Genomic DNA, 72,089 nt, shown 5'->3' with positions numbered 1-72,089 from the left:
GAGTCTGTGTTTGTTGCCATATCTTCCTCTCTGGAAACATATGGACTGGAAATGTGTGGAGTCTTCAGCTTATCTGCAGAGTATGGAAGATGAGAACATTTGTGATGTTCAAGCACAAAAGCTATTCTGGAAGAGTAACTAAAAAAAAAAGCACCTTTAACCTGCATGCAAACATTTTATAGATGGCATAGAGCTACAGCAATAACAAGGTTTATCAAACTTATGAACAACACAAATATGTTATTGATGACATCGGCATGTTCTCATTTTGCAATTTATATAAAAACCAACTCACAGTGAGGGGGTGAGGAGGCTCCTCAATGAAACTTAGACTAAAAAGCCCAACCAAATCAAATACAAGAACCAACTTGGATTTTAAAGCAATTCCACCACTTAGACCTATGTGATTTAGGAAGTTGGATTGCTCTCTGAAGGTTCTCAGAGATTATGTTTCTCTTGCAAACCAAGTGCTGACTGCAGGGCAGTTTGCAGAGAAGACACATTCTTCTCTAGGAAAAGTCAGGAGATTTAATATGCAGCCAGAGCCGGACAAAGCAAAAGCAGGTGCTCTGTGCTAGAGAAACGAAGGGGGGAGACATGATGATTTATGTTTAGAAAGGTTAAATGTTTTTTTTCCAGACTTAGGAATGTTCTTTTTTTCATTATTATTACTTTTAGTAAAAGGTTTCTGAGAGGGAAAAAAACTGTGGTTTCAAGAGAATTTTTTCCCCAAGACATAGGAAAGTTGTGCAAGAAATCTTTATTTTTTTTTCTCTGCAAAATTTAGTTTTCGAAATGGAAATACTTGCTTTTTATTTCTTCACTCTACACAAGTTATGACACCATTCATGTTCCTGCTATTTCTTGGTAGACACATGAGGGAAGCCACAGGCATGGTACTTCTGCATTTTAACAACGTCTAGTGCCCCTGACCTATGTGGGTATTTGATCTGTCTAGCTATTGCTGTGAAAAGCTGCATTAAATTATTTTTCCCTCAAGCATAGGGAATATGTTTTTTAATATTTTTTTAACCCAATAACAAATTCCACAAGTAGGCCTCAATTAATTTTTATTTATTTTGCTTTTCATTCTATTTACATGCATGCATGCATACATTCACAAAAACTCTATCCCTCACTCTCTGTCTCATTTTCAGGCTGGGCTAACTTCTTATGAAAAAATATTTTATAGAATACTAAGTGCTTAGCCTCTGTATAACTGCCACTCAGTATAATCTAGAGTAGCTGTGGGGAGAGTCCTGCATCTCTTTAAAGCATTTTGATTTATTCTATTGAGTTGCTTCATTCATTGGCCATGTAAAGTATGGAAATGTTCTCAGAAAGAGCCACTCCTCCCTTTTTCCCATTGATGCCGTGCTATTTTCTGTTCCCTCACAAATCACTGAAGAACAGAAGGAAAAGAAAAAATAAGAGTGAGTGTCTCTCCCCTCTTACCCAGAGCCTCAGAAACTGAATCTTTTTTGTCTGGAAAAAACCAAACTAGTGTGTTACTTTTATCTGTGGGGAGATTTAAGGTGGCATAAAATGACTACTTAATTTGCTCAGAAACTTTTTTAGTCCAAGTCACATTTGCTATTATGACAGTAAAGACTATGTTCTGTTGTCATATGACAGTTCTGTTGTCATACCTAGAACTGGAAAACCTCTGTGAGTCCACCTTTCTAGATCTAAGTGAAAAGATTGATTTACATTTTTCCTCTGTCTTTCCACTCAAATTTATAGAAAATGCTGCTACCATGTTATAATCAAAACACCAGCCAGGTTCTTCAACTGGCAGAATGTCTCTTTTGTAGCATAATAACATCACCAGCACCATGCTGAGAAACTAAATAATTAGAAACTCTGATTATTCCTCACAATAGAATACAGTTACTTATTTCACTCTCTTCCACTGAATCCTTTTCTCTATTTTTTCACTGTTTGGTATTTGTGGCTTATTTGGACTATATGGTCAGACAGTATGGCAAATGGCCCATGAGGAGATTGGGTTCTGTTCAGGTCTGTGAAATAACATGAATGTTTATCTGGCTGAGACAGTAAGATACAGGGAGCCTTATTCCACTCAGCAAAAATATGAGTGGAAAGAATGGGGTTTATGATTTCCTTTCCATGTCTACACAAATGAAGTCTTTACTTCCTGACATGGCATTTCTCAAAATACGGGGTAATGGTACATACCAGGTTGACTCAGGTAGAACATTACTGCCATCCAAAAATGACATTGCTTTTCCAGTAGGCCAGAGAAATATTTCTTAAATAATGCATAGCAAAAGAAATCTTTTTATAGCACCTATTTTGTTAATGGGTTTTTCCCACTTCTAGTGCCTTACTTTTTTTTTTTCTCCTCTCTGCAATTTTCTCTCTCCAACTTCTCAATCTTTCCTTTTCTGCCTATATTTTATTTTATTTTATTTTATTTTATTTTATTTTATTTTATTTTATTTTATTTTATTTTATTTTATTTTATTTTATTTTATTTTATTATTTTATTTTATTTTATTTTATTTTATTTTATTTTATTTTATTTCTTCTGTAGATCATCACTTTAAGGAAACATCACATGCTGTTCATGCTGAATTCAATCTGAAGAGATGACCTGATGGCTTTTGTGCTGCAAATCTTACAATTATATAAGGAGAAGTTTGTAACTCACCTTTCCTTTCAGTCACTATCATTGCTATTGAGGAATGCCAGCATCAGCCATTCCAACTGGCTGCAAAGGATCCTAGCTCACAAACAGCTGAATCTTAGGACTGCAGTAGCAGAACAGCTTCTTCAGGAAAAAAATAAAAAAAAGAAATTTCTGTTGCTAGTGAAGAATGACCTAGACCCTGTACCTTTCTCACATGTTTGGTCTACTCATAACTTTGATCTTTGCATCTCTCCTACACATTCCTCCCCCTTTGCAAGCTTCTGAAAACTGACTCAATTCTCAGCAAACTTCTTTATTGCCTCCTCAAATAGCAGCCCCAACTCATGACATTTTCCTTTTTTATGTTTAGAAAAAATAGGATTTGGGTGTTAATCATGTGCAGGGCAATGTGGCAACTACAAATAGAAGAACTAAGAGCAAATGAAGGAAGGGAAATGGAGGAAAGTATTGCAATGGTCTTTTTATTAGTGCATAGGCAGGGAAGGTACTTAAGGAGCTGCTACTTTCTTAATGTACTTTCCACAGCTCCGTATAGCCTTTAAAATTATTCTGTGCACAAAACTTGGACAAACAGCTGGAAATACAGAGGTAACTCTATCCAGTATCACAGAAAGCACTGCAGTTACCCCAGGCCCTGCACCTACAGCATGCTGGTTCATATATCAATAACTCTTGGTTCCTGTTCGCATCCCTCAGGGGTCTCAAGATTCATTATGCAAGTGCATGCCAGCATCACGGTTTCGATCTCATTTCAGTGTCTGAACCAAAAAGGAGGCAAAATGAGTTTTGGACACATCTAAACCCCCAGACTTTTCAAAAGCCAGGAAGCCTTTTGTTAAGGGACCAAACTACTCCTGAATCTGGGCAGGAAGCAAAGAAAATCTGCCGACTAAAGACCACGTTTGTGGGTTAACTTTAAAAATGGGCTCAGAGGGATGTGCTTAATAAATAGCTCATTCTAATTGGAATATGGAGATCCAATGGCATCAAATGAAAATGTTTGCTGCTTTGTAAGAAAGAAATCTTTCTGTACTTATTTTGTACTTCTGTAGTGCACATCAGGTTCATTCCTCGGTTGTAGTAAACTGACCCAGCCTTGACACAGTCACTACAGAAAAGCCAAATTAAATTGTACTCAAGGTTTTAAATGGGAAAATTCTGCTTCTCCTGTTTGCAAATTCAGTGACTAGAAAAAAAATGCTGGCTTGTATTTACAATATTTTTTTCAGCAAAATCTAGCACTTGAATGTGCATTTGCCTGACTTGACATTTAAGTTAGTATAGACAGCTTTAGCTGAGCTTATCCAGAACACAAGTGGTGCTTTTTCCTTACAGCCTTCAGGTCATCTAGTAGATGGCAGTCACATATCTTTCATTGGTTGTATCAAGTATATCAAAGAGCACTTATTTGCTAGATTCAGAGAGCACAGGTGTTAGTTTGGCTTTTTTTCTAATGAACCATTTTGTTTTCTTCTTAGAAAGGGCATCCAGGGTTTAAATATAATCAGTCTCTCCTCAATTGATTTCAAATGTTGAGATTCAACGTAACATGAATTGAACCACTGAACTGTACTTCACCCACCGCAGATTTTCTTTGTAGCCCATATTTTGTCATCCCCTAAGGCTATGGGATACAGAACTGATGCTGTACTCCATTCCTGGCATAGTAGTGTGCACTGAAGTGAAACATATTTTATGGGTCATGTAAATGGAAGTTCTCATTTCCCTCGGAGACAGTGACATCTGGAAACCCTGCCCTTCGTGTGAGAAGGATCTCATCTGGGGAGAACTAAGAAGCTGCAAGTGTCATTTCTGCCTATTGTCATTTTCCCAGCAGGGAATTCCTCTTAGTGTCAAACAATTCACTTCTCAGACTCTTCTCAGAGGTGTTTAATGAGAAGTGAGTGCTGTGCAGGTCCAAAAGCATTATTTTATTTAATTTCAAAACTTTTATTAGATCTATGACCATGATATGTAGAATTGAGAGAAGAAAAGGAGTCAGAAGTAATCAAAAGGATTATAACAAGAGAATAAGGAAAGCAAACAACACGCAGCCTGTGAGGACTGGTTTGTTCTGGAAACCACTGAACCAACCTCAGATGATTTCTTTTGGTAGTTTTGAGTGCTAAAGAGAAGATTTTCTTTTGACAAATCAGGTGCAAAGCAACTTGGCAACGGCAAGGAGCAATTCAAGGAGGGAACGAAAGAACAGAGTCATTACAGTCATCACTCATGCAGACAGAGAAGAGAAAGTGAAGGGAACTTTACTGTTGTCATGTACAGCATCAATCACTGCATGTCAGTAAAGATTTCTTTGTGCCAAATCCAAAAAGCTAGTCAATGAAAAAATTGCTTGTACTGCTACATCAGCCAAAGAACCCCTATATACAAAGAGAATGCTTCACACCTTTAATTCCTTCCCCAGGCAATTTTTTTCTGATATGCATCTGTATTTTTTTCTGCAGAATTGTCAAGATTTTGCCCAAGATTTCTGACACAAGCCAACAAACATTTGACTAGATGAGTCTACTCCCTGCTCAACTTATCATCCATCACTTTCTTGGACTGAGGAAATAGTCCTAATGGAATATGTAAAAAAGAAGTTTCATATTTCTTGTCTAAAATATTCCAGAAGACTTCTGCAAACCATGACAGAGAAAGGAAATAGCTGATGGAGATATTTTTCACAGTTGGCTAGCCACAATATTTAAGCATACAGTTATGATAAATATCAATAACATTTTTTCTCAATTAAAATATGCATTACATAACAACCAGGGGATTGATGTACTTACACTATTTGCAGACTTTCGACTTTCCATGGTTTGTAATTTTTAAATTGCATGGACTTGAAAGAGCCATGGGAATTCCTCAGTGGCTGTCTGACTGGTTAGAACTCAGAGACAAATGATACGTTTGCTTAGAATATCAAATTTCCTTCAAGACACTTCTAAACAGATATAGTATCAAAATTTTTTTGTCTTAACTATATTTAAAAAAAAATTATCCGAGCTTTGCTATTCAAGAGTTTAGAAAACAAAAACTGCTACCCAATGTAATAGAGACTTCAACGTATAAAAATAAAGAAATGCAATTAATGTACCTAATCTCTTCTGTCTCTGTAGCACCCTCTTTCACTGACATCCCAAGAAAACATCTGAGAAGCATCTGGAAGAGTTATGAAGAGCTTTTTCTACAGGATCTGTATGATGGATCCCTTGACCACACAACTTAGTGACTCGTGCCTTGTTTATATTCAGCTCTGTTTGTCAGGAAGTATGCCAGGATAATCCTAGCTAGTTCATCAGTGTTAATTTCCGTGGAAAGCAATTCTAAAACTAGAATCTATATATAGATCTTCAAACACTTTGAAAAAGTCTTTTGTGCCCAGAAATGCAAAATTGATTTTATATGCATTGGGTTATAGCTACATTATGGCATCTTTGTATGCTCCAAGCTTTCAGCTCTGCATGCACATACCAGATGTATGCATTTTTACAGGGGAAGTGATGGATTCTGCACCTGGAATGGGGCAATTCTGGCCATATGTGCAGACTGAGAGGGGAATGAGAGGTTGGAGAGCAACCCTGCACAGTTCTGAAGGGTACCTGCAGGACCCTGGTGGTCCTGGTCAGTGGCAAGTTGAACATGAGGCAGCAGTGCCCTGGCAGCCAGGAGGGCCAACCCTGACCTGGGGGACATCAGGGACAGCATCACCAGCCAGGTAAGGGAGGGGATTGTCCGGCTCTGCTCTGCACCGGGGCAGCCTCATCTTGAATATTTTGTGCAGTTTTTGGCACCACAATGTAAGAAAGACATTAAACTATTACAGTGTCTCAAAGAGGGCAATGAAGATGGTGAAGGGCCTTGAGGAACAGCTCTGTGAGGAGTGGCTGACGTCACTTGGTCTGTTCAGCCTGGAGAAGAGGAGACTGAGGGGAGACCTCATTGTGAAGGGAAGAGGAAGGACAGACACTGACCTTTTCTCTGTGGTGACAAGTGACAGGACCAAAAGGAATGGCCTGAGGTTGTTTCAGGGAAGGTTTAGGTTGGTTGTTAGGAAAATGTTCTTCACCCAGAGGGTAGTTGGGCACTGGAACAGTTCCCCAGGGAAGTGGTAATAGCACCACCTTGACAGCACCAAAATTGTTTGGCAATGCTCTCAAGGACATGGAGTGATTCTTGGGGCTGTCCTGTGCAGGTCCAGGAGTTGAACTTTGATGATCTCAGTGGGTCCCTTCAAACTCAAAATATGATATGATTTAATGTAGTTAATGTTTCAAACAGCATCCATGCAAATTCTAGCCCTTCCTTATGACCTCATGTATTCTCATTTTTTCATTTTCTTGGAAAAGAAATGCAGCCTGCAGGCCAGAAAGTAGGCATAACTCATTTCTGTCACTGGACAACCCATGGCTCAGTGCACAGATACCTGCACATTCTGTACAGTTGTACGTGACCATGGGAAACTTCCCAGAACACACCCATTGACAGGTGGCAGGAATCCTGCATGCTCTCCAAACGCACCAAAACTGAAGTTAGTTTACTGTCTCTTTGAGCCTTACAGACACTGAGTCAGTCCATGTGTGAAGCTCCTTTGCTACTCAAGACAAACAAAGCCTCAACATGAATGTGTTGCTTCTTTCGGTTCATTTTCCTCGCTGGCTTTGAACTTCCAACTTGAACCTTGAGAAAGTTTTTATGTGAACTCCTTCCCACCACCTCTTTCCCTAAAAGGCCATGTCTATTATGTGCTTGACACATATCCAAAAGGTCTTTGTTCATTATTGAGAAAGGTTGAGCCAAGATTTGAGGCTCAGCCGTACATAGAAAATGAAGGATCAAGTGGCTTTGTGTGCTGTTCCATGGGTATGGGAGGGGGGCACTTTGGAATCAATTGCTTAAATAACCTTGGACCTGGGACACAAACCCTACCTTCAGCCTCAGGAGTCCAACAATTTTCCAAACAGCCAGGGTTGTATGTGAATATTGGAGTACTTGGAATAGTCATCTTTGAAACAGTAAACCACTGTCAATCCCATATGTAACTCAGTCTTTATTCTGGCACTGTTCCTGTTTCATTCTGTGACATTTTTGACTAAAGAATGATTAAAACTGAGTAGGGACATCAGAATTTGTTCCATACACCATAATGCTGAGACAGTGCACACTGCTGTGTCAACTACAGAAATGCATGTTTTCCTGGCATGACTTCCCAGTTTGATGTAGAGCTTAGTGACCTCTTCCCACTCCTGCCAAAAGCAGCTGTAATGAGGAGTTACTTATGGCTGTCCATTTAAGTTGAGAAGTTCTTTTCATGTTGGTCTCTAGGATACAATTTAGTAGCGACCATTTGAGACTTCCCAAGTCTCATGGGTGAAAGAACCAACAAAACGAAATCTTCTATGTTTGTGGTGCAAGAAACATCAGACATTTCACCTGTAGATTTTACTTGTAGCCGAGCATTTTTATGCAAACTGAATACATAGAACTGACAAGAAAAAAAATGTCTGGCATGCAAAATGTTCCTGAACAATATAAAGGATCAGCTTCACTTTGTGAGCAGTTTTCTATGACTTTGTGAAATGTGCCTGCAACTTTTCTGGGATATCTAAGTTTTCCTGCAAGACTCCTTCTACTTCTGGAGGTTTATACAATGAGGATCGCTTTTTCTCTTCATTTTGCCTGCTTGAAATATGGAATGTGTATTTACTGTGGATTTTCTTTCAGGCTTTAAGATTTGTATTGATGCCAGTTCAGTTTGTGTCTAAAATAAGTCCAAATTGATTTTTTAATCAGTACAGAATTCAAGGATGTTTTTTGTCAGTTTTTGGGTTGGTTTGGTCAGTTTTTTTCCCCCTAGTCATTCTTAACTTCAACCTTTTGGAGTAGGCAAAGATTTAGAGATAAATTTCTTATTAGAATAATCACTCAACAGATCATGGTCTGCCTAGGAAAAATGCCTTGATCCTCCCTTCCTAGGAACACTCCTACACAGTGAAGGCCAACTTCTATTTCCTACTGACATAAATCTCTTCTGTTTGCTTAATATTTGGTAGTGTAGATAATCTGATACTTGTGGATTATCCCAAGGGATCCAGTAACAACTGCTATATACGTGATAGAAATGTCACAGGCAGTGTAGATATCAACATTTCAGCATTGAGGCAATTTGATTCTCTTTTTGTTAGTTTTTAAGTGTTTCCTAAGCTAATACTCTCAATTAAAATTTTCTGGTTTTGAGGCTGCACAGAGATATTTTTTTAGAAATGATGAGGGAAAAAACTTGGGAAGGTTGTTTATAAAGCAGGAATAAGCACATCTTACATCTGATATCTTCAACTCATATAAAAACCATCATTTAGAAGCATCTTTGCATCCCCAGTTTTGGAATAAAGTTTCAAAATTCAATTAAAAGAGCAAGAAGCAGTTTCACTTGGAAATGTTGAGAAAGTAGTTTGGGAGTTACTTTGATGATCAGATCAGGGGAGTCAGGAGTCAGGGAAAGTAGTGCTGGTCAGGAGATAGAAGGACATTTGTGTACTAGATGAGAGATGAAGGCAGGAAGGACATCATGTGATTGATGTCACATATGGGGGACAGATAATGGCATTTCTTTAAGAGAAAGACATTGGATATAGGAGCAGGAGAATAAGAAATGACATCCAAGAGAGACACTGACTCAATAGAGAATTCTTATAGATAGTTCTAGCATCCTTACTGCGGAATTGAACTTTTAGGAATTTGAGTTCATGACTCCCAAGAGAGATTTGTGTGAAACCTGCAGGAAAGGGTAGGACTATCCTTGTTCAAAGCCCACATCACTACTCAGCCACTGCTTTTCCCACTCTTTGGTATCTGCAATTTTTGTCAGAAGTCTGTACTGATGATCCAACCTGTGGGCAAATGTTTGACATAAAGGAATTCCTGGTGTGTTCATTGGGTCATGTATTACTTTTAGAACTTCTAAATAATGAGGCGTGGTACAAGAGCTGGAATAATTTGCACTTTTCACCCTTCCAGCCTGTCTGTCTTGGTTTATCTTGCTCTAACAGAGCTTAGAAGGTCAATTCCCTTTAATTAAGGAAATTAACTCCCCTTCAGAATCTGATTCCAGCACTGACTTAAACATCCAAATCTATACCTGAATTTAGAATATTCTCTGCTTCTGTGTTATGAACTTAGTGTCCTCATTCATTCCCTTGGGGATTTTAGACATTGCTTCTTTGTTCTTCACTATTAAATTTCATTATCTGCATTTTTCACATTTGTTCTTTTGGCCACATGTTGAATTGTGAGAGGAGGTAACAACTTGGTAGCCAAAGTACAAATTATTATCTGAGAGATTAAGCAGGATAGATCCAGAGGCCCTTCAAAATGTTGGATACATGGCAACACTAAGGAAAAAATTGTGTTCAGGCTTATCAGAACAATGTGTGAACTCTGACAACTCAGTCATTTACCGTCACTGCAACTTTTAAAGTCATGTTTTGTTAATTTTGGTCTTTGGTAAGCATTTTGGATCTTGTTCATTTCAGACTAGCTTTTAAGAGGGGGAGAGTCATCCTCTGGAAATGCCTGTGTCTCTCTGCTGACCACAGAAAGACTAGAAGTTGTACAGCTAAGTGTTGTATAACCAGCTTCTGAGTTAACTGAGAAAAAAAATATTTTTATAGTTAGGGCAGCTCTCAATACATCACAATTGGAATTTTCCAAAATCTCAGTTTCCTATTTGACATTTTTTTCTTTCTCAGCAAGCATAGTCTCATTAGTTTTAAAATTCTCCTTCCATGGTGCTGTGCCATGACCTGCTTACCACTTTTACAATGCACAGACACACACCAAATGTGCTTTTTATCATGAAGACAGATGACTAAATGCAGTTGTGAAATAGGTTGCCTATAAAGCAATCCAGTAAAGATCAAAGAAGATCTCGGGCTGGCCTTCTGTTATGAAAGTTCTAAAACACATTTCCTTTTGGCTGTGTGTTCAACCTAACACGGACCTCAGTGATGCAGAAGTCTGATGACATTTTAATTATATCTGGGACTGAATTTCTAAGAAAATCAGCATTCTAACCAGCCAAGCCTCAGAAAACAGCTTTCACTGCCTTTTTTTCAACAATAAATTGAGATAATTTTCTTTTGCATTCTTCCATAGATTTGACTTTTGAAAACTGTATATATATATATATATATATATATATATATAAGGCAGTTAGAAGCTACTGATTTTTTTGTTAAAACTAACCATTGTAGATTTATCAGCCAAAGTCAGACTATGTCTTACCAAGAGAAGAAGCTGTATGCTTACTGTATGCTTAAAAGATAATAGAAACCCTCTTAACAGAGACAGTAGCAATGGTGCAACTTATACACCTATGGCTACACTACCCACATAATTAGCCAGATGTCTTTCAAGCTTGTTTGAACTAAAAACTTTTAAGTTTAACTGTTTTTGTCTCTCTGTGATGTGTTGAAGCTGTCAGTGTACAGATCGTATCACGGCAGTCTTCTAAGCAACACATAACAATAGAGACATAACTCAAATTTACATCCTATTTACACTGGAGTGCTGCATGTCTCTGAGGAGAAAGGAGGGTGGAAAGACAAGTTTACACCTCAGCATAAAAATGCAACTCTGTGAAAGCCACTAAGGACACGTGGTGCAAATAACCTCATCCTCTGGTTATGTGTCATCCATCCCTTCAGAAGGTGGTTTAAGAGACTGGAAGCAGTATTTGGCTGAATATATTCTACTCCATATAAGGAACCCCAGGCTGGATAAAGAGATTGCACCACTTCCATTTACAGAGTGAAACGCATTCTTTTAGAGGTGGTGTCTAGTTTTACCTTTCAACCCGAGAAGCTAAATTACTAATTCTATGTCAAATGAAGAATTATCGATTAAATTGCAGGAAATAAAGACTGCTACAAGAGCTGGAATTTTGAATGATGAGTCATCCAGGCTGGCAGATAAGTAGCTAGGAAACTGCCTCAGGCACAACTTTTTCTGATGGCTGTTATTGAGCTGATGGTTTTTGGGTAGAGTTTTATAAACATGCAAAGGATTAGACTTTTAAGTGGGCACAGAAAAATGAGGAATAACAGTACAAACAATTAAAATTAAGTGAATAATTGCTTGTTTTCTATATCATTTTTGAGAAAAAAATTGTATTAAATGCAAATTAAAAGCATATGAAAGGCATTCTGCTGTATTTGAACAAGGGGACGACAGGATTAACATGTAGTATATATTTAACCAAAACAAAAAGAAGTAAAGCTACATATTTGCACCCAAGCTGAGTCTGAAATTCAATGTCTTCAACATAGAGTAACACAGGGAGCTTACCAGGTTTATGCAATGGACATGACTTTGGACAGTTAGACACTTGTGTTCACACAAATGCATTAACAGAACCCCACACAAACCTCTACAACATGCAGGATTCCACCACCACCAGCAACATGTGACACAGGATCACCCCAACATCTGCAAATCATTCATCCAATTGCAAAAGAGCCACAATCATCAGCCCTGCTTCTCTTTTCCTTATTGCTGTGAACCATGCAAATTGTCATGCAAATTTAAGATGCATTATGTAGTTAGCTGAAAGAAAAATTAGAAGCTTTATGCTTAGCAGAGCTTTTCTTGAAGTACAGCCAACTTTTTTTCTTGGGGCTTCATAGAAGCAAACCTTAAGAAACATAAAATAGCTAACTAAATAAAATGCAAGATGATAATAAACATTAACGTGCCTCTTCATCTGACCAAGTAGCATTCCATTGCTGTGCCCCCATTTCCAACACCTTGTTGTAAGCATTCATGGAAAGGAAAGTGAAGCAATGCTAAGAAAGCAGTATCACTTGGGAAAAATGCAGGTAATTTCTGTAAAGTGAGTAAACAAGTAAAAATATTAATATCAGTAAACCACGTATAGGTTGAATTATAACTCTGTTGCTTAGCTTACAATTTTCTTATTGTTAGAGAACAAGTATAGTAATAGCAAGAGAATCTTTCATAGCAAGGGGAATAAATTGCAGTTTCCTTGTAGTCTATCACGAATGTGAAGGCAATTAGTCCTTGAATAGAACAAAACACAAAGCTAATCACAAATAAATAAAAAAATAGATTAAAAGCTAGTAACTTGCAAGAAGTGGCAAATCTGCAATGAATATGTGTGAAGGTACATGGCTTTGTTCCTGGTGTGTGTTGTAAGAAATGTACTTTTCCAGCACTCCATTTTGAGTAGTCTATGGTTATCATCAGAGCAAATTTCTCCCTGTTCCCTCTTCAAGAGCAGAGAAAACTACAGTGGAACACAGAATGTAACAGTAAAACTTACTTGCTTTACCTTTGAACTCTTTCAGAAGATGGTTGAAATTATTTAATTCTATGTGGATGATGTCTTTCAGAGATATTTCAGAGCAAAATGGATGTTTGCAAGCATAAGTACCATAAAAGGTCCTGCTTTTAACATGTATAGCCAAGTATTTGTTTGGGAAGTGATGGTGTGCTAACTGGGGAGCATGAATGCTGCCATCTGACTCCTCTAACCATTTACAGCAAAGCAAGATGAGTTGGATTTTAAATATTTATCAAGAATGCAAGTAACAGCTCTATGACCACACCCAGATTATTAATGTGCTAGGGGAAAATGTGGTCTGAGTGTGGATGTTCTTAGGGGGGGAAAAAGAGGCAAAAACATATTAGAGCAAAAAAATTAATATGGGAATTATTTGTTCAGCTTTAATCTTCATAATCATTATCAGGCCACAGCTTAATGATGTTCTTTCTTCCAGTTAGAGACACAGCCAGCAGTAGCAGTTTCATGAATTGCCTTCTTTCATCTCTTCACTTCATCCTGTGGGACTCATGACTCCATCTGTGGGAGTTCTGAACATATGGAGAGATATCAAACCCTCAGACTGTTCTCTGTGGCCTTTCAAAGTTTTTGCAATCAATTTCAACTCTTTTCAGTACATTTTTTTTTTTTCTTGGCCTGTTGGAGCTTTCTTCCATTTAGTTTCTCTACCCAGTTATGCCTCCCAGTCTCTCCAGACTCTGTGAATCCCATGTTTCAGGGACACACTGTACCTGGTGAGGCCGTATTTTGCTGCCAGCCAGCCAACCTGCTGTACCTGTAGAAAAATGGGGCCCAGGAGAAGAGTTCAGATACCCAGGCCCTCGGTGGAAGGAGAGAGAAAGCATAGTAGAGGCAGCACCTTTGGTCAAGGGCCTGCATGTCTGCCAAGAAAAGGGGTCCTCTCCTGTGTTTGCACCCTAAGTCCACTCAGGACAAGACCCCCAACAGTCAGCACATGCAGCAGTGGGAATAATCCACATTTCACAGGGCAGTTGTGCAGGTAAGGCAAGGACCAAACATAATTCTGATGAAACAAAAGGGTGGGCCTCATTGCAATAAATAATTCTTTTTAGACTAAGATCATTCAAACATTTGTTATAGCTCATTGAGCTCTCAGTAAGCATTTGGCATTTTGTTTCACCTAACTAAATGAAAAGAACCTAGGTCCAAGCCTTCAAAAGCAGTTTGGCGCTACGTCCTCCTGAAATGAATGGCATCTGTTCCCCCAAACAACTTTTAAAATCCAGCTGGACCGCTGAAGTCATAATTTTAGTTGTATTCACATACCCCTCAGCTAAAGCTACTGTCAACTTCAGCATGTTTTACTTCTAAATACGGATTTAATCCAAATAATTTAAAAACTTGGAGATTGGGTTGGCTTTGAACATATGTAGATAAAACAGACCAAATCCCATTTGACATACAAAAAGCATGGTATTGGATATATAATAGGAATTATAATATTACAGCCTGTAAGGATAATCTTAGCTGTTTAAAAGTCAGTGCTTTAGTGACTTTTTCCTGTTGTAACTGAAAACGTAAATACTTCTGTGATAGAATGTGAAACTGTGTAACAAAGTTGAATAAGCAGGTCTTTGGGTAATAAATCTGTCCTGAATCTGGTAAAAGGTTTGGGGTTTTTTTAACCCAGAGCAGCAACATGGGATTTACAGAGCATTTTCAATGGTCATTTGCACTGCACTTGGTAGAGGAATGTTCCTTTTTGGAGGCTGAATATACTTGGCACTCTTACTATGTTCAGCAGCTCACGTGGGGAGAGAGTACAAAAATTCTGCAAAATGGTTAAGGACACAGTTAACTGTTTGTAGATGGATATTTGTTTTGTCATATGTACTGCATGATCAGTAAATAAAAAGGGTTTCCAGATCCAAGTTTCTGACCATGAGTTAAGAGTCTTGGGTTCCACTTACATATGGCTCTTTCCATAGCTTACTGTGTGACACCAGTTAAATCATGTAGGAACCAACGTAGCAAAACACTCAGATATGGACTTAGCTTTAAATTCAAAGTCTTCCTGCTGAAACACTGCACAAGTTTTTGTGTACAGCCCTTTTTAAACTAAAGAAGAAGTTTGCAAACGGGTGGTAGCAGTATTTCCCTCTTTGACAAGTTTATTGTAACAGCATACCAACTGGTGCTTGTGTACAGTCGATGGCCATTTGTTCTGACAAAATGCATTAGCATTTGTGTCTGGATTTATTTTATACCTGGAAATTACTTAAGGGAGGTTTAAAACAAGAGCAAAACACTTCTTCCTCTGAAACAAAGAGCAGAAGATTAAGTACCTAATTATGATACTCATTTTTATCTGGCACCAGAACTTAAACTAAAGCATACATGAAACTTTGTCAAAACTACCTCTCTCCCTCATCATAGATGAATTCACTCTCCCTTGTGTATTCCATTCCAGGACTCAAAATATGCATTTAGCTGAAGTGCTTACAACATGTTATCAGAGGAAGCACTCAGGTCTCTCTCCTCATTCCTACTAGCTCATTCAAAAAACTCAGTGACTGAGTTGCACACTAATCTAAAGTTACCTGTTTCAGTTTTGGAACCTCAATACAGCGAATTATGAAAACCAAATTCCACCACAAGAAGAAAAAAAAAGAAAAATTATTCATGGCTTTTTGACAGCTTTTCTGTAAGAATGATTATGAGATGAAATCCAGGACTGCAGGATAAAACCTGAAGGATCTTATCATGCTAATGCAAACAGATCTATTTCAGCAAGTGGGGGTGCTTTTGTCAGAAAAGGAAAAAAAAGATCAGAATTTCACCCAGTAAAAGTCACAGAACTTGTCTTTTGGATCATGCCAAAAGCACAAAGTTTCAATTTTATCAGAAAAGCAGTAAAAGAAAAAAAATAGCATGTAAAGCATATTCCACTTTATTGGGATTCCTTCTAATGTAAGAGAGTTCAAGTCTTCCTCAAAGTCAAGCTCAGTCAGAACAACAGCAATAAAGTCCTAGGCAAAACCATGGAATATTTGGTGGGCATCCATCAAATTACAGTTCTTTTTGAGACAGTGCCATACCAGAATCTTGACATTCTCCAGCGATTTTCAGTAATGTATGTTACCTTGTATGATGTTTACATGATCCATAATGGAAAGTCCCAAGGGCTAGTACAGAAGGAAAACAGCAGACTGAAAAAGGCAAAGGGAGGTGCATAAGGAGATGAGAAGTTAAGGACCTGTGCTCATGTCCGATGTGCTGGTCTGAAGCAGTGAAGGGTAAAATAACACAGTAAACCATCAGTGTGAGATCTATTGTTACCTCAGTTGTGTTCCCATATATTAGCAAATCTGACTTTACAATCTCTCTAATTACCATTGTTCACTTTCTCTTTGCACTGAAAAATCAGGTAAATTGAGACACGTGAATGTTATTCCAATGCTTGCATGTGTACATTGGCTTGCTGCGCCAAGCAGAGTGTGTTTGTTTCCTTGAGACTTTCCATCAGGAATCTTGGAAAGAAAATGTTTACCTCTTCCAAGGTGGCCAGGGGGAAAGTGAGCAAGGCAAGCATTTTTATGGTTGTGGAAAGACTACAATCAAAACTGTCTTCTCAAAGGTCATCATCCTATATATAAACCACTCAGCTCAAAACAATATGCTATCGATCCTTCATTCCTAGAGCACTCAGAGACTGAAAGGAAAGATTTGCTATGAGGCAGCTGGTTAGAAGGTGACAAAAAAAATTTGTCTCTTTATTGTTATTTTATTGACGTAAAAAATTCTATTGTAAAAAGGCTTTCCATATAAAAGTAAAAGTAATTAATGAAATTATCTCAAAGATGTTTGTTTCTTCTTGGTCTCTTGAACACTTTGCTGCATTCTCTTCTCCAGCTGTAATCCCAGAGCAGCGTCCTGGTGAGAGTTATCCCAGCACAGTTCAATCTAGTGGAAAACACACCGCACAGCTACATATATAGATATAAAGACTAAGTCTTAATATAGCAGGGGGAATGAGTAAACCCACTAGAATTTGAGGTTTTGTGAACATCATTAACTATTTTTTAAAATTCTTGAGGTTTTGCAAAACTGAAAACCAAATGTTTTAGGAAGACAAAAAAGCCCTCTCCCTCCTATCTTGGCTCAGTCCCCTGGATCCTGTGAGAAAGGGGAAGGCTCCTTGGCTCCTGCTACCCTGAAAGGCCAAGGCCAGCCAAGTTGGAAGGAGCTTCCATGGCAAACGGAAAGGGAGCAGTGCTTGCATTGGCATTTTCTGCTGTAGTGACAGACTGAGCCTTTTGAAGTCTTCTGAGCTCTGAAATATCAACACCTTTTTCTATTGGAATTTCAAATTGTGATGGGTGAAGTTAATGACTTTCTGGGCTCTGTTTTTTGGGTTTTTGTTTTGTTTTGGTTTTTTTTTTGGGGGGGGGAATGTTTTGGTTTTGTTTGAGTTTTGGTTTTTTGTGTGCTAAGATTTGTGAAATTTGTCCACCTATGCATTTGACAGGGCTACATTTCTTGGATTCTGTGGGCAACTGAGCCAAATCCATACCTCTTCACACCAGCGGCAGAATTCTTTCACAGATACTCTGCAACCCCACCTGAGGACTCAGCATCTGGGATCATGGTCTTCTACTTTGACTTCTGAAATGCATCCACGTGTCACGGCAGCTTCTGTGTGTAGACCTACTACAGAGATGCATCCTCCTGCTCTCTGTGGAGCGTGATGCTGGAAGCCGTGCTGGCTGCTCCTCAGGACGTTGACCTTTAAAATTCAATGGTTGTCCTTGCTTGTGGAGAGTTGCCAGCTCTCCTAACGTGTCTAGGATCAGCCCAAGAGTGAGGTTTCTTTCACAAGTCCTGGCTAAGGCTCCCTCCTCACGGCGCACGCCTCAGTAAGCCCTCATCGCCCTCCACGGAACGAAAAGGGGAGGGGGCTTCTCGCGCAGAACAGCGGCACCGAGGTGCTTGTGCTCATTTGAGGGGCCGCTGGCTGACATCCAGAGAGCACTTTGCCAACTGACCGTGGGACGGCAAGTCTCGACTTTAGGCTATTGTACAATTTAAAAGTAAAAAGGATAAAAATATGATAACAGAACCCTGGAGAAGGCCGGATTTTGCCGCGCTGGCGGCAGGAGCACCGACCGAGCTCTCAAGCGACAAGTGTCCCCGGGAGAGCCGGGCCGGCCGGAGGGGCCGCGGACGCGCTTCTCGCCCGCGGGAACCGAGCTCGGCTCGCCCTGACGGTGGCTCCGGGCCGCGCTCCTGCTCCGCCGCGGGGCCTGGCGCCGCCTCCCGGGGGCTCCGCCGCGCTCGGCCCCCGCCACACCGACCGAAGGCTCCCCACAGCTCCCCTGCCCGCCCCTCCGCTCCCGCGGGGCGGCCGCTGCCGCCCTGCCCGCCCCTGCACCGCCCCTGCACCGCCCGCCGGGGGCGGGCCGGGCCGGCGATGGCCCCGCAGGTAGGCGAGGTGGGGAGGGGGCGGCGGGGTTTGTGTCACCGCCGCGGAGGGGCGAGCCGGGGGCGCGCCCCGGCGCCGCTGATTGACAGCGGGGCCCGGCCCGCAGCCCATAAAGGCGCGGAGTGCGGGGCCGTGCAGGGACTTGCGACGGCGTCGGCAGCAGCGCGTCCATCCCGCTCCGCTCCCGGCCGGCCTCGTCCCGCAGAGCCCAGCGAGCCGTCGGCTCCCCGATGCCAGGTAGGCGCAGGGCGGGGTGGCGCCGTGCCCGCCGTGGAGCCCGCTCGGCGGGCGGGCGGAGGAGGCTGTCAGCCCGCTCGGAGCAACCCGTGGGCATTAGCCGGGCTGCCGGCCCCGCAGGAACTCGGGGTGCGGGGAGCAGCCGCGGGGCAGGCGGTGCGTGCGGGCACCTGCCTGGAGCAGCCCTGCCGCGGCCGCCCCCAGGCACGGTGTGTCCCGCCGGGAGCCCCCGGGTTCGAGAGGTGAGAGAGGCGAGAGAGGCATCCTGGCGGCTGCCGGTAGCGATGGTACCCTGGAGATGATGCCAGGTAGTAAAAGTTCCGTGTAGAACAAAGAAAATGTAGACACGAAGCGCTGGACTTGCAGTAATGTGTGGAGTTGGCAGTGCTGAAGTTATTTGGCTGTACCCAGAGAACTGGATTTCTGCACATTCCGGGGAATGCTTCTGCTCCATTCATTGTGAGACACATATGGAGATGCAATTATGTGGCTTATAACTGCACTGTGCTACAGGGCAAGCCCGGCATCACGTTAAGAGTCACTTCATCCAGCTGTGGTTGGGTACAGAGGATTGTACTTATTTTTATATATATGGAAGAGAGTGTTCGTATCCTGGCACTGAAAAAGGTACTGAGAAGTACCCCTATTACTCGAAACTGACATCCAGGTTAGATCCCATTATCCTACAAGGATTTTTGGCTGAATATTGTGCTCCAAAGTAAGGATGTGCTAGCAATAAGCTGTATCTCCTGTAGTGTTGTATGGTCTCTATGCCAGCTACTGAAATTTCATTAAGAAAATAATAATGTATATTTTTTGTATGCCTTTCCTTTTTATTAAGGACATCGCCATAATTCCTCTTCCCTTCACCTGATGTCACATTTCACTTCTGCCATCAACAATAGACCCAGAATAAGCATTACAAGAATCAATCAAAATTTAAAAAAATCATTTTATACATATATATAGTTGCTGTTTATGGCATTTCATGAGGAAAATGGCACTATTTATAACTGATAAATATAATTTCCCTAATACTTACTACTTTTTGGTTTATTCATAGAAGTTATGCTGAAGAGGAGAGGATTGCTGTGGCTTGTTGTCTTGATAACCCTGTGGGTTTCCTCAAATGCTCAGGGTAAGTTCCGACACTTCTTAACTGGATACAGACTAACTCCCAAAGTTAAAAATTGTAAAGAGTTGGTTTACCTGAACTACACTGGGCAAAGTAATCATAAAGGTTTTTTTTAGAAGTTCCTGGGATATTTTTGGTAGAAAAAATACCTTGCCAGTGCTAAATGAAGATTTCTCAATATATCTCAAAATTGCTTTCTTTAGAAATTATTTATGAAAATGTATATAATCCCAGAAATAATTAATGTTATACTTTTCTGTGTGGTGGAAATGTATGGTGAAAGTACTATAACCAGAATCACTGATAATTTAAAAAGATAAAAATAGAGAAATAGACATCTACAGACCAAATATAAGTAGATTACAAATTGGCATGGCACAGTGCCAGACCCTCATTTACATCATCTTATTTCTTGGTTACAGTCTTTAAAAGTAAATCTCTTTTTTTTTTTTTTTTTTTGGTCGTCATGTAGGCACATGGACTCTCATAATTTGGTTTTCCATTATCTGGTAATCAAAATGTAGAAATTGCCTCAAGTTCCTTATCCAATCATATATAAAAAAATATTTAATTAATGAATTGCTGCATGAATCCATGTCTAGGCATATACATGGCCTACAGAATAGATTGATGTGTAAGAGTATGTACCATATCGTGCTATAAAATATGAAGCCATAGTGTATGAAGCTATTGCAGCAAATGTATAATGAAAAGAGTTTGTACACATGGGGAGAATTCTCATGTAAATGAAAATGTCAGGTAGAAAATACGATTCACTTGCCTTCTTGTAGGAGCAGTTCCATTTGTGGAGGCCAGAAAGTGCTGGGTTTACTCTGCTGGTCCTTAATGCCTGTCATACAATTGCAGTTACTAAGTGTACTGTACGGTGCTGTTTCTTGTAAAACTTTTTGTAGGCGCATTGTCACATGCTGTTAACTTTTTCAGATGGTGACAAGGAAGAGGAGACTACCTTTGATTTACTTCAAGTCAGTAACATAAACCGAAAGACAATTGGAGCAAAGGTGTTCCGGGGCCCAGACCCCACTGTGCCAGCGTACCGGTTCATTCGGTTTGACCATATACCTCCATGTAAGCCCGAGAAACTAAAAAAAATCCTAAAACTAATACGGCAGAATGAGGGCTTTATCCTCTCAGCCACCCTGAGGCAGGACAGGCAATCTAGAGGCACTATCCTTGCTTTAGAGGGTCCCGGCATCAGTGAGAGGCAGTTTGAGATCATTTCCAATGGCCGGGCTAACACCCTGGACCTTATCTATTGGGTGGATGGCTTCCAGAACGTGATTTCCCTGGAAGATGTGGACCTTGCTGACTCCCAGTGGAAGAACCTCACTGTGCAGATAACGGGGGAGAACTACAACCTCTATGTTGGCTGTGACCTTATTGACAGCTTCATCCTGGAGGAGCCTTTCTATGAGCAGCTGAAAGCCGAGAGCAGCAGGCTGTACGTGGCGAAAGGGTCCACTCGGGAGAATCATTTCAGGGTAGGTGACCTGCAGAAGCTCGGGTCTCTGCTGTGGTAAGAAGGTAACTGCAGGTAGTTTGGGAAGATGCAGTGGGTGCAGTTTTGTTGTCCCAGTGCCTCTTGGATTTGATGGGGTCACAGGTGTTCCCAAGCAGACTTTCTTCAGGGTGTGCTTTTATTAATTGCTGGATCTGTGTTGTATGATTTTTGGGGTTCCTGAAAGCAAGGACAAAGCCAAGTCTAAATCCAGAAAAAGTGTGCAAAACCAATTTTTGGGTTTTCTGTGCAACCATCCCTTTTCTCTTCCAGATGTAAGACTTCTAGAGATGTTGAGTTTTTCTGGTGATTTGTAGAATTTTTTGCAAATTTCTTGAAGAACTGTTTTTACATTGAATTAATCTATTCAAATAATGAGAACATGTCAATATTTTTATTTTTCTATTTGAAAGAAGAAAAAAATAAAATTTTTAATGAAGCTGAAGCATGTGGTGTTGGTCCATCCTGTAACAGAGCATCCTGTTTTACCATTTTGACTGTTTCTTTTCAGTTTAAATTTTAAAGAGGAAAAATCTGAGAAAAGAAATATAACAAAAAGTTTTGATTAGTCCTGTAAATGAGTTTATTTTTCTTTTTGTGGAAAACATTTGACATGAAGCAATTACAAGCTTTTTGGTTTTCCTATCAAATGAAAGCAACCTTCTGCCCCATTAACTGGTGATGTGATCTGGCCTATCTGCTTTAAGGATAGCTTTTTTTCAGTAACAGCTGAAGTCAGACTTGAACTCATGGCTCCAAAAATTTCAAAAAGCCTTTTCTTTCTCATCATGTTGTGCCATCTAGTTTTCAGCCAGAGCCTGAACCTGCTGGAGTTTGGCTCCATGGGATGACCAATCTTGGCGGGGACTTCAGAAGTTCTTGCCCAAAGCCTCTCCATTCCTGCCTCCATGACTATGTTACTCCACCAGTGGTGCTCATACAACTGGTTTTGAAGCTGTACTGCTAAGTGGCTCATTGAAACAATCTGGCTTTTAATTTTTTTTTTTTTGAGGGTTTTTTCCCAAGTGAAATTGATACCAGTCTGGATTTAGAGTGTTGTCTCAGAGTAGGGTCAGCACAACTGAGCAGGCAGTGAACTGTGGTGCATGGAGATGACTGGCTAAGCATGAAAGTGTGATGGTGGTGATGGTGCAGAAAAGTTGGCTTTGACCCCATGACAAATCTAAAATTCACTATGAAAATCAAGATTTGAGCTTGTAGCAGATTAATATCTTTTATTATTGCATGTTTCAGAACATACCTATATTTGTGGCTTATAATACTGAAATCGTATATAACAAAGCTATACCACTTTTTTTTTCCTGTATGTCAGGTTTAATGCTTGTAGATTGTTTTTTATGTATTTGCTTTTGTCTGAATCCAGTCAGTGGCATCAAATTGAGACAGATCAATTATTAGTTACTCAAAAATTGATCTTACTGCTTTTAATTGCTTTTTAAAATTATTATTACAGGGTCTTTTGCAAAATATTCAGTTAATCTTTGATACTTCGATAGAGGATGTTCTGCGTAAGAAAGGATGCCAAAGAAGCCAGTCAAGTAAGGCTTTTGTTATCTTGTTAATACTGTTCAGTTGAATTTGAAAATCAGAAATGTCAGTTGTGAAATATTATCCTAAAACCAGGCAACAGATCCCTTTGAAATGAAAAGGAGAACAAGTTGCTTTTTGGTAGTAATGGGAACTTATATGTTTATATTATGTCATTTCTACTCTCTAGCCTATTATTTTAGTTCAGTTACTTAGGTTTATAACTCTGAACCTCTGTTTTAAAGCTGGGAAAAAAAGTGTTGAGCAATAAATTAGTAGAAATGAAAGGGAAAAAAGCATATGTAGGAAAATACATATTTTCTTATATGAGTTTTCTGCAATTCATTGCACACCAGACAGGTGGTGTTGCTTCTGAATTCTCCTGCTGACTGTCAATGAGCCCACAAACTTGTCTGCCATTCTTAAAGACACTGAATTCCTTGGCAATACCTTCAACTGAAAGAGGCTTTGGGTTTGACTCCCAAAGTATTGCTAATCAAAACAGTCTCAGGAAAATAAGAAATCAAAGGAAGAGAGATGGAAGGCTTGTATCTTACGGGCTGACGTGTTCTTGTTAGTCCAGTTCATGCTTACCCTGCCAGGAGGGGAGCACTCTGTGTGTGGGTGTGTAGTGGATTCCCCATAAAAGAATTAGGATAATTTGTCAAATATGTGCTAAGGTTTTGTACTCGAGTTTATTGGCGGTGCTGACTGTTTTACTTCCCAGTGCTTGTAGCTGACAAGAACTCAGTCAAGAATCAGAGCCAGCTCAGTCTGTCAGAGGAATGTTGTGGGTGCACAAGACAGGACTTCAGGGTTTTGTTTGAAGCTCCTGCCACCTGAAAAGCCATTATTTCTGTTACTTTGCTCAAATACGTGGTATATAGAAAACCAGTTAAGCAGTTTGAACTCAATTTTTTCCTTGTTTATGCAAAACCCAGAAATTAAATGATAGCAGATCTTGACTTCTTCAAAGGAGTACTAAATGTTTTAAAATATCACCAAGTAGAAATGGAATGTTATTATACCTCTACTATGAAGAGGAAACCAATGGGATCCTAAAGGATTAATTGAATACTTCATGCTAATGCATACCTTAGGAGGAATTCTTGCACAGCTGTAAGTTGCCGATAACCAACAGATAATATTTTCTTAACGTATTGCTATCACATCTGTCAATTGCCAAGTTTTCAGTGCTATTAATTATACAGATTTGGAGTTTTTGTTTTATCCTTACTGGGAATTATTTAGCAAACAATTCAGTTCACAGTGTTCTTCTTTTACTTTGCAACACCAAGAGAATAATAGAATATTGAAATTTCTTGTGCAGTAACAGAAAAGAACTAATAGCACAGTGAGGCCATCAAAATTACTTGAGAGTGCATTTTTTATGTGCATGTCAGAGTCTGACATTGCCTATCCAGATTAATTACACACGCACAGAATGGGTCAGGTTGAAAAGGACTGCAGGGCATTATCAGTGTAACCTCCCTGTTCAAGGAGGGTCATCCAAGAGCATGTGGCACAAGGTTGTGTCTAGATGATTCTTTAATATCTCCAGTGAGGGAGACTCCACAATCTCTCTGGGCAGCTGTTCCAGTGCTTGGTCTCCCACACAGTAAAGAAGTTCTTCCTCGTATCCTGGTGGAACTTCCTGTGCATCAGGATCTACCCATTGCCTCTTGCCCTATTGCTTGGCACCACTGAACAGAACCTGGCTCCATCCCCTTTAGATATTTATACACCTTGATGAGATCCCCTTTCAGTTGTCTTTCCTTGAGTCTGAACAGACCCAGTTCCCTCAGCTTTCCCTCATAATGGGGAGGCTCCAATCCCATAATTAACTTTGTCATCTGTGGTTGGACCCAGTCCAGGAGCTCCATATATTGTACGGAGCCTAGAATTGGACACAGCACTTCAGATATAGCTGAGGATGACGAGAGGGGCAGAATGGTTCTTCTCTGCCCCTCTCTCCAGCCTGTTGAGGTCCTTCTGAAGGTCAGCACAGCCCTCTGGGGTATTGGTCACTCCCAGATTTGTCATCTGTGAACTTGCTGAGGAGTCTGTCCCTTCATCCAAGTCATTGATGGATAAGTTAAACAGGACTGGGCCCAGTATTGAAACTTGGGGGATGCCGCTAATGATAATTTCCACAGTTGAAAAGCCATGAATGATGTTACTGACCACAAGATATTTTCCCATTTTGATGGCAGACTCATTGAGCTGAAGTACAGGCATTAAGATGACATATTTATGTGTTAGTGTCCCATGACAGCAAGGCTGATGTTACCAATGAAGTTCCCTCAGCCCTAGAACACAAAAGGAGACAGGACTGTTTTCCCAATGTATCTTTAAGCCTAATACGGGAATGTGACATATGGTGAAATGGTGGCTTGGGATTGCTGTTTGGTTGAGGATAGGAAAGTATGTCTGTAGTGTGGTGACTGCTGATCCTTTAGGCAGGATTTATACACTGCACTGGATAGGAAAGATGACAAAAACACACTTAAATAGGAACATCAATAAAATCCCTTCTTGAGTTATATCAATAGAATGATATTTGCATATGTGAGAGGATGCACATTTTACTCTCCTGCCTTCTCATTTTAATCATCTGATCCTTAGGAAATTAGCAGGAAGCCAGCAGCAGAGAACTGATTTCCCAGTGATCCCCAGGCATCTTCTTTCAGTCACTGCCAAGTACCAGTAGGAAGTGAGGATTTAGTCCTTCTAACATAGTTTTGGTTTATGTTTCCTGCTGAGATTGCAACTTTATTAATGTCCTCAGAATGTTCCGGTCAAGGCATACTCCATGTTGGCTTGAAAAATATGAAATTAATGATCTGAGAAGTGCTGTGGGGGTATCTGAAAAATCTAGTGTTCCAATGTGGTAGGAAAATTGCATTCTTTCCAGGGAATCAAAAAGCAGCTGAAATAAGCTGTTACGACAGAGTTCTGATCTGCTATGTGGTTTTCTCCCATACTGTAAGTGAAGCTGGACAATTGCTTCAACTTTGGAAAACTGAGAACAATTTTTTGTAGGCCTTGGCTAGTGGCAGATGTTTCATAGCTAGTTTAAAGGCACATCAAGCCAATAATTTTAAGTTTGGTCGAGAAGTAATCACTTAATCATATTGTGTGTTGGTTCTTTGTGCTTTTATTTTTAGCCTTCCAAATGAATGAAGAATACTTTGCTCCTGCTTTCATTTCCTGTTATATTTATATATAACACTTTACATTGTATGGTAAAGGATCAAATGAAGCCCTTAGCATTTCTGAAGATTTGCCACCTTTGGTGATTTGTCAACACTGAATGATATTGGGGTTTTGACACATGTTTTATGGCACATGTTCCTGTGTTGATTTTTTCTTTTTAAATTGCTATATCCTTTGCTTGTCTTCCCTCTTTGGTAACCTTGAGCTATTCCGGTGCCCCTAAATGTGGTAAAGAAGTCCTTATTAAGAGATGGAGAAGTATGGATTGCTATATAGCTGATACCAACTTTGAGTTTCTCATGGAGTCCTTAGAGAAAGTGTCCATGGAATCCATAAGTTATTTACCTGATGGAGATTCAAATGGTTAATAGAACACAGACTGTTTTATTTAGTTATCTAAGTGCTTTGTGCTTTTTTATTAATTAAAACCATGCATTCTGCTATGTTTTTTTTCAGGAATTTAATTTAGACAGGGAAGTATTTCAAAATTATATTAGAACATGTCCAGTTCTCCCTGTCTAATGCATGCAAAATTCTGTTTTAATTAAAATCTGCTTTTTTGGAGGAGTGTTTGGAGTGACAAATTAAATAATCTGTCTGATCTTAGTTTGACCTCCATTTCGCTTCAGAATGAAACTGTTTTTATAACAGCTTCTCTGAGCTTAACACTGGGCAGTGCAATATAGAGCAGCCCAGTTTGGTATACATTGCATAATGGTCCAAATTTGATCCAACCATGGAATTTATGGAAGAACAAGGACAATGACTTTCTGCAAGGAAACTCTTTCTCCTGCCTTTTTCTCTGCCTTAAGGAAATGTGATAGGTCATGAAAAAATCTGAAACTTTTTATGTCTCAGTGGATAAAATGGGTTTGCTTTTTTGATACTTCATCCTTTTGTTAGCCTTCTTCATAAATGAATGTGTTGCAGTGCCAACAATTTTAAAGTGAAGGCCATGTGAGACACAACTTGGGTCTTAATTTTGAAAAGGGAAAGCCTATAATTGGAGCCAGCTGACATCTAACCCCTCTTTTATTCATGGGTATAATAAGCATGAAGCTGTGCCAAAATAGATGTGTTTAAACCCTACCTATGGGTGCCAGTCTGTGATTTCAACAGGAATCTGTAATCTGTGGAAGAGCTTTGTATATGCTGCTCTTCTCTTTCATTCTCTTGCCACTAGCTGAAGTGAACACCATCAACGAGAGCACTGAAATCCTTCACTTGAGCCCTGCTGTGACAACGGAGTACGTGGGTGAGAAACCAGGCAAGGCTGAGTTCTGCGACCGCTCCTGTGAGGAGCTGGGGTCGATGTTCACTGAGCTCACCGGCCTGCGCATCGTGGTGAACAACTTGGCTGACAACCTCCAGAAAGTGGTAGGTACCTGCGAGTCTGGAGGGCTGATGGAGGTCTGCTGTGCTGTGCTCTTTCCTTCCTTATTTTATGCTGGGGTATTTAATAGAAATTTCTGTATTGCATATGAACACCTGTTAGTATATCCAGGTAATGTAAAGAGTCTCTTTTCATTGAGACTAGTTTGGTAGTTCTTGAGTATAGCACTTTGATCAAGTCTTGGTTTTCACACACTGGGTTTAAAAGAGCACACACACACACACACGTGCCCTCATACACAGAGGAAATCCTTCTACAGGTTTGGAAATTGAAAGCTAGCAATCCCAACCTTGCTTGCATACTGTTAAAGCCATTTTACCATGTTTACACCATTTATGAATACCTCAGTAAGTGGTTGCATGGGGTACCTAAACTGCAGGTAAATGTATGGGACTTTTATAGTTGTAGTATGATGGCGATGTTTTGCTGAAGTCTTCCCCTCTTCTTATTCTGAATCACCTAATTATTTCTGAAGAAATTTTCTTAGTATGTCATATGTGTCAGGGCTGAAATCTTCTCACCTAAAGATGAGCTGTGTTAGAGTAAAGCAAAATGGCTAAGAGCAGATTTCTGTAATTGTTGTGTGGCTGTGTTTGTACCATTCCTAGAAGAATTGCTATGCGGGACTGCAGTACTCAAGACCATCTTACTTACAGATATAAAACCAAATTTTTTGATGGAAGAATTTAGTCTGGTCGTATCTTAGTTTTGTCTGTTTAAAACAGTTTGCTTATGAAATACACAGTTTGATTTCATTAAATTCATCTTCTAGTCAGAAGAGAACCAAATTATGTGGGAACTGATTGGGCCTAACAAAACAACGAAGAACCAGCCGGTTTGCTGGCAGGATGGTCGTGTCTTTGCAGATAATGAAAGCTGGATTGTGGATAGCTGCACCAAGTGCATTTGCCAGGTAAGGTTTTGGAAATATTCTCTGCAGAAATGGAGTTCCTGCTCAACTGTCCGTGTCAGATCTTATTTACTTACAGCTTGGCTGGACTTAATGATGTTTATAAAGTCTTCATGTCCATGATAGAATAAATCAAAACATTTCCACATGAAACTTCCCCAGATGCCCACCTTAATTTACCTCTCTGTGAGCATAAATCAGTAAATTGATTTCTTTGCCTTTAGGATTCCAAAATTGTGTGCAATCAAATCACCTGTCCAGCAGTTTCCTGTGCCGATCCAGTTTTTGTTGAAGGTGAATGCTGTCCAGTCTGCTCTCATTGTGAGTATTTGGCTGAGAAGAAAGATAGTCAGTCTTTCGCATTATTTAAAATAAATGCTAGTGGTTTTGAAAGTTCAAAGCAAGTAAGATGTCAAGGCAGGTAAGATCAAATATAGAACTTGTGTGTATACAAAGATCATACAAAATAACTTGGGTGCTTGAAGTTAGCCTCAGAAGGATTTGGTCTGTCTTCATTGATTATATTGGTTACTTAGAATTGTGGTGATACCCTGCTTAGCTACTTTGGGCATAAAATGTTAAAAATATGCTTCTCCCCCGTCATGTTTCACTTTTTTTTTTCCCATTCAGAGCTTAGGGCATATGCTTACAATGTGCTCTTAGTCATGTTCACCATTACGCAGCTTTCAAAGATGGGGCCACATGTCACACTGACCTTACCCAAAGGCAGTTTGGACTCAGGTTTTGGCTTGGTCCTTTCTAGAGGCAAGATATTCTTCCTTCAAAGATCAGTGCTTTGTGCAAACACACTGCACACAAGTTCATGAAGATCCAGGATTCTTATTTCAACTAACCTCTCATTATATTACACCAGAATTCTGTGACATCAGTGGCAGCTTGGGAAAGCAAAATTAGGGAAGGAGAGATCTAAATGTTAAAGTACATGGTCTGCAGAAAAAGAGAAGAGAATATCTTCTAAATAGGATAATAGAGCAACTTTCAAAGCTAAGCACTTTTTACCTTTTGCTCTGCAGCTGATGACAGCGAGGAGGGCTGGTCACCGTGGTCAGACTGGACAAAGTGCTCAGTTACCTGTGGCTCTGGGACACAGATGCGAGGAAGGTCGTGTGATGTCACCAGGAGTGCTTGCACAGGTCCGCACATCCAAACAAGGATGTGCAGCTTTAAGAAATGTGACCATCGCAGTAAGTAATAAATTTGTTCCATTTTAAAAGCTTCTTCAGACGTCTCAAAGCAAAACCAAGTTTAGTTAGGACAGTATGTACTTGAGAAATCCTATATGCACAATTAAAGTAGCTGTCATTAGATTCTTTGCCAATTTTCCCCTCTCAAATATTCCTTCCTTTCCTGGCAATTTAATAGGTATGTACATTCTGGGCTTAGCTATGTTTAAAAAAAAAGATGAGTGATCCTTTCTTTAAGCTTATGAACTAGAGTCTTTTGTTTGAACTCAGTTTGGAGATAACACTTAGTTTGTAAACATGATATTCAAGGCTGTTTACATCTGTCATTCAATGATTGTTGGGCCATTCCATTAACTTACTAGGAATACAGTAATCATGGAAGATTTCTGAAAAATATCAAACTACTTTTATATTTAATGCACTTACAAGGATGATATTCCAGAAGTGTAGTTAATGCTATTGCAAGTTACCTGTGGTATCCAGGCTAATATAGTACCTAAAGCAATATAAAGCAGCTGAGATTGCTAGATGTCCAAATGTGCATTTTGAACAAGTATTTGTTTCATTGGAAAAGGTTATTTTTAAGTAAAACATCTGCCATAATTGTTAGTCACACATTGGTTACTGAAATTCCTAAGAAAGCTGTTCTTCAGTACCTGGGCTTTGTAAGTGAAATGGTGGGAAAGAGATGGGACATTGATCAGATGTGGTGAGAGGCTTATTAGAAGGCTAGCCTCACAAATGAGTTTGTATTACTTCTGCAGGTGGGCTGTTTGCTTGAGTTGTGCTCTTTTCTCTGGCAGTACGTCAGGATGGTGGCTGGAGTCACTGGTCTCCCTGGTCTTCCTGTTCAGTTACCTGTGGAGTGGGAAACATCACCCGCATCCGCCTCTGCAATTCTCCTATTCCCCAGATGGGTGGGAAAAACTGTGTGGGAAATGGGCGTGAAACAGAGAAGTGTGAGAAGGCTCCATGTCCAGGTGTGTCTGTGGTCTTGAATCAAAAGCAACACAATAATATTCCAGCTGAATTCCTTCTCTTTGTTCACATCTAAATGGCAGCGAATTTCCATGATGGAAAATAGTTTTATCTTATGAATTAAATAACACATAAGGGTGTTTTGAAAATGAAGGCAACAAGGCAGTCAGAGGTTTTGTAAACCTCCCAAGTTATAATTTGGCTTTAAATACTAAGAGTTTGAGAAATTTCCTATTTACTGATATGTCTCTGCATATCAAAAATAAACGCTTCCTTTCCAAAAGGAAGCTGTCTCTGTACTTGTTAGGAGTAGACATAGAATCCCTCAATAGTCAGGTTTCTTTGATATTTGTGAATACATTTTTTACACATTCAACACAATTAATTGCTATTATAATTCTCTTATTCATCTACACTTTTAAACCTTTTTTAGAGACCTTTCATTCCATACACTTTCACTTTCCTTTCATATAATTTTTCCTCCTTTTTTTCTCTTTGCATATCTAGTGGGCATGGCAGGCTGTTTTGAATTACTGGCCCAAAAATGCCTATGAAGCAGTTGGGTATTTTTCATTGGTTTGTTTCTGAAGTATTGCTATCTCAGTGCAAACATCTGCCATCATTTTTATATGATGGCAGTACTGTACATAGTGTGGAACTGTCTCTAGTCAGGGATCTGATGAAGGATTGTTGTCATTGGCACCAGATGTCCCCACTTTATTGTCTGTGATTCTCTGCTCTTTCGCACATCTTAGTGAATGGCCAGTGGGGTCCTTGGTCTCCGTGGTCTGCCTGCACTGTCACCTGTGGAGGAGGAATTCGTGAGAGGTCTCGCCTCTGTAACAGTCCAGAGCCACAGTATGGAGGAAAGCCCTGTGTGGGAGACACCAAGCAGCATGATATGTGCAATAAGAAGGATTGCCCAATTGGTTGGTGTTCATTCTTTACTCAGTCTGAGTAGCTATTATTGCTGTTATCTCTTTAATGGGTAATTATGAAGTGACACTACAGGAATCTGTTAAGTATATCTTTGTTTCAGTAGACATTGTAGACATTCATTGGACATTGAACTCTTTTAAGTGCTGTTTAGTGGGATTTTTTATGTATTTGCAATACCAACTTTCTTGAACAAGTATGCCTTTCTTAAATAGGGATTGAGTATGCTGTAATGTATTCAACTAGATGTAGCAATCTGTAATTTTTTCTTATTAAATCAATAGTAATTAGTCTTAAATGCGCTGAAAACCCCTAACTTTAGGGGTTTCATAAGAGTCCATTGCATCAAATATGATTTAAACTAATGATCAGAGAATCCTGGTTTCTTAAATTAAGTTTTATGTGCCTTTTATGCTCCTTACTTAATTTTGTGTGTCTGCCAGATGGGTGCTTGTCAAATCCTTGCTTTCCTGGAGCAGAATGCAACAGTTACCCGGATGGGTCTTGGTCGTGTGGTGCATGCCCAGCAGGATACCTTGGCAATGGTACCTTCTGTGAGGATCTTGATGAGGTATTGGCTTTGTTTCCATTAACATCAGGAAATCACCATGAAAATGTCATTATTTGTGAATTACACAGCCATCTAATTGTTTTCTCCTTTTTTCTTTTTTTACCTGCAGTGTATAGCTGTGTCAGATGTTTGCTTTAAAGTGAATCAGGTCCATCGCTGTGTGAACACAAATCCGGGCTTCCACTGCTTGCCGTGTCCTCCACGCTATAAAGGAAGTCAGCCATATGGAGTAGGGCTTGAAGTTGCCAAGACAGAGAAGCAAGTAAGTGATATTGAAGGGAATTTGAAGGCTTTGAGTAATTCTTATCTGAAAGATCTTTGAATAATGGCATAAGATAAACTTGGGTACCAAACAAAAGTGGCTTGAAATAACTGACTGTTGTTTCAGAATATTCTTGTTTTGAGTAACAAAACACTGAATTTGGGATTGGCTTTTTTAAGAGTTTGTTGTTTTTTTTTTGAAGGCATCTGCACAGTTGTACCAAATGAGCCTAAAATTCCAGGAGCAAACATTTCCCTGCTTTGCATTCCTTTCTCTGAGGTTAACATACCTGTTCTGGAGAATGGAAACTGAAGAATCAGGATTGTTTTTTCATGAGTATGACACTGTTAATTTCAGTGTTATCAGACACATGTCTGACGTTCTCACTCCCTAAATTCCGTTGGGCCAAAGCTTATCAGTGGTGAAGGACAGCAGGAAGTAGAAGTGAGGTTGAAGACTACAGTTTCCTAGAAAAGACAAAAAATGTTAAAGTGGAAGTCATTGTTTGCCTTCTCTTTGTTACTGTTGAATCAATCTGTGGTTAACTCAGCTTGTGAATTCTACATGTGAACCATCTGTGTAAGATTCTCAAATACTGTCAATGAAGAATATAGTGTTAAGAAAGAGGTAAAAAAACCTACATGAGGTGAACACAAGAATTACTTAGGGTCTCTTTGATTTAAGAAAATAAGATAGTCCTTTTATACTGTCAGGCAAAACACTGAAGAAGAGAGGTGAGTACAACAATCTCCTTTCTGTTGCAGTTAATTTCTGGGGTTTAATGACATCTGGAAGAAGGCAGATAAAGTTCTGAAATTGTTAACCACTTTAATTGCTTTTTAAATAATGTCCAATTTTTCCAGTGGTTTGTTTTAATTATTTTCATTGTACATATTTGTTGGAGTTGTGAACTGAGAGAGCAGTATGATTTACTAACCACAATCAAAACAAAGTTCCTGTCTTCAGAGCTCTAAATAACTGGTCTGATTTTGACAAAGCTGAGGCACATACAGCTGGCTGTGATTATCAGGTTTCATTGAATGTGCTCCATCATTTATAGGTCTGTGAACCTGAGAATCCGTGCAAGGACAAGACGCACAGCTGTCACAAGTCTGCAGAGTGCATCTATCTGGGCCATTTCAGTGATCCAATGTACAAATGTGAATGTAGGACAGGTTATGCTGGTGATGGCCGCATCTGTGGTGAGGATTCAGATTTGGATGGCTGGCCTAATAACAACTTGGTCTGTGCTGCCAATGCAACGTACCACTGTGTGAAGGTAGGTAAAAAAGGTTGATAAAAATGCTATGTATTAACAACATTTCCACTTTTTCCTAGATAGTTGTCAGTAACCCTTTTAATTCATTAAGCTGGTGCTTTCTGTAAGCTTTGACTGTTACAGCATGCTGGTTTTCTAGGAGATTGTGAAATATGTATTCACTTAATCTGGTAAAACACAGTAAGGAATTCTCAAAATTAAATCCAGAGTCCTGTGCCTTGGATTTCTTCCTACTCAGAACACATGGACAATCGTGATGCTTGTGAATGGAGTTAGCACACTGAGCAGGAGTTGCCTAAAGCATGGGTGTGAGGCACAGAGCTAGTGAGAACCAAACAGGGATCTCAGGGCCCAGGCCAGTGTGAAATCCTACCTGCAGGGCTTGTAAAAAGACACTGACAGCCATGTAAGGGCTGGAGTTCAAAATGCTGTCTTGGACTACCCTTCCTTTTAAAGAGTTAAGCAGACCCCACACTGTGACAACTGGATTCAGAGCCTGAGATAATTTTTAACAATAGGAGCCTAAGAGAGGGGTGAATGTGACTAATTAGAGGTGTTCTCCTTATTGCAAAGGCTCACAGGAACAGGATGAGAGATTCAGCCTCTCTTGCCCTTCAGAGATGTGAAATCCCAACTCTCACCCTCTCAAGGGGAATCACCTGACCTGCCTGCCCCCATTGGCTCTACATCTGGCAAATGCTACCTATTCAATCTTGCTGTTCTGTTGTAGTGAACAATGAAAGGTTACTACACCAATGAGAAAAAACAGCATCAGGGAGCCTAAAAATGGTGGCATGTAGGTTTAGTAGGTTGTGTTCACCAGATATGTTCCCTGGGACCTGGTTCTGTGCTCATCTGAAGCACACCAAGTCCTTCTTGGTTTCATGGCCTGAGGTTCCTTCCAGTGGGAATTGCTCAAAAATGGTGAGCAGCCTCCTTGTAGCTCTTGTCCTGATGCTGTATGAAACCAGACTGAAAGTTGTTCTACCAGTTTAACAATGGCTCAAATAGCTAAGGGGTGAAGGCACCCCCTGACAGGCAATTCCCTGGATCCTAGTTCTAAGTGGTGGCCTTGCTGATGGCTGAATGACAGGCACAATACAGAGGCGCATACACTGTTTGCTGCAGCAAATTAAGCAAGTGGGATGGAGGAGTTTTGACAGAGCAGAAGGCATGTGCAGGTATTCAGTTTTAAATGCCTACCTATGGGGCCACTGACAACACTGGATTACCTGCATATGATCATCATATCATATCACTTGAGGCAGAAGCTCAAGTGTCTTGCTAAATTAGTCATGGCTGTAAGGGTAAGATTTTCTCTTCTGAGAAAATTTTCCCAGACCCGAAACATTTTTCTTACTCCTTTTCTGTGTTAAAGTGATCTGCCTATAAATCTTCTTGAGGTTCTAACAACTTCTACAAAAAAAAAAAAAAAGAAAGAAATGCAAAAATGACTGAACTCTAGACTACTATAGTGGTTAAAACAAATACAGACCAAGAGACTAGGAAAGTTTGAAATCAGGCTGTTTGAGAGAATAAGTAACTTGTGTGAATCTGGGCTCTATCAGCCAAAGAGTTTCAGATATGGATGGAAATTTGGGCCTCAAATGTTGGTCTTCATCACTGCAATTGATGTCTGTTCATTGTAGATTCAGCCAACTTAGCTGTTGCACTTCATATATATTTCTTTCAGTTCCTGTCATCAGAATTTGCATGTGTTCACTCTTGATGTAACACAAAGCATTAGTTTTGGTTAAACACAACATGCTGAACCCATTCAGAAAAAAACATGTTTCCAAAGATTGTTTAATGCTTTGTGTAATATGTGTTGATCTAATAGATACAAGTACTTCATTAAGAGAACCTCTCCACCTGCCAAAAAACCCCCTTAATAATACCGCAAATTTTCAGGCCCTTGTGTTCTTTACAAAATATCCTAGCTGAGTAATTTGATTTTAAAAAAACTTCTTTCCTTGAGCTGATAATGATTGAAAATTAACTTACTTTTGAGATTATTTTTTTTCATTATTTAAAAAAAGTTTTTGTATTACTGGTAACCAGTGTTGAGGTGGATAGTCAAGACTATTCACAGGCATTTGATAAGAAATTTTGGGGATTTGATATTTATCACAATATTTCTAGTACTCTTTTTCTTAAATTGTCTGCACTTTTAGAACCACTGAGATTGAAAACACCTTACTATAATAGTTTTTTAGAGTGCACAAAGGAGATATTTGTGCACTCTTTTGACAGATTCAGTTTTGGGTGAGGTAGATGTGGAATATGAGTAAAAATGAGAATAACAGTGTATTTTCACAGATGTATTTATTCATAGCAAGTGGTAGAGTTGAAGTCCATTTTAGCTGATTTTGGTATTTAAAAAAAAAGCATATTAAAAGTTTGGCAAGCTATTTTACTTATTTTTCAGTGTAACTTAAGAATTGTTTATATAAAATAATCATTCTTTTCAAAGCTGTGTTACAAAATAAAGAGATCTGTTTGACTTTTATTTTTAAAGCCACGGGAGTGCAAAGGTACTGTTTTGCAGAACAGTATAAAGACACTTTTTTCAAAATCCTTTCTTAGAGTATTCCCCTTCATTGATGTGTAGTACTTTCCATTGCTGTGTAGTAACTTTCCATATGAACAGCTGTTTCTGAAGACTTTCTCTTGGCTTGGTTTTTTATTTTTCTGGCAACAAAACCTGGTGGTTTTTTCTGTAATCTTCAAACATATCTCATGAATTGTCTGCAAAAAGTTGGTGTAAGAGTGCATGTCTGTGCGTGTGGTGTGTTTGTTCTTTGCTAGTTCCCTCTAAAATTTACTAGAAATGTCACACTAATAGCAGCTGGGAAATAAGATGATTTGCAGCTGCAATTCACTTACTTTACAATATGAAAGCAGCAAATGAATTGGCAACAAAAAACCAGGCACTTTCAAAAGTACTTTGCTGATTGCTCTGGTTTTATAGTCTCTGGTGTACCGTATCTACTCTTCTGCCCAGGCAAGTTATCCTGACATAATGTAAGCATAACGTATTGATTATTTCTTTTGGCCAGGATAACTGCCCTCTTCTGCCTAACTCTGGCCAAGAAGACTTTGATAAAGATGGCAAAGGAGATGCCTGTGATGAGGATGATGACAATGATGGTGTCGAAGATGACAAAGTAAGCTGTCTGCAGTGTGTTTGACCTAAACATCGGATTTTAAAGAAAAGCATTACAATAGATGTGAACTTTATTGTTCAGAACTTCAACTGAGTTATTCTGCACTTCCTTCCCTGAATGATGGGTAGTGCAGAGTGAAGCTGTGTTCAGTCAAAGGAGAGTAGTACTGTGCCGAGCAAAGCAGCCTGGGAAACCCCAGGAACACTGTTCTCTGTATCAGTTTTGAGTTCAGTTATGTACGTGAAAACAATTTAATGGAAAGTAGTTTTGGATTTTTTATATTGTAATGGGAGAATAACAAGTCTACTGTATTTGAAAAGCTGGTAAATATTATATATATGATGTTATTTGTATTCATTCTAACTTTTTTCTGAAACAACTATAAACACAGCCATTATCAAAGGAAAATGATGGGAGAAAAATACCTAGCCTGGTTTATACTTTCCTTCAGATCCACCCAGAAGACAAATTAATTTACTTGCAGAGTCTAAAAGATAGCCACTTAGTCTAAAACTGTTGCCCTGTACAATCAACAAAAAGATAGAGGCACTTTGAGAGTTTGCTTCACCCTGGCTTTTCAGAACATGTTTAGGATGAGTGAATTGTTATTAGAATTTTACTGTTCCCCTTTGTTTCCTTCAGAGGCAACCTAGATGCTCTAGAGCTTCAGATGGTTAAAGTTGGGTAAGAGCTGTGCTCATTTGGTCTCTATTTGGAAAAATTAAAAAAAAAAAAAACAACAAAAATAATTTGATGAAGAAATAATATTTAGTATGAGTAGTTTTTGAAGCTAGAAATTGTTTTATGAACAGCATGAGATTTTGACTTGCCTCTATATGTTGCCATTGGTTATATGAAATGTATTTCTGGGGAATTTACAGTATTGTGCTAAAAAATGATTTCCTATTAAATGTGAGGTTTTTTTATTTAGCAGAGAAAAAAGAAGTTTAAAGATTTTTTTCCTTATGACCTCCCTTCAGATTCCATGCCACTGATGTAGCCCTCACTTCTACTGTTTTGATTTTCTTTCTTTCTTTCTTCTTTGCATTTCACACTAAGTACTTTCTTGTGCATGTGAAAAAGTTCATGAGCAATTTGGGAATGTGTGAAATATAAGAATTATTTTTCTGGCAGACTTTTCAATTAAAATGATAGGAAATTTTCAAAATTCCATTTAAAGGTCTCAGTTAGAAAGATTTTTGGCAAATGAGAGTATTTAATTTTAACATTTTTAAAAAACTTTACATTTTATTATCTTGTTCAATAGAACACAATCAATAAAAATTCAATATTTGTTTAAATTGAAAAATCAACATATGTGATATAAACTTGAAAATATCCACAGTAGTTTGTTCCAGAAAAGTCAGAGTAATAATTCTAGTTGTTTCTTTTTTGTTTTTCGAAAGTTATAAAATGCAGCAGAAGTTGACCTGATTTTGCAACATGTTCTGATTTTTTAAGTACATGTACCAGTGATACAGATCTGAGTACAGATCCAGTTCAAATGCCTGTTGCTCTCCCTGTGAGATAGGGAGCACAATTCACATGTTTTGTACAAAAGAGACAGTTTTGTACAGGCTGGCCATCCTGTTACCACCAAGGCCTTCAGTACAGCTTGCCCATTGAAAAAATAGTGGATTAATATTTGGTTTTTGAATTCTGTCCAAGATGAACAGGAGTTACCACTTCATAGTATGCTCTAATGAGTTGTGATTTACGTTGTGAAACCTATTTTTTTTCTTACTAGGACAATTGCCCTCTTCTGTTCAACCCTCGCCAGTTTGATTATGACAAGGATGAAGTTGGTGACCGCTGTGACAATTGCCCCTATGTGCACAACCCTGCTCAGATTGACACAGACAACAATGGGGAGGGTGACTCATGTGCTGTGGACATTGATGGAGATGGTATGATTGCACTTTTGAGAACTAGGTGCTGTTCCACAAGTGCACTTTGCTTTATGGCCAATAAGATCAGCTACTTGCTTTTATAGGTGGAATAAAATTGGGTCTAGCAGCTCAAAAATGTTGGACAAGACAGAAAAGGCTGAGGTTCATCTGCCCTGTGTAGTATGGTTGCCCATGCAGTCCCTAAATGACTGCAATTAATATTACTAAAGAACAAATCACAGTACTTCTTTATCAGTGTAATCTTAAAAAAAAAAAAATCTTTCCTTCATTTGTGTTCCAAAGTAATTAGGGTCTAATATGACACTTCTGTTGAGTTTTGCTTTTCCATTTAGGGAGGGAAAAGAACATCAGAACATTCACAAGGTTAAGACAATATCCATAGTAAAGTAATCTGCTTTTCTATGTATGTATAAGTATACAAAATCCACAGTAATCCAAATACACATTTTTTACTATGCCTTAAAATATTGTGCTTATTTCCTCCACCAGTATATTCCCATATAACCCCACTTTGATCAGAATAAGAATGGGGGAAAACCACTTAAATATTGTTCAGAAATCATATCCCTGTGTCATTTCAAATGTGTGAGGAGACAGAAATACTAAAAGTTGAAGAAATCTAGTTTTGGGTTTTCCTCAATGTTTTAAACATTTGAATGCTTATCGGACTTTAGGTTCTGAACATTTTGAAGATATTCTATCCTCCTGACCATCAGGTTCCTTCTGACCATCAGGTTCATACTAGTGCTTGTGGTAGTTCTGCATTTGAAGAAAAATCCAATCATATGTTATTGGCTGAAAGATTATGCAAATTTACGGGACCATGTAATACAGGGAAGAGTCCTTGTATCTTTCCCAGAAAGATATGCCAACATGTGTTTGTTTCTTTTCATCTTATAATTTTGAAGTAGATTGTTGGCTTTGTAATGAAGCTTCCTGAGGAGGAACAGTTTCTTTTGAAAATTTGGCACACTATACAATTAATGATGCACATGTTCTGGTAAAATTAAGTTATTTACTGGTGAGGCAGCTGAATATTAATACACTTGTTTCTATACAAAAGTTCAGAAGTTTGAACCTGATGTAGCTGTGCATTCTATGCTATTTCTTAGAGTAGGGGAATAAAATCCAAAACAATTTATTAAAAGAAAACTACCCCACCCCTTTACCTGTTATTCAATTAAAAAAACCTAAATTCTTAAGACATAATCAGCCCTTATTTTTCCGTCAGTAAATACATACAGAAAATTTTGTTGTAATAAGAAAATGGAATTGATACCATAATTTTTTTTTCTAATATTAGTTTTAATTGTTTGTAGCAATGATGTTGTAGCAATCAGAAAGCTTATGAGCCCCTTAAGAGCCTTGCTTCTTCACTGGTGATTCCTACAGTCTATAGCTGTCTGCGTTGTATCCCGTACTATTTTGATTTTTTCAATATTTTGTTGTTTTTTTTTCCCCTAGACATTTTTAATGAAAGAGATAATTGCCCTTACGTCTACAACACAGACCAGAGTGATACAGATGGTGATGGAGTTGGTGATCAGTGTGATAATTGTCCACTGATGCATAATCCAGACCAGGTAAATGAATTCAGTTTCCTTAGTGGTAACATCAAAACAAGGGCAGAGAAAAGACCACAGGGATTGCTATCACTCCCTGTACTGAACAGCTGAAAAGTTGGATCCATATTGCTCACAATATGAGATTTTTACATCTCATATTGTGAGATCCCTTTGTATCAGATAAAAGGGAAGTACAGTGATGATTGCTTTAATCCATCTGCAAGTAAAGCCCTGCCCTGCAAGTATCCAGGGACAAGGTCGTACCCAGTGATAGAAAATTAAGTTGTCATACTAGCTTGAGATTGTGCTTGTGCTTTTAGCACAGTTGTCATTGTGATATTTGTCACTACAGAAGCCCTTGAAGAGAAGTGTTGAGCAGTTAAGTACCATGCTGTACTTCTGTATTGAGTAAAAATAATAAAATTACTCTGTACAATTCTTTTTTTTGGGGTAGACTGATGCAGATAATGACCTTGTTGGTGACCAGTGTGACAATAATGAGGACATAGATGAAGATGGCCACCAGAACAACCAGGATAACTGCCCTTACATCCCCAATGCTAACCAAGCTGACCACGATCAGGATGGTAAAGGAGATGCCTGTGACCCTGATGATGACAATGATGGTGTCCCAGATGACAGGGACAACTGCCGCCTCAGATACAACCCTGAGCAGGAGGACTCAGATGGTAAGAGCAAGGTCATATGAATTTCATTTAGTTCTTAGTGTCTGATTTTGATCTTGGAGTATTAACATCTGGTGAAGAGAGGCTTCACATCAAACTGAGCTGCTTTTGGCATTTGAGACACCAGGAATTATATGGAACTGAACTGCTCAGTTTGGTCAAGGGTTAGAGCATTAGGAAATGTCTTTGACAAGAGCTCAAACATGCACATACTTAATTACAGGAGAAAACCTTTTTTAAAAAACCAAAACAATCCATGTTTTTTGTTAATATTCTTATTTTTACATTTAATTGAAATATTAAAAGTGTCAGAAAATATTTCAAATAGCTTGAAATACTAATGTCTTAAAAAAGAAAAAGTAAGCTGTTTCACTTTCCATCTGAAAATTAAAATGAAAAAAGTGGTTTACTACGGTTTTGTTTTGAAAAACAGACTATTTCTTCAGGATTTTTTAAGTCAATTGTTTTTTTTTTTAATTGACTTCTGAGCAGCTTTTCTCAAAAATTTTTTTACAGACTGCTTTAAATATTTTTTGATGATATACATGTCGCAGTTTAAAAAGGGATATGTAATTGGCCTTTTTTTTTTTTTTGGTAAAATGTTTTTGGTCACCTCAGACAGTACTTCTCTGTGCTTGGCATTATTAAATAATGAAATAGTTTCACAATTACAATTTTAATTTTGAAAATGTTTATGATCCTTTAAAAACCACCAAATATGTTTACAATAATGACCCTTGCAATAAATGCAGGTAAGCAATTTCTGGTCCAAGTTATACAACTTGCTGGAGCTGTTCCATGGCTGTGCTGTAGAAATTGAGAGCAGAATTTATTACCTACACAATATGTTTTTATGTACATTTAGAAAGATAAAATGCTGAGCCTTGTCTGATTTCCTGGTAAGACAACTGCTGTTCAGGAGGAAGTTTCTGGTTGATAGTCAGTAGTAGCTCTTAATTTATATAACCTACAGTCCTATAATATTTGTCCAGGATATCTTTGTATTTGGTAGTCCCTGGAATAGCCCCTTAATTTCATAAATCCAGAATAAGGGTGACCCCAAGCTGAGATAGTTTTAGTTATCCATTACCTGGTTCTTGTAAAGGAAACTACATTGATGTATGGATTAATGATTCAGAAGAGGCAAATATTTAATCAGTTTAGCCAGCTCATCACTGTCACTAGCAGCAGGTCCAACAGAAATCTTGGAAAAGGGTAAATAAAACCCAGAATTGCACGTAAAGATGAGGCCCTGGAGAGAGCTGTTGGATGTGACTGGATAAACAAACACTTTCTAACTTTCCTTGACAGGGAATGAATGTTGTCAGCAGCAACTCACTACCAAATGAACATCAGCTGGACTTCTAGTGAATAATTAGATTCTTCTGTGAATTATCTCTTTGATTTGGCAAAGGAAACAAAATAGGAAATTAATTTCCTTTTCTCCAATGAGTGCTAAAACAAACAGGTGGAGGAACACACAGCTGGTCAGGATTTGGAGTTGTCTATGGCAGATATCCTGGGTGGAAAATGGGACCATTTTACCACATATCTGAGCTGCAGAGAGCCCTGAGACACTAGATGTTTCAATTTTCTCTAATTACTCTTTTGGCTGTTGCCTAAAACACATTCTGCTTTCTGTCTGAAAGCTCCATACTTGGGTAATGCTGTGTTGGTTGCTCATGGTAATGTAGCTTTCCATTTTGCTGTGAAACATCTAGTAATAGGTCAGCATTGAATGAGTTGGTGTTAATTCCCATGTTCTTAGGGCAGTCATAAACACTGGGGGGAAAAAACCCAAAAAACAGGTGCTCTGCTATGTGAAGACAGAAACAAAGTTGGCAGCACTGGTTTTGCATTAGTACCCAATTCAATATCCAGTGGTTTCTGTTGTAAAAGTTGGAGCCATTTGGGAATTTGTTTCTATGCTTGTCTAGTCAAGCTTTTCTACATTATTTTCAGGTCTTTTTGCTGTTGTATGCCATGGAATAATGGAGTCATTGACATGAGTTTTTTTAATAGATGCCTCCTTTCACTTCTTGCTATTTGAGGCAAGTCATGTCTCCTGGTGTCCATTAATATTATAGGTAAACTAAGAAAGGAAATAATTTTTAGCTTTTCTAAAATATTTAGTGTAGTAAAAGTGTTGAGCAGAAGCACAGCTATAGATGAGCTGTACTTTTTTGTTCTCTAAAAAACTTCCTGCAATCCATATAACAAAACGTAATTTTTTCACTCTTCTGAGGCTAGTCCTGTTGGATGTAGTGCTGCCTTCTTTTCTCATGCATTTTTCTGAAGCACTATGTTATTTAAAAGCCAAATTGTTTTACCTACAAGTGAAAGAGTGGCTAAACATATTTTATTGCAACACTCTCCTCCCTTTCTTTTGGTGTAGAGGTGACACATCTGCAGTCTGTGGCATCTTAGATGGGTTGTTGCAGAAAGAATCTTAAGACAGTGATAAGAGTCTGAAAAATAGTTTAATATGATCAAGAATATATAATATTTAGTAGTGTATGATATTTAGTGATGTGTGGAAGATTAAGATTTTAATGCTATTCTTTGAATTGACTTGCACAGCACAAATTAAAATGTGGTATTGTATCCACATCTGGAACAAATCAAACTGAAAATGTAATGCAAGCATTAGTGAATTACATCGACACAGCAAACTTCCAGCTTCTCCCACCCTGATTCCAAAGTGGTGTATAAACTGGGGCCAGATAAATTGCTAAAAATTGCCTCTGCTTATTCACATTGCTTACAGGTGATGGCAGAGGTGATATTTGCAAAGATGACTTTGACAACGACAATGTTCCAGATATCTATGATGTGTGCCCTGAAAACAATGCCATCAGTGAAACTGATTTCAGAAAGTTCCAGATGGTCCCTCTGGACCCCAAGGGAACAGCACAGATTGATCCCAACTGGGTTATTCGCCACCAAGGCAAGGAGCTGGTGCAGACTGCTAACTCTGATCCTGGAATAGCTGTAGGTGAGTATCAGATGTAATCATCTTTGGAAAATTAACAAGTGATTCTGTGATAAGGAAAGAGGAAAAAAAGTAGATAAAATGATAGAAAAGGTTGGAAAAGGGGTACATAAATGCACCTTTTTGCTGCTGGAAACGTTGGACTAATGATGGAGGCAGTGTGTATGCCCTAAGTATATACAGCTCAATGCTGTCTGCATTTTTTGTCCATTCATCTCATCACTGACTATAACATAAATAAAATACTCAATTGAAAAAAAAATTGTAGGTATAGTGCCTGCTGTCTTCAATGCTCTTTGTAAGCCACTTATTTCTCTCCAGAAGCCTCCATGCAGGCAAGTGTAATCACCTCCTCTCCTACAGGTGAGGAAACAGGGAAATACCATTTATGCCTCCTGCCAAAATTCAGGCTGTAGCTGGGACTCTTGGGTGTGTGTAACTGGACCCAGCATTGTAACTCAGTGGTTTGTCCCTCTTGTCCTCCTCCAGGCTACGATGAGTTCAGCTCTGTTGACTTCAGCGGGACGTTCTACGTTAACACAGACCGCGACGATGACTACGCCGGCTTTGTGTTTGGCTACCAGTCCAGCAGTCGGTTTTACGTTCTGATGTGGAAGCAGGTCACTCAGACCTACTGGGAGGACAAACCCACCAGGGCTTATGGCTATTCTGGTGTGTCACTCAAAGTAGTGAATTCAACAACTGGTACTGGTGAGCACTTACGAAATGCTCTCTGGCACACAGGAAACACCCCTGGACAGGTGAGAGATTTAAAACTTTAGGCCAACAGTGCATGACTAATGTTTTAAAAATAAGGAACATTTTTCAAAAATAATTCCCTCTCACACCTCAATTTTTGCAGTTGTTTATCAGTTTTTCCTTAATTCCCTTATTAGTAGTGTCAATAGTAACACATGCATTGTATTTTAAAGACAATCACATAAAAGGTAAGATGAGGTGTGATCAAAAGGAAAATGAGAGAGATGTCTCAGTTATGCAGGAATCCTTTGTTACTTCTGTATTGGCACTTGCTTCTTTGGTGTTCCAGCTGGTTTGAATTATACATGGTTTAGAGTACAGTGACAGAAAAAGAGAAAAGATATTGAAAAAAGAGAGAAAAACAGCTGCAGTTCCAAATAGGGTCCAAGCATGGAAGAAACTTGTGCATTTTGGAAATTAGGTTAGTAGGGCTTCACTTGTGGATAGGAATTGACAGGACTGTCACTGAGAGGAAGTTTTCAAGTAGCAGCCACAGGCAGTAACATCTGTACAAGCTGCAGTTCCTCTCCCTCACTGGAGGCACTCATTCAGCATCAGCTCTGTCAGCCTGGTTGTGTGTATGTGCAAACCCAAAGCGTTCCAACAGCATTTGGACAATACTCTTGGACACAAGATGTGACTCTTGGGCGTGGTCCTTTGCATGGCCAGGAGTTGGATTTGATGATCCTTGTGGGTCTCTTCCCATTTGGCCAATTCTGTGACGCCATAAGGGAAGTCAAGGTTCAATGCTGTAACAGTCTTCAGTGACTCTAGCTATGAAACTGCAGGTGATTAACTGATCAACACTTTAAGACAGAAATTTCCATTACTTTCACCCCATAAAAGAAGCCTTTTGATGATACAGTCAAATGTTAAACTATTTTTGGTTTCATACCCTGCAGAAAATAAGCTTTGGCAGTTACAGTGGTAGATGTGGAGTTACTGGGGCATGGTGTGTTTCTAATAAAGCATTTGTATTCCTACTGTAGGTGCGTACTTTGTGGCATGATCCCAAGAACATTGGCTGGAAAGATTATACTGCTTACAGGTGGCACTTGATTCATAGGCCTAAAACAGGATTAATAAAGTAAGAAATATTTCTGTACCTCTACATTTTCTAGTAGCAATGCTTTTGTCGCTGTTGATTTAAAAGCTATGTTATCAGTTTCATTGTTGTTTCTGATAATTGTTACTTGTGCGACAGTTTGTCCAACATTTTGGGAACATTTTATTATCTTCAGAATAATTTACTTTTCTTTTCAGATGTATTTAATTTAATCTGGATGGATCAATATTTACATCAGCTAAATACTCTTTAATTAAAGAAAAAAACATAGGCCTCTTTCTCAATAGCTTTTCTGTAAGGAGACCAAAAATTCCTGAGCAAAACTCAAAGCAAGATTAGAACATGAGATTGCTCCCCAGCCTGAGGAATTTCAGTGAATGAAAATAATTATAAACATGAGCATTGCCTCAGGGAAGTAGGCCAAGGACCTGTCTACTTCAGCATCCTGTCTCCTGTAGTGGCTTACACAAGACACTGCAGAGGTGGCCATGAGCACATCTGTAATGCACACAGGGAGATGTGGCAAATGACTTTCTGTATAGCCCAGCTGTTTAGCTGATGTTCCAAAGACTGAGGATTAACTGCCCATGTCAGTTTTATCTTCTCCTTACTACTGGAACTGTAATGGATATTTTTCATGGGGTAGAGTCAGACCTTACCTCCAAAGGTCTTTCTTGGGCTTATGTGCAGGAGGTTTTCATTTGTCTGTGAAAGACAAAGTGTAGACAAATTAGGATAGACTAAGTTACCTGTTTTTTGTAAAGAGAGTTTCTTTATGCTTCAGTGTGTTGCAGTACAAAGCATTGACTGATAAAGGTCAAAAAGAAACTTTATTTTTTTCCTTCATGTTGCTGTTACCTGTAACTTCCTTTACAGAATCTACATAGTGTCAGACAAAAGATGTTACCACTGGTGTCACATTAGATAAATCTAGCATGGCAAATTCTGTGGCTTGGGGCATTAAATTCCTTCATATGTTAGGGTGTTCTGATATAAAATGAATTAATTTTTTTTTCACTAATGAAGTTGTGAAACAATTTATTTGTACAGAAATATCAATTCCATATGAACATGATAAGAGCTATGTAATTTTTTTGATGGGTTGAATGAACTATTAAACTCTTTCCATATGTTTTGCATTCTTGGTATTTTGAGAATTATATTAAATAGGATTACATGAACTTGAAAATCTGTCATTTTTTTTTTACTGTTCTTTTCACCATCCATTAAATACTGATCTCAGGGAGCAGTTCCATAATTGTCTTTGTGCACTTTTCAGGGAAAAGAACACTTTATTACAAGTGCTGGACATGTATTTCTGTCTAAACAGAAATCTGCCCCTACCTAACTGCTGAGTTCTAGGAAGCTGCTCAAGTGTTGTCATCCTCATGTGAAGCCATCTTGCTGTATATAACTAATGTATTGTCAGTTGAAGCAGGACAGTAATCCCTGACTCCAAAAGCTAGTCTAATTAATAAACTATAGAGTAATTTCTCATTTGGCCAAGGAGACTGAGAGCCTAAAAATCTAGACTATCTCAAGGTCTCCCAGGAGAAGCAGAGGATCCAAGTTTGTGGAAATGCAGTCTCTGATAAAGAAAGAAAATGAAGTGCTGACTTTAGAGGTCTTTTGTCTCCAGGGTCCATGCCTGGAAGACTAAAAAAAACCCAAAAAACCAAGTTCTTCTTTTCCAATTTATGATTAGTCTAGCTTTTTGTGTCCAAATCCTTCCAGCTTTCATTAAGCTCTTAAAATGCTTGAAATTGAGTTTCAGCATGTCTCCATTTAATGCTTTGTTTGAATCTAAAGGGATGGTTCTTCCAATTTCTCATGCTGGCCTTGCACCTAAAGATAAATAAATCAGCTGTTCACACAGCTGCAAAGACAGCTTTGTTCAGTGATGTGACAAGAAGGCCATGTGCTAACCCCTGAGTTCACTGGGACAGGGGCTTATCAGTGAATGCTAGTACATGACATAGTTCATTCCAGGAGAAATGACTGTTCTAAATAAAGAACTGGGAAATCTTTTGCAGATGGTGTGCATGAAAACACTAAAGGAGCAGTCCCACAGCTTCTGATTAATGTGTTATGGCTGCCAGCCACGTGGGTGTGAGATAGAGATGAGAACTGATCCCTGCAATGAGGTTGGGTTTTCTGGTGTCTTTATAAAATTAATTCTGTTCCAGGTTTTACAGACTGTTACCAGCTCTTACACTGGATACTGTATTATCCTCTTTGTTTAATTTATGTTCTTCTTTACAGAGTTCTGGTTTATGAAGGGAAACAAGTCATGGTGGATTCTGGACCAATCTATGATACAACTTTTGCTGGTGGACGATTAGGTCTTTTTGTCTTCTCTCAAGAGATGGTCTATTTCTCTGACCTCAAATATGAATGCAGAGGTTAGTTACAAAAAATGTCTGGGAGACGCTTAAGCCTTTCATAACTTGTGGAACAAGCAAAAAGTGTCTAAATGAAAAGTATCCTGTAAATGAAAAGCAATCTGTAATATCATAGCATGGCAAAGACCTTTGGTGAAATGCCATGAATGCCCCTTGCCTGTAGAGTAATCTCAATTTGAATAATAAACCCCAGATGTTTAATACTATCCACCTGGAAAAAATGAGGTAGAAATTTCTGAGAAAGACTTGCTTAGAATTCTCTCTATATATCCACTGTCCTCTGTAGGCTATTTCAGTATGACCTGCAGGCAGAAAGATACTTCTGGATCACCCCTCCTTCAAGAGGCACGGAAAAGAGAGCAGATATCTTTAATGAGGATGTCTGTCTGTAATGCTTTGTCTGAAATGTTTTGAAATACAGATAATGCTTTTCCAGGTTTTCTGGTATTATTTTGTGCAGCTAGATACATAGCTGCACATACACATGCTTGTCTCTTTATGTAGGCACATGTGGTTTTATATAAATGTCCTCCCATTTGCAGGAAAATGAAGAACAGAAAGTGTTGTGCTGCATCTCTTAAGTGTATCATGGTGGAAATCTTTTTTGATTGACTTCCTAACCAAAAAGCCCCCAGTCACAATTAATATATTTTTCCCATTTCTTTCAGATGCTTGAGCAGTGGTTGCTGCATTACCAGCAAAGTACTGTAGATGCTATGCAACCCAGACACCTCAGTACACCCTGGTACTCCCAGTTTCTGTTTTTGTGTGCCTCCTGTCCTCTCTCTTCATGCTCCACTCTCCGGGATCCTCCCAGCTGCCAGGAGTGCTTCAGCCACCCTTCCACCCAAGTGCCTTCTCACAGCCAGGACTAATGAAACCTAAACGTGAACGTCGGACCCACCACTGAAGCAAAAGCAGATTGATAGATTACAACTCTTTTGTAGAGTGAAAACTTAGCAAAACATGCTTGTTTGTTTACTTGTCTTTTTTAAAGAATGACGTTTACATATAAAAATGTAATTACTTAATGTATTTATATATATGGAGAAAAAGAGGGGGGATGATGATTGTCAGTTGTTATGTTTAAGTGAGGAAAAATGTGTCTTAATTTTTTGGGTGCATGGTTGACACTTCCTAGCTCTGATCAAGACTGGACTTCAGTAACACAGAGCTTCTGGGTCTAATTTTAGCAGAGAAATGGAGAGCCCCACCAACAGTGAAAATTACTTTGGCTGTTAAAGATCAATTTTAAACATTGCTTGATTCAAAAAGGTGCTTAGTTGATAAGGATGCTCTTAGTAACACTCTTTAAAATTATTATTGGTAAAAGTGTCAAATTTCCAACCTAAAGCATTCTTTAGTAGGAGCTTTATTTTGGCCAAACAGAATTGAACTAGAAACTCTCATGTGAGAGAAAGGGAAGATTCATTTAAACATCTGAAGCTATCACTATTGTCTGACTTCCAAAAAATTATTTCCAGTTGCCCTGTTTTCATCATATTCTGCATTGCCTTGTAATAAAGAATATACCATGACTATGTGGAGCAAAATGAACCTGAACCACTTTTCCACCTCTGCTGCAAAAAGCACTTTGACATCCTGAATCCTGATGTGGGTTTTTGAAAAGGTGGCAACGATGCCATTACTTAATTTGGTAACATATGAATTTAAGGTTCCATTTATAAATATTTTGTTAGTAATTATTGTGATTATCACACCAAGCTACCTTCTCTGATAATTGATTTTAAAACATATAATCCATCAATAATACATTCACAAATAATGGTATTTTAAAGCTAATTTCAAAAGCATATCACAATATGTAGATATTGTCAAAGCTTGGCCTACACTTAAGTATAGTTCCATGGGTTTTAGTCATGTATACTTTAAAGTTAAATGAATAATAATAATAAGGAATTTACAAATGGAACCTTAATATATATCCTAATTTTAATATTTTTATATTGTTACCTATGTCTGCTGTATATAGAACTTCTTAAATAATGCTGAAGGGGTACCAGTGTTTATTCTAAACAGATACAACAGTTACTCAGATAAACAATAGTATAGACATGTTTAACATTTTTGTTTTGTTTTAGATGTATGAGTATGTTAACAAAAAGAACACAGGCTGGTGTAATTTTATTCATAGATGCAATACCTGATGGAAGAATACAGTACCTCTGCCTTCTTCTAGGGCACAGTGAGCTAAATGTTGAATCAACTTTTTCTCCTTTGAAATAGATTTTGTGGCTACATTCATTAGAAAGGAATCAACAGTTGCTGGCTTTATTGCACATTTTATAGTATTCATATTATCAAATATTTTTAAATTTTATTTCCGTTTGTTCTGTTGCTGGTTTTTCTTTTGGATTTTTTGTTGTTTTCACAAATCCTCTTCATGAGGTTTTAAATATTTCAGTTTCTTTTTGGTGTTTCAAATGGCATCCCCAGTTTCCAAGTGGAAGGGAGGATGACTTCATTAAATATGAGTAGTGACTGCGTAGGGTTTGTTTTGTCAGACAGAGACATCAGTTTAGGGATGAAGATGTTAATATTTGGACTGTATCATAATTTTCCTATTCTATGTAAATTATTTATGATGGGTTTTTAGAATTTCTTTTTCTTTTTTTTTCCTTGCAAGTGTGTGTGAGAGAGTGAGACTGATGAAATTTCATTTTGTTTTGCCAAAGATTGTAAATAATTATTTATTTGTTTACAAGGACAGACATTTATCAATTGGCGTCCTGAGTCATTTAGTCAGATCCTCATTTTTATATATATATTTTAAGAAATTAGTAATAGGAAATAAACTGTAAAAAGGTTTTATAATCCAAAATCTCTTTACCTTTTTTATAGTTACAGTTTTTCTTTAAAGAAAATATTCCATATTGCTAAGCCCTTAGCTAAGCCTCTTGCCTTGCTGGAAACCAGTTCATTTCAAGCAAACCAAGAAATCTCTTGCTTTGCTAAAAAATCACTAACTGTCTTAAGTTTGTAAACAGCAGGCTTCCTAGGATCTCTGACAAGACATCATTCCCCATGAAGTCTTTATCTGGCAAACAATCACAAATTTTATTTATAGCATTGTGAATGAGAAATTTTGGTCCTGCTTCTCTGTATTGTGTCTTGGCCCATATGTTTGAACAAATATATCTTATTTTGCAACTGCTGCTTCTCTGAGTCCCATCTGAGTCATTGGGATTTGTTGGTGTGAGTGGGGATTGCCTTCCTGCTGGAGAATTTCGGGAACCAATGAATCATCACAGACCAAAGAGAATAAAATACAAGAAAATAATTCTTAGCATGCGACATCTTTCCTATGAATATAAACAACTCACAGGGAGGGGAATTTGAATTGCATTAGGAAAAATAAGAATGCCGAGCATGTCAAATGCCAGTTTTGAACTGTGAACACTAGTTCTAACTTTTATTGGCCTTACAAATATCCCAACTATTTCGTTTCCTTGGCTTTTGATTCCCATGAGAGTACTTGAAACATCACACAAGAAAGCCATGTAGCCTTCAGTACATTTCTTTGTAAGTCCTTTAAAACGATACAAATGTTCAGTCTTGTAGGCATCTGCAAGGACATCAATTATTGACATTATTTAGCTAATAGAGTGTGACCAAGAACTCATTCTCCACTTTCTCAAGAGTTTTGTAAGCTCTCTGGTACGGATCTTCATGAGAGTTTTGAACATGAGCATTTATTTATGATTCTGTTGGGAAAAAAATCAATTCATGGCACCAAAAAACCACCCACAAAACTAACGACAGGGAAATAAAATGACAGGAAATGTGTGAAAACATAACAGCAGCACTTTAGCACTAATACAGGGTCTCTCAGAAAAACAGAAGGAAGGACCAAAAAAAGCAAAATTTCTGGGAATGAGCAGGTTCACCTAAAGCAGTGGCATCCTCTGACCTGTGTCCATTGGTCTAGCCACCTTTTTTAAGGCTTTTGAATGTACTCGGAAGTATTTGCATAATCTGGTAAAAATACATATTTAAAAATTATACAGTGTCTGCACATTCTGGTTCCCAAAAAGAGATAGGTATGGAAGAAGGTCTGAAATTCCTGTGGAGAGGCTGTTTTTTCTCATGAGGGGAAGCTGAGTAGAGCAGGTGAGGATTCTGCCACTAATATATGAGTAATACTAGGCAGAATTTTTTTCACTTCCCTGGGCATCATGTTCCCACCTACTAAAATAATTTCCTTACCTTTAAAATACTTGTTATATCTTGTGTGTATCTAACTGGTTTTGGGTCAGGAAAAACAGGAAATCATGAAATCCTGAAACCCTCCTAAAATTAAGTTTTGATGAGACTTCTTGACCCCTTCTAAAATGTGGGGGTTTTGGATAAACTTTGGATAAGCCACTGAATCCTGAAAAGTTAAGATGAACTCACAATATTTAAGGATTTGTCCATTATAAGAGAAGCAAATTTGCCATGGTTTCTTCCAGAAAGAAAGGAAAAAATTCTACCCAAGGATTATACCTGGGATTTTGCATTCAGGCAGCACAAATAATATATCATGAATACTAACATACGTGTGTACTCCCTGCTGGCCACACGACGGGACAGGAGCTGCGCAGACTGTCACGGTCAGAGGGCCAAACCCTCATCTTGGTCAGCTCAGTGGGAGTTTTGCTTGAGTGATAGCTGGATGAGATTCAGTCTTTGGTTTGTGCTGCAGACATCCATAGAGCAAGAGCTCTCATGCTTGCATGGGAACATCTGCTCTCTAAAGCCACTTGAAAAAAATTATAACTATGTAATAACTTGGCACAGCATTGTTTCCATTGTGGAGAAGACCACCCTTGTAGATGAGGAAGGGGGGCTTTGAAGGAAAAGAAACCTGGTGCTGATTAAACCAAAGGTTCTTCTAATCTATTATCCTGCTTCTTGAAAGATGCCTATATGAAATTCACTAGAAGAAGGTGTCAAGTATTTATCATTAAAAACCATACATTAGCACTCCTAGAAGGAAAACATAATAGCCCCAGGCAGAAGATGGGTGGGTCTGCCTTTGTGCCTGCATGGTTTATTTGGCACTAACATAACTGAAAATATTGTTATTCATAAAAATATCCCAGATTTTTAATTCCAATTCTTCTTCTATTGAGAGCTCTGGAGATTGATTATACATTCTGTATGGTGTAAGTTTCCTTTTTACCAATTTCAGGTCTGTTGCTGTTTAATTTCATTGACAGGCTTGATTTCTCACAGACTTTGGAAAGAAATTAATAGCATATAGTTCATCATAAAGCTGTGTGTTAGAAAAACAGTATCCTACTTTGCTTTTACTGCTTTGTGCAAGTGTCTGTAATGGGTTCATGTGGTACATCAAAGGTAGAAGAATTTCCTCTGCTTACTGAAAAGATCAGCTGTTGTGTTGTTGAGATTTTGTTGTAGGTACAAGATGCTCCCCATGTTTATGGCCTTCTCCAAATTTATCATTTTAGCTCTCGTGCAGATATGTTACGTATATGCACATGCATACACAGAGAGAAAAATCTACATATTTTGCAAAGGTTAAGTATCATTCTGCGCTTGGCTTGTTCTTAATGCTTCCCTAGCCAGCTGCTACTGGCCACAGTTGGAATCAGGCAAATGATATGGACAGACCTCTTACAACCTTTACCCTTGTCAATTATCACTGAGCATTACCTGTTCTTCTTAATATATTTAGAGCTAGAAGTGTTTCTCTTTTAGAAGCAAGTGAATTTCTTTTTAGACACTGCTGTCATGTCTGAATTCTTTTCAGCTCTGTTAAATGCACCAGCCTCTGGAAACTGGAGGGTTGCATTACAAACCACACTTCAAATCTTAGAAACAGCTGTAATAAGGTAACTTTTAATTTAGAAAATTATTTTAGTAATTGAGATTACAAGTCATTCAGTAACTTCTGGCAGATAGTCGTGATACTCCCTTTATGAGCTGATTTTTTCTCTTTAAATAGTGTTGATGGAAAAGAAAACAAATGAAAGGATAGCAAGCTGCAGGCACCATTAGCAGCTGGAAAGGATAATTTTTGGTCAATGCTTTTTCTTCATATTAGTGAAGAAAAAGAAACCTAATGGTTTCAGTTTCATGCTTCAGTTTCAAGGGAGTCTTCGACTGATCATTCAATCCAGTGTACTTCCTGGAGCTGCTGCTTCTGCCTTCCTGCAAATAGCAATAACCTCCACTAGAAAGACATTGTTAAGGCACTCCTTGCTGGTGAGACTGGAGTACTTCCTTTCTGGAGTACTCAGAGCTAGAGCCCAAGAAAATTAATCTGTCCTAGTTTTCAAAGATTCAGCTCAGTGTCTAGGTTTCTGCAGCCAGAAGCAAAGGACCACCCATCTGGATGTGGATGTAATCCAGGGGGTTTAACTATATGCAGTAGCTCACCCTGGATGCTGAAGGAATAGGGACAGTGTTTTGAGCTGAAACTAGTGACAGCTGGAAGATCAATTGCCTTCTCAAGTGAGATTAAGTTCCAAAGATATTGTCTATCACTGCTCTAGAGAACAACAGTTCTCCATTTTAAAAGTTCCAATGCTTGTAAAGCAGAGGGAAGGAAACCAGAACATAGTTAAATGCTCAGATTAAGATCTGCCCAATTTTCAAAGAAATGGAGCATATACAGGCAGTAAAATGGCAACAGGTCACTTTTTTTTTTTTGTTTTTTTCTTCTTGGAAGTTCTTCCTTTTAAGTATTTTTTTAAAGACAGATATAAAGAGTCTCTTTTTTTCAGATTTGTTATCTATCAATGTAAAGCTCCCACTTATTTGAGAAGGAAACAAATTTAATTTTACACAGAGGACACTGAGACAATTATTTTTTTCTACACTTCCAAATTCCTCCATAGGATTTAATTAATTGCATTTTGTTGAAGACTTTATAGTTTTCTTTGTTTATTTAACAGTATTAAAATGGTCAACAATGACAAGTTATCCTTTTGGGTCAACTTATTTTATTTCTCCACCAAAGACTGGTGTACGAACTTGAAATACACCTTAAATCAGTATTAATCATAAAATGGAAAGAAATTAAGCCATTCATGGTTATAGATAGAAGGATTTCTCAACTCTGCATAGAAACTCTATTGTCCATCACTGGACAATCAAGAAACTTGTTGTTCTTCATGCCTAGCATCAGCCATTGCTGTGGTGTGAGAAGATAATATCCTCTTGTTCCTAAACATAAAAAAAGGGAAGCTGTAGCTGAACAGAAATTGATCAGAGAGATGCTGAACACTAGGGCAATGACTTTATCACAAGACCATCTGTTTTAAAACATGAAGGCACAAGTCATTATGACAACAATATGAAAAAAAATCAGCTCCTGCTATTTCCTGTTCAGAATTTCCTCTAAAAATGAATCGACATCCATTTAAGAGAAATTAAGACAGGCAATCTTAATTTACCTTCTAGTTATTCAATCAGCCATGGGGCACTATGCTGGAGGCATAGTTGAAAAGAACTCTTTCCTGCTAACTTGTTCTATTTGGCAGGTTGAGACCAATACACTGTTAGGTCCAGACTTTCAAACATATCTGCAGTTTTCAGTACAGAAAAATGTTCTGGAGCTAATGCCTAATTTAAAAAATGACCCTGGTATTCAATATATTATCTGAGTTTATTATTGAGACAAATAGTATCTATTGAATATTTTCAAAGTGGGAGTGAAATATTTACTATATATTATTTGACGATGCATGGATAATATCCACTTTTTTGCATTGATTGAGGGGTCTTTCATGTAATCTTTTCAGTTCTTAGGGTTGGTTTTTTTTTTCCTGTTTCCATCTACAGTAACATAAAAATGAGGAGATTATTTTTGTTATTAGCAACCATTCTTAACTGCAGATATGAAGTCTGTTTTTTACTGAAATCACATGCCCTGGGCAGGAATGTTCTATCCAGAACCATTTGACTCTTCTGTGGAGGGGAAGAGCTGTTCTCTCCCAGTTCTCTTCCAGAAGGCATTAACAGCCTTCTGATGAGAGGGACATACAACTGAGTTACTGAAATCAGAACCTGGCATCTGTGGCACGAATCCACTTAACCTGCCATGGCAGCCAAAGAAATAGCCAAGGTAAGAAGTCCTGCTTACACTGTCCTGGGTACAGTCTTCTACAGAGAAGGGGGAATCTGTGCCAAGGGCACGGAGAGTCACTTCACCCACTGAGGTCTGCAGATCAGCTCCATGGATTCTGTGTTGCCTGTGTTGCCTGTACTAAAAATACGTTCCCCTAGCCTTACGCCAATGCATCTGTGTACAATCTAGTTACAGATTTAGCACCTGAATACTGCACTTAAGATTTATTTATTTTCTTAACGATGCATACGAACTAAAATTAAACAGTCTTACTTGCTTATTTCTGGAGCATTTGTGCCAGCACTGCTTTTTTTTTCCTTCTACAAGCTGGGGTTTCATAGTGCTCCCAGAGCATGGAATGACTTGAAAGTGTTCTTAGAGAAACTCCAGTGCAAACCACTGTACTGTTATAATACTAGGAGGATCATTGCTTGAGCATTTGCATTCCTGTCCAGGACAAGTTCATCATGTGGTGGGTCCTATTTTTCAAAGAGTGTGAATTGTTTAGCTCCCTAATTATATACATACTTTCTTCCCTCTGTTGTTCCTCCTGACAAAGCATTAAATATTGTGATTTACCAATGCAGGTAATAGGCTGGTAAATCACAACCTATTTCATATCAGCTATTATTTCATATCAACTTCTTAGGTCATGCACAATTCCCAAAACAGACTGCAGCCACTAGTTTTTTGTAGTACTTTCAGAAATAAAAGATTTTTGTAAAACAGTTGCATTAATTTCTAAAGTTTCAAAAGAAATTAATATGTGTGTTGGCACATATGGCCTTCTTATAAAGAGCAAGTTCACTTTTCTGTCCAATTTTGATGCTGCATTTCCATATGGATATGGAAAAGACATTATCAATGCACATTTTTGTGTCCCTTCCTGCCATATTCTAGTAAAGTTTTAACACTGGGGAATGGCTTGGAAAACCTTTGGGCTGTGACATCTAAACAATTCAAGACACAGAACTGGTATTTCTCAAGAATAAAGATTCATTTTTGCAAGAAACTGTAAACATTTCACTGTGACTAATAAGGTAATAAATTGAAGTATCTTTACCTCTTCTACTGTTCATTCAATAGTCTACATACAAGTGTCCTTGTGGAATAAGCCAGTGTTGGCAATTTGCCTTATCATGACTGCCAGTTTTCCATTGACATGTTCAAAATTTTGAGACTCATACATCATTTTTTAGCAAAAAGCTTGACACTTATTTTGCAAATGTTTTGCATTTGAAATGTAAAATAAAACTGAAACTGTGAAAAAGTTATTCATTCAAAAGGAAACAATCTCAGAGCATTTTAATTTCCTACCATAACCATAATTTTCTATCTCATCATCTGGGGCTGTGACACAGATTTATGTCTGTGACATTCCTATTGCAAGAAAAGTTTTTCCATTTCTCTTAGAGTAACATATAGAAAAGACAGAAAATCCTCCCCCTTTTTACCTGCCACAAATCTCAAAAGTGCATAGCAATGCCAAGGTGGTGGGAATCATTCAGCATTACAGACCACCAGGTTCTGAGAAGGAAAAAAATGAAAAAATTATGACAAAAAATGCCGTGGGTAGGAATTGCTACTGCTATTGGCCAGGTCCAATAGCATCAAAAAATAGTTCCTGATGGGAGCTTTTAGGGATTTCTAAATTTTCTTCAGTTTAATTTCCTGAAGTATATTAAGCCAAGGGGTTTTTTGTAAAACTGTGAATGCAAGTACATCTGTTGTATAATCTATATAACCTTATATATCAAAAGTTTTTTTTCATTCCCTTTCTAGTGATGATATTTTGCTTCAGGGAGTAAATCACAAAAAAAAATTCCTCCTTATTTTCCTACTAAATGAAACACATTAATGTTCACACATTTTGTGTACTACAAAGAGAATTATTTAACTGTCAGAGAGAGCTTTTTTGCTTATTTAGAAGCTGTTATGGATCTTCATGAGTGCCAGAGATGCTGCCATGGAGGAAGGGAAAAGTCCAACCCTTGTGGTGAGACTAAGATAATGCACGGTGAGGAGCAGGGAGTGCATCTGAATTTGTGTGGTTTAACTCTGAGGCATAAAGCCTTGGGAAACTCAATTAATAAAGTCTATTAATATAGGTTTTATGTTGATTACTGAGTCAATGATACTAACTGTACTCACTTTACTCACCCTGTGAGTCAGTCAAAAAGCACTTGTGACAATGTACAGACAAAACTGTATTTTGACATATTCAAAGTAAATGCTCCCGTGCACAGGGCTTAGCATGCAATTCACAATGAAAAATGTACTTATTGCACAATTCCTGTTAACAGCAGCATAGCTGCTGACTCAAAATTGTCACAGACAAAAAATATCAGTACTAAACTTTTAGACTCAGTGGCAGATGGAGACATATTGTGATGATTTGTACTGCAAAGGGGCCTCCACGTTTTTATAGTATTTATGCCAATATCACTTTGCTAAATCTATTGAAAAGCCAGCAGAAATCTGTCAGATGCAGACATGTAACATTCCAGATGTGGCTTAGAGGAACGAGTACAGGAAAAGCAGCAGCCATAAAATTGCGCGAAATTTTATAGCAACTGACAAACCACACAAAAGAGGTGGGCAGAGGTAGAAAAATCCTCTGCCCAGGTCATACTCAGTACTTGCAGAAATGTATGGTCTAGTCTGCAGAGACTATCAGCCAGTGTCTGAACCACCTAAGATGCCTGGCAGGATACCCTTGGGAGCTGCTGTGCTGTGTGCTTTCCTTGTTGCTGTGCATTTTTTATTAAATAACTATAAAACCAGAAAGCCAAATTCCTGCTTCCCTTGTGCAAAAGCAGAATGAAGAGTTTGATGTATGCCTAAAATACAGACGTTATCTTCCTCAGAGTGAGTTTGCAGAGATGGCAATCTTCACTTATATTCCTTTTGCTTGGGAGATTTTTCTCTTCTACTGTTCTTAATACTTTCAGAACAGTATGAAGGCCACTGATCCATGTTCATAGCTAGGAAATACTGAGGGTTGTTAGAGATGAAAACAGAAATGATTGGAGATTGTTAATGCTGAGCTGAGGGCAACTGTTAAGTTTCCCAAAGGAATGCAGCTCAAAAAGGATTGGCCATTCCATTTGGTCTGTGTACCACAACAGCCCATTTGCAGATATAGCTGTTAGTAAAGATTTATTTCCAGATGTGTGAGACAGAAGATGTTATGGTAAATAAATGGGGGGGGGGGGGGGGGGGGGGAGAGGACGGAGAAGGCCAGAAAACCAACTACCAAACCCAACCAGAAATGGCATTTAACCATTTCATCTGAGTAGATACCTACACCTGGCTTAACTTCTTATGCATTCTTTTCAGTTAGTGTAGAAAAACAGTCTTTTCTTGGAACAATTTTTTTTGTTTTTAATTTAGATGTATAAGATAGGACAAGTAAAGCTGAAAAGCTCAAGTCCAAGCCAAAAGAAGACTTAAAAGAAGAATTTAAAAACTGTTCTTTTGGATGCAGAGGGAAAACAACATTCCTCTTGTGATCTACTCAAAAGTGAATATAAAATCATAATTATTCCATATCTTCCTGGTACAACCTTTAAGTGAGAAAATTTATCTTACAAACTCCTAGTGGGATATAAATAAAATCATTATTTTCAAGGTGCACTTAATCTTATCCAGGAAGACGAGAGCAGGTGTTTGTTTGACTATGTGGAATCAGGAGGATTCACTGCCTGTGTTCACTGGAGTGACTTCATCCAAGCTGACCTTGTGTTTGACTCACATCCCTGCACTAAGGCATTTGAATAGAATGACTCATTAATGACTTATTTCTGAGCTTAAGCAAAAATCTCTGATCAGACAGAAGGACCCAAATGCTTGTGATTCTGGATCCTAACAGCTGCACTCACCTGACATTGCTAATTTTAGAGTTATTAACAATATTGGAATAGATACAAGTCACCTCCTAGAAATTTAGTAATGCTGTTATGATATATATAGGCCATTGCTTGGATATAAGAAACCTCATCACTAAAGCAAAAATCAGTTTTGAGTAACTGTTCCAGCTGGCTCTGCTTGGAGCAGGGGGTTGGGCTAGACATTTTTCAGCAGTCCATTCCCACTTCAGCTGCTCTGTGACCCTATAGAAAATGATGGAAAAATAAAGGAGCTCTTACACAGACTCCTAGAAGCACTGGATTCAGGTGCTTCATTGTTAATGGCAAAACTTCAGCAGCAAATTAGACTGAGCAGGAAAATCTGTAATCAGTGGTGAACTTAAATCTGAGTTTAAGACAGTGATATGTGTGAGGCTGTACAGTTATCTTCTATTTAACCTGTATTTAGTACCACATGCAGACTATCAAATTACACAGATCTGGAAGGAAGACAGGGTTCTGACTGCTCTTACACAGATGTAGGAAGTGAGTACAGTCCTACTTAGACCAGTAGATGTCTAGAGCTGGAACCGGCTTTAACCACCAACAGAACTGCCTGAGTGGTCCCAAGACACCTGCTTTCCATCAGAAAATTAGACACTTGGAGAGAATAGTGATGATGCATCTTTGCAAAGGCTTTCATCTCTTTATTTCTCTGACTGAAAATAATTTGTTTTGAGAACAGTTGAAATAAGAAAAGTTAAAACCAGAAAAAAATAAACACAGTCAAAAGAAGTAAACTGTTAAGGATACAGAACATCCTTTGTATCCATCTTACTGTGAAAAATTAACTAGCAACTGGAGTAGGGTTCTTACAAATCCTAGTTGCTCAAAGAAATTAAGTTGGCACAACCATGCTCTCCATCTGTCTATCATCTGCTAGTAAATTACTTACCACCAGAAGTTTTAAGCTCATTGGAAAGTTTTTTAATTGACTTGACAGAGCTAAATTTGACAGATATTTTGAAGATTATAAAGTACATATGATTTTTGTGCCAATAGGACTGATTAAGTTTTCTCTTCCATGTGGATTCTCTCTTTTTTCTAGTAAGTTACAAAAAGACTGAAATCTTTCATCATAATTAGCAGATCTCTAATCTCTTTTTCTTTGATGTCTTATAAAGCTCCTGAGGAATGAAAATTCAGCTGAAAGAGTCATTGGAAGCTAGTCATTAGTTCCAGTGCCCACAGAATTGCCTGTGTCCTGGGAAATACTTCAGAACCTTCATGAGTTGTCTATTCATGTGGAACTAAAGCAAATAAACAAAACCAAGTTGCAATTCCTTTGTTCTGTATTAGTACTAGTCAATGGGTAACTTGGTAGTTACTGCACAAGCACAGTTTGAGGTGCATTTTGCTGTCCTGGAAAATCTGTTAAGTGCCCAAGATAGACTAAAGGTACACATGTTCAGACCTGTGTGGAAGTCATGAGAGAAGAGAAGGGCAGATGGAGAATTGTGTAACAGGCAGGTCAAGGGGATTTCCCCAGATTTTCACAGAAGGTGAAGGAGGAACAGAGCACAATTTTCCCAAATGCCAGGTTTTTCTCTTTCTCATTAGTATCTAATGAGAAGTCTTAGACAGGATTTGAAAAGCTGAGAGGAATCAGTTTAGTTTGTCCTCTAGCAGGTAAGATCTTTTAGACTATTTATCTTCCTTCATGGTATTGGACATTGAAATTGTCTATGGTAATACAGCTAAAAGTAAAATATGCATTCAGGGGGAAAGGTAGGAAAATACTTAGGAGAAAAAAAATCATGTCATTCAAGAGTCTGCTGCTTTTATTTCAATGAAAAATAGTTTTATTCTATATCAAATCATTGCTGTAGAATAGGAAAGATCCATTATCCAGATCCATGCTTCCTCCTGAAGACAAGACAGCCTCTATCTAACCCATTCCTGAGAGATTATTTTCTTTGTCTGTTCTTCAGAGAAGGAATTTCACAACTGCCCTAGATATTATGCTCAATCACAGCAACAGACAGGAATTTCCCTAATTCATGAAGTATTTTTAGCTGGTCTTTGAATCAATTACTTCTTATCCTATCCACAGTGAACACAGACAATACTTCACTGCCAAGCTCTGTGGTAACCTTTTACATATTTAAAGACCTATTTTTTATGTATCACTTCCTCCCATGCAATCCAGTATCAATTTATTCTCGTAAGTAACACATTATAGGCCCAAAACACCTTTCTTGTTTTTCACTGTCGTATTTTCAGGTGTCCTGGCTTTTTGATACGCTTCTTAAAAAATGCCCCAAATCTGATTAGAAGCAGAACAGAAGGATTGCATCATGTGTCTTGCAAAACCACTCTCCAGTTTATAAATATCCAGTATGAAGTTTATTTTTTCAGAAGCTTATTTTGTGGTCCCCTCTCATGTACAGTACTGCCCAAATTCTGTGCAACCTACTTTCTGTTTAGACAGTTGGGTTTCTTTTCCACTTGTCTATATCAGTTGTCCCCTCTATGGGTGTATTGGAGGAATGGTTGGCCCCTTTGAGAGCAGGACTGTTTTGTTCTTTTAAGATCTGGATGTCCTTTGATGATGTGATTCTACTCAGTGCTCCGAGTTCCTTTCTGAACCAGCATGGACATCAGGTAAAGAAACAAAAGTATATAACGTTGATTTCTTTTCTATTATTGAACTTTAAAAAGCCTCTGGTCTCTGTAAAAAAGCTTAGCAGTTATTACAGTCTCCATATGGATAATTAGGTAAAGACATGGCTACAGATGCTGACTAGGTCTCCTTAAATACTTGCAGTTTTTGAGGTCCTTCTTGGCAAAAGGGGGCTTTCTTTAAGCAAGAAGTAATTTTGTCTTAAAATATGGGCATTGTTTCAATCCAGCAATCCCAGTGTGGAACAGCTCATGCCAAAGAAGGAATCTCATTTGATTTCTGTCTAAAACTAAATCTGATTAAAGAACTTTCAGGGAACAGCTATCTAATTAGCACTGTTAAACTGACACTTCTGCATCTATTGACTATGGTACCAATGATTTTCCTGGGAAAAGATGAATGCTGAGAAGAAACTGTTTTTTATTATATTTATTATACATTTATTTATTATACATTAACTGCCCCTTACAGTTTGGCATCACGGCAAGTGGACAAAGAAGAAGTAGGAATGTCCCCAGCAGATCCTGCTGGCCAAAGATTTCAAATTGCAACCTCATACTGTGTGTGCATACCAGTAGAGGAGTACACATATGGACAAATACTCAAAGTGGAAATTAATGTTTCAGCAGTCACACTTCTTAACAGTAGTGAGAATCAGAACCTCATGTTTGCAACTCTTCATCACTTCTGTGTGGGAATATCTGAAAGCCTTAATTGTCCATGGACCTAATCATGAGGTGATGATCACTGCCAACAAAGTGCTGAGAGCTCTCAGCTCTCACTGCAGTCAGAGTGGGGACACGAGGACACTTGGTACTTCACAGCAACTGCAGCATCATCCTGCCTCTCCAAACACATGCTGCTTTCTGAAGTTGTGACTGAGAACAATTGTTGTTCCTAATCAAACAACAGCAGCTCAGCTGAAGTCCCAGCTGCACTCGGCCAACAGCCTCAAATCCCCAATGTCACTTCGAAGCGATCTGTTTCTGGCTCTGGTGAAGAAAAAATACATTTGATATGTGGCTGGAAGACCATCCTCCTGTGTCTTTCACATCTCCTTGAATTGCATCTCCTACCACCTGAGTGCAAGGGAAGCCAATTCTGCTATGTCAACAGGACTCCAAGCAGACTATGTGTCGTGAAAGAGCTGCTCCTCCTCGGAGGCCTGGAGCAGTGCCTGGAGTGAGCACGGGCTGCCAGCCCTGCAGAAACATTCCTGTTCTTGAACAGGGTCAAGGGGCAGTGCCGGCCCAGTGATTCATCAAATCAATCAGGCACCAGGGAGCAATTCCAGAAAAGGGGTCCAAAGTAAACACTGTGATCCTGAGAACGATAAATGACACAAGAAGCCAAAGGAGCCCTTGAAGAAATGGTACTGTAATATTTCATTAGACCACCTATTGCCACAGTTAAACAGCTCCATTCTGCACAAGCTTACGTTTGTAGGTCTTGAATGATGAGGTCTTGAAAAACAGAGAAGCTCTGCAGGAAGGATGGGATGTGTTCTCACTCACAAAGCAGACTAAAAAACAGCTACAGCTACAGATATTCTAGTCCTGAAGCTTGTAAAAAAAAAAAATAAAAGGCAATTTTGCCTACAAGAATTCTTTGACGTGATTGTTTTTTCTGAATGTATATCGGCATTAGCGGTTTTGGATTCTTTCTAATACGCAACAAATGTTTACTGATGCCAGGACTATGATAATGGGACTACTATCAGTATTTTAAATCCCATAATGAATGACTGTGTGTACAGTATGTTATTTTAATTTTTACTTGTAGATAGAAAGGATATTTTTTGTTTTTAATGCTACTCTCCTCAAAATCTGTTAGGCTAGATTTATTCAGAAAAGTGAGACTCTTCAAAAACTAAGCCCCATATTACTAAATTCATTATTATCCTGTAGTCCTAATGCTCGTGGTCCAAATCTTTGACTACTGTCTTTCTTACATTGTGGTGATTTTAAGGGGTACAACAACCCAGCCTCCCTCCAGCTAAATCCCCAGGAAGAAACGAGGGAGGGAAGGAAGGAGGCAGGCCACACATGGCCCTGAAAAATTGTTATTCAGATGCACTCAAATGTTATTCTGAACTTCTCTGGTCTGAAAGAGTTGGCAGGGCTGACTCTTTTGTAAAACTTGAGAATATTTGTGATTCATACCAGGTTTGGTGGTCTTTTAGTGAAGCACATGAACAGGCCTGCCATAACAGGTGGATCAGAGATGCAAAGACCCATACAGATGAGTTACATTTGCATTCATGCTCACTTTTTCAGAAACCAGAAAGTCAAATGTGTATCCCACATAGGAACTGGAGCCAGAATTTTTATCTGTTCCTTAGAGCTATTTTCCCTGCTGTGCTCTTTCAATACAAAGCTTTACCTTTCAGCAGGACAACAGCCATCCCACTGCATGAATTTCTGCTGCTTTTTCAATAGGGAATTAAATAGGACACACTGTGTTGCAATGCAGCTTCAGCTTTGCTGGCATCCCACTGGAAATGACCTTTGGCTTTCTCAGACAAGTTATGATATTGACACAGGCTGTGCTGGTGGAGGCTTGATCTTCTTATTTCAAGAAATTCTGTAATGGAGAAACATAAGTTGTAGGGTTTTTTCAAAATGTCATAAAAATTATTTCCCCATTTTCATGATAGTCACCCCTACTCTTACTGGTACACTCTCAGAAATGAAAGCTCAGCCTTGCTGTTCTGTTTGGATGGATGGAGGAACCATTCTCTATTCCATCACACCTGTTAAAACGGTTGTGAAAAGGTTGTTTACGCACTAAGGATTCCAAAGCAACCAGGTACAGGTGCAGATCATTGGTTTTACTATGTTCTGAGGAGTGCAAAAAGTTAACTTTGTAGACATGTACTTATACAATTAAATCAATAAATATTAAATACATGATTCTATGAACTTTGGCTTGGGACAGTTCTGCCATGCCTAATTTCAGTGAGATGGTTCTGCCTATTAATAATACTTATGGTTTAACAAGGTGTTTCAGAATCATTTGTAGTTTCTATGTGGCAAGAAAAGTGCTTAATATGAGCACCAGCTGATAAATAGCCTGGCCTCAGATTATGAGTCTGTAACCAAAGAGCTCTGGAGACCGGGGTGGGATTGGGGTTGCAGGGACTGAAGAATCAGGAAACAGGGAAACCTGTGTGAAAAAAGTCATTGAATACCTGCTGTTTGATATTAGTGGATAATAGTAACCAGGAAGTGGATAATAGTAACCAGGAAGCATTTGACATATTTTATTAGATACCAAAAAACAAAAGTGCAGACACAGGGCATTGGTTGTAATTTTTTTTTAATGGAACTAGTCTGAATGGAAAGTAGAATTAACTGTATATGTTTGCAAAAGACATGGATGCATGACCACACATGATTTTCAGGTCAATGGATGACTTTGCAGGTGTTTCACACATTCGTGAATTTGACATGACAGGATGTGCCCATATTATCACAGAAAATGTCACACACAATTAGTGCAATTTTATATTATTGAAATGAATATAGTAGGGATCAAAGTTCAGACACTGGAAAAGAAACAAAGGGACAGAAGAAATTACAATTTGGATGAAGCATTAAATAGATTTTCTCATTATTGTATAGACACATAAATCATACTTGAGTAATGGACATTAAGTGGTCATTTCTAATCCATGTTTGAGTAGGAAAACAGGTGTTGTCATACACAAGACAGAACTAACTCTGATTGTCTCATAGATATTTACCATTAGGTAAAATACTTTTTTTAAAATAAACTCTGAGTAGCAATTTAGAACTTTTATGTCTTCATCTACTTTCTGTCAATCTCAGTTTTTTTTAATCTTTCCTTTTAACTCAGATTTTCCAGACAGTTGATCAGTTTTTCAACTATGTCCAGTTAGTTCACATCTTTTTTTAAATACAGAGCCCTACGCTTTAAATAGGCCTCCGTTAAGCAGTGTCTGCACAGTGCAGCAGAAAGCAGAGCAACTTCATTTATTTTGCAGGCTAGATTCTTATTTAAATATGCAGACATGCTTTGTTTGGGTTTGTTTGACTGGTGGTTTTTTGCATGTGTATAACAATGCTGACAGATTCAGCTGGTTACTGTTAGTCCCAAATCACATTCTTTAGTAGTTGCTCTCCATCTTGTCTAAGTCAGCTTGATTATTTCTTTCAGACACTACCTATTGCTTGTTCTGATGAATTTCATCCAGGTTTTTTTTTTGCGAGTAGCTTATACTGCAATATGTAGCTATTGAAATTAGTATAGCTTGTTTTACATTCTGCATGGGTTTATTTGGTTTCTAAAAAGGCCTGTAATAACACATCAGCAACACATGTGGGAGAAAAAAAGGATTTTTCTTTTGTGACTTTTGAGGTCGCAAACCCAGTTTCAGCTGCAGTCTCTACTACGCAGACAGGAAAATGTTTCTCTTTGCCAGAGTTCCTTAGTCTGATTTACCACACTCTTTAGTCTAGGTCTCCTTTGTTTATGAAAAATTACCTTGCTGACTCCAGTGTTTGACCTGAGCTATCCTCTTGTGCACTAGCGCAGAAGTCAGCTCTTGGAGAGCTCGGTCATGAAATCAGACTTGCTTCCAAGAACAGTGAGATTTGTATAGCTAGATAGATTGAGAGTTTTTGGCAAAGAGACACCCTGACAACTGACAGCTGGAGCAAGCACTGCATAAGTGTTTCAATAAACTTTGGGGAAAGAGGAGGAATAGCTACCATCTGAAGGTACATCTTATAACTAACCAGCCTTCAGCACTGGGTGAAAAGAGTGGCATGTCTGGATTTCTGAGGCATGTTGTAGCAATACAGTCTCTTCCTTTAAAACTCTGCTACTCTTTATCAGGACAAGATAAGAGCTTTTTTCATTATCTTCATGTCTCAAGCAGAGTAAAATATGTGGAGAATCTGTAGTATGCATTTCTACTCATCAACCTCCCAAGTTGCTTCATAAACACACAAAACCATCACACTGTGAGAGGATTGTACAATGCTATTTATTAATTCATCTTAAGTCTATAGTCTCAAATGTCATAATCTTTGGAAATCTGTATGAGGGCCATAACCTTTGTGAGATCCCAGAACTCTTTTCTCATGGCTAGTGAGGGTTAGATAAACCATAGCAGTGTTCTGTTATTTATCTATCTCATATTTGTTTTATTTACTAATTTTTTGATTCACTCCCCTTGAGCCTTTCAGAATGAAATAGTATTGCTTAAGTCAAGGAAAAAGAAATACAAGCCAAGGTTAAAGAAAGAAATATAAATATTTATAGTTCAGACAATTCTGTAATTGTTTTGTCTGGGTCAATATGATCTACAAAAGCTTCCTTGGGAATGAAAACTCAAATGAAAAGTTTTGGTCAAATCTCATTAAATATATGCAATAGTGATAGAAGAACTAAATCTATCTGTCTGATAGACACATTCTTCTCTTTTGTGCATTATGGTTTTGCTTATTTTTTTGCTATGCAGTGGTCCTTGGAGGTTCCAGTAGTCATTAAGTCCCATTCTGCCAGTAAAAAGGAAGAGAGAATCTTTGGAAAGGTCCTGTAATGGAAACAGCAGGATCAGGAAAGGGTAGAAATTCATAACTCACATGACGAGTTACAAATCTGTTGTTTCAAAATTATTTTTTTGTTTAGTCATTCCAGTTTTTATCCACTGGACTAGAGTTTATTTACTGTATCTTAGTATGTCAAATGTGAGCTAGAGAAATGGTGGGTATAAAAGGAAAAAATTGGCTAAAGCAAAGGCAGAATCAGGTGAAGGTAGGGTGGGTGATGATGGTGAATAGATGTTCTCTGGCCAGACGGATAAGCTTGTTAAGGAATAGAAAGAAAAACTTAACTAGGTAAAGAGATCTCTTCAGAAACTTATCAGTTCCTGAAGATGCCTCAGAAAATGTTTAGTGCTGGAACCAAACCTCAGCCCAGTTTTTCTCTCTACTGTACAAGTCCCTACAGGGCAAGAGTACAAGAATGCCTAGTTCTATTGTAATCTTGGTCTGTACACTTTCAGTGAGTGAAGAAGAGAGGGACTATTGCTTTATAAAATCACTTTATTCCCTCCTGACTGTAACTGCTGAAGTTTCCAAGGTGTAAGTGAAAATCCTAGCAAATGAACTCAGACTGACTTTAGTGCTTTAGGTGACCTCAGCTGTGTGTGTTTCTCATGGGAATCTCCTGATGTCTCTCACTATCCAGGTAGGAGTCTTGCTGCAGAGTCATCCTGGAGTATCTGAACCTGGTGCCTATGAGTAAACTGAAACCAGCAGACCTGCTCCAGAAGCAATGGACTGGTCCTCCCCATGACCTGGTGCTGCCAATGAGATTTCAGACCAGAGGACAGCCAAAAACCAGAGCATCCTGTCTCCCATCCTTGGAACAAATGCAGCAATGTGTCCTGCCCCAAAAAGGCAGATCTGTTGGGCCTTCTTCCATGTTTTTGTTTGCCTTTACCTTCCGAGCACAGGTGTTATTTCTCTGAAGGCCCACTGGGGTTGAATTCAAATCTTGCTTTGGTTTCATGCTGTGAGCTAACTTCTGGGCACCTCAGGCTTTGAGTCAGGTGGTCAGAAATTCCCAGATGAGTCCACTCGTAATTACTACTGGCTAAAATGTTGGCATGCCTCACACCAAGACAGTATAACTGTTTGATACCTAAAGGTAGTGAAAGTAAAAATATGGAAGAGGGCAGAGGAAATATAATAGTGCCCTCAATATCCTTCTGCTTCAGCTGCATGCTGAAGCTGAAAAACAAAACAACAGCTTAAATAAACTTCAAATAGTGAGTAAATTATCACTGGAATAGAGTTAAATATTCAAGCTGGCATGAAATTCAAGCTGACATGACTAAAAAAAAAAGTTCTTCTCTAGAGTTTGAGTTGCATGGAGACAAGATTTTACATTTTTTTGTCCTCCCATCTTGATTGCTGCAGTGACACTGTCTTTCTCTTTTACAGTAAAATTTACAGACTCCTTTGGAAAATACAAGCTCACTCAGTCATACAAGGCAACACCAAAACAATCCAAAAATGTGAAAAACAAGCAAACAAAATGGGATCATTCATCATCTCTGAGTCTCTATGAGTCTGTAGATAAATCTATTTCACTATAAATATGCAATTTAATAAAGGAGTCAAATGACTTCTTTCATGTGCATATGGAGATTTGGTAAAAAAACCCCAAACAATCCAATGACTAGAACAGTAGCAACAACAAAATGGATTTTAGCCTTAGATTATTGCTTCAAAAGCATTTGGCCTTGACTCCTGTAGCAGGGCTCAGCTGGTAAGTAGTCAACAAATTCAATATTTTTAAGCTCTTTTTTTTCTCTAGTGTGTATGTTTATGCTCTGGTTTTCCGCTAAACCTGGTCCCCATTATATATTTTTGGTGCACTCCTAAATTTTGTTTGTCAGAAATATCTCTGTTTATGCTTAGGTCAAGACCATGAAAACATTAGGTCATTTTCACTTTTTAAAATCTGGTCAGAATTGACACCTTTACTGGACCACACAAAAGGTAATTTGCAAAGTGGGCAACCCAGTAGAAATTCTCTAATGATATATTTTACCTTGGTTGTAGAGTCTGTGCTGCTAAGCTCTGTGATCAGATCAGCTGTGAGGACATTTCAGTTCTATATGTGTTAAAGTAGGCTTTCAGCTTTCAAGGTTACTAGCTAAATTAATTTTACTAGCACTGAATACCCTACTGCATTTCTTTGGAGTCAGGCCAATCTATAAGCCAGGTGGAAGCAAGGGAGAGGAGGAGAAAGGGCTTGTCTGAAGTGTGAAATACTGTCATGTACTTGGGTCAGACATAAGGAGGAACCATGAATTTCAGGAGGTGGAAAAACCCTGAGTATGAACTTTGGGAATTTTTGCCTGAATTAGAACATGGATCATTATCTACAACCCCCAACCATTGCTTACTTCTGGTAGGCTGCACACGGAATGTGCAAAAGCTTAAAGTCACTTATGTTCCTAAACACAAGTAGTACTCAAACATAACTAAGAAGTGTGGAGACTTGATGCATATCCCTTTCTTCCAGGACTGATTTCACCTTAGGAATATTAAGAAGTGACCTGCTCAAGGAAAAAAAATCAAGTGACCTAGCTTTTCTTTATTGTCGTTCTTAAGAAAGGACTAAGAATCAGGGAGATCTATCACCAGAATATTTTCTCAATAAGAAGCACTTCTGCACTTCATTAAGATGGAGAATTATCAATTGTGCCAGGGAAGCCATATAAATGAGGCCTTGTAAGGAATAAAAAAAAAATAAAAAATCACTGAGAACATTAAAATATTTCAAAAATATTTTGGACTTGAATATTAGAGCTGGTTGAAAGACAAGCCTGGGGAGGTCTTGATAGAGACTTACTAGCCATTTTGGAAATATATACATATAGTACCTTAGCTCTAACAAACTATAATCTGGATGACCAGCTTTGTACAGACACTAACACTATTTCAAAGAGAAGCATTTTGCCATTTTCTGTCTCTCTGGACTGCTGGTAGCATTAGTGAGATAATTCCATGAATATTACAATCTGCTCTGTAGCTTCCTAATATAGCAAGTGTCATTAGCAGAAGAATAAGTGCATTGCAGGTTTCGGCCTATTTCATATTCATCTGACAAAAAAATATTGTAATTTAGGTCCTGACAAAATTTCTGCATGGATGCTAAAGGTGAAAGATCAGAGGAGTCCTTTCAGAAAGCTTAATAATTTTATTATTAAGCAGGAATTTAGAATAGTTTGAATATTCTGTCTAAGAGAATCTTTAATTTGTGGATGTATTTATGGTCTTCAAGAAGTTCCATGAAAAATCTGCTCAAATTACAGCTAGAAGGTTGTATCTTAATTGACTAAAAATTCTGAAAACTTAATCTCAAAATCTAAAAGTCTGTCTGAGCTCCTTCTGACTCCAGGGTTAGCAATAAAGGTTCTGGAATCACAATTCATGTCAAATCCTACTGAAAAGTTTGTACACTGTGGCCTGCAATATAGAAGCGAAACTATATTTTTAAGCAGTGAATTTAGAAGATCAGATGTTGATACAGAGAAAGACCAGGTACCTTGAGTAGAACAGTGCCAATTTTGCATAGCTTTACTTCAGAATAAAAGATGAATTCAGAGAAAACTTCAAAATATTTTCCTAGTCAAGTCTGTTTAAACAGAAAATGTGCTACATTACCCAGCTATACACTCATTTATGTGCTGTGT

The 72,089-nt window shown here is 38.5% G+C and overlaps 1 protein-coding gene across 2 annotated transcripts; it reads left to right on the top strand.

Annotated features, from left to right (window-relative positions):
* The first annotated feature begins 18,506 nt into the window (after window positions 1-18,506).
* THBS2 (thrombospondin 2) lies at window positions 18,507-51,389 on the top strand. Of its 2 annotated transcripts, none has more exons than XM_058802899.1 (22): window positions 18,507-18,720; window positions 19,787-19,858; window positions 20,801-21,357; window positions 22,849-22,933; window positions 27,322-27,515; window positions 28,304-28,444; window positions 28,666-28,762; window positions 29,476-29,646; window positions 30,450-30,626; window positions 31,380-31,553; window positions 32,004-32,131; window positions 32,241-32,393; window positions 33,454-33,672; window positions 36,732-36,839; window positions 38,587-38,746; window positions 40,214-40,332; window positions 40,769-41,003; window positions 43,768-43,995; window positions 44,482-44,753; window positions 45,741-45,838; window positions 48,080-48,219; window positions 48,888-51,389. In XM_058802899.1, the coding sequence occupies exons 1-22, from the start codon at window positions 18,714-18,716 to the stop codon at window positions 48,893-48,895; spliced, it is 3,543 nt and encodes a 1,180-aa protein (XP_058658882.1). In that variant the 5' UTR covers window positions 18,507-18,713; the 3' UTR covers window positions 48,896-51,389. The 2 variants fall into 2 exon arrangements, with proteins under 2 accessions (XP_058658882.1, XP_058658881.1); XM_058802898.1 differs by having other exon boundaries at window positions 18,639-18,720; window positions 19,784-19,858.
* The last annotated feature ends 20,700 nt before the right edge of the window (window positions 51,390-72,089 follow it).

Source organism: Ammospiza caudacuta, chromosome 3 (assembly GCF_027887145.1).
Source record: "Ammospiza caudacuta isolate bAmmCau1 chromosome 3, bAmmCau1.pri, whole genome shotgun sequence".
NCBI classification, from domain to species: Eukaryota; Metazoa; Chordata; class Aves; order Passeriformes; family Passerellidae; genus Ammospiza; species Ammospiza caudacuta.
The sequence above is the reverse complement of the archived record's forward strand: the minus strand, read 5'-3'. Positions and strand labels throughout refer to the sequence as shown.

What these genes read in the sequence shown, in the direction of transcription:
- THBS2 (XM_058802898.1), top strand. An exon ending in ATGCCAAAGAAGCCAGTCAA is followed by an intron (nt 22,934 to 27,321) that starts GTAAGGCTTTTG and finishes TCTTGCCACTAG; the next exon opens with CTGAAGTGAACACCATCAAC. An exon ending in TGATGCATAATCCAGACCAG is followed by an intron (nt 40,333 to 40,768) that starts GTAAATGAATTC and finishes TTTTTGGGGTAG; the next exon opens with ACTGATGCAGATAATGACCT.